This window comes from Amborella trichopoda, chromosome 7 (assembly GCF_054954075.1).
Source record: "Amborella trichopoda isolate Santa Cruz 75 chromosome 7, AtrichopodaSantaCruz75HAP2 v2.0, whole genome shotgun sequence".
NCBI lineage: Eukaryota > Viridiplantae > Streptophyta > Magnoliopsida > Amborellales > Amborellaceae > Amborella > Amborella trichopoda.
The window spans coordinates 483730-540066 of NC_142342.1; the positions used below are offsets into that span (position 1 = coordinate 483730).

The 56337-nt window shown below is 34.4% G+C and overlaps 3 protein-coding genes across 12 annotated transcripts; 1 reads left to right on the forward strand and 2 right to left on the reverse strand.

The window, feature by feature from the left end:
* The first annotated feature begins 3544 nt into the window (after nt 1–3544).
* Nucleotides 3545–10768, forward strand: EMB1144 (chorismate synthase, putative / 5-enolpyruvylshikimate-3-phosphate phospholyase). The gene is made up of 13 exons (XM_006854436.4): nt 3545–4067; nt 6579–6732; nt 6992–7068; nt 7233–7291; nt 7422–7505; nt 7602–7694; nt 8133–8213; nt 8347–8478; nt 9048–9150; nt 9471–9565; nt 9658–9723; nt 9979–10063; nt 10250–10768. Exons 1-13 carry the CDS (start codon nt 3920–3922, stop codon nt 10393–10395), a joined length of 1323 nt encoding a protein of 440 aa, XP_006854498.1. The 5' UTR covers nt 3545–3919; the 3' UTR covers nt 10396–10768.
* A 3461-nt stretch (nt 10769–14229) lies between these two features.
* LOC18444262 (uncharacterized) lies at nt 14230–17449 on the reverse strand. The gene has a single exon (XM_011628804.3). The coding sequence runs from the start codon at nt 15924–15926 to the stop codon at nt 14481–14483; it is 1446 nt and encodes a 481-aa protein (XP_011627106.2). The 5' UTR covers nt 15927–17449; the 3' UTR covers nt 14230–14480.
* Nucleotides 17450–28446: 10997 nt separating this feature from the next.
* On the reverse strand, nt 28447–42750 carry PPLAIIIBETA (patatin-like protein 6). Of its 10 annotated transcripts, none has more exons than XM_088871952.1 (5): nt 42483–42750; nt 41973–42305; nt 40590–41765; nt 38541–38855; nt 28447–28786 (listed from the first exon to the last, which is right to left on the reverse strand). In XM_088871952.1, the coding sequence occupies exons 3-4, from the start codon at nt 41652–41654 to the stop codon at nt 38562–38564; spliced, it is 1359 nt and encodes a 452-aa protein (XP_088728078.1). In that variant the 5' UTR covers nt 41655–41765; nt 41973–42305; nt 42483–42750; the 3' UTR covers nt 28447–28786; nt 38541–38561. The 10 variants fall into 10 exon arrangements, with proteins under 10 accessions (XP_088728078.1, XP_088728074.1, XP_088728080.1 ...); XM_088871948.1 differs by having other exon boundaries at nt 41973–42319; XM_088871951.1 differs by lacking the exon at nt 28447–28786 and adding an exon at nt 35334–36146 and having other exon boundaries at nt 41973–42319.
* Between the last annotated feature and the right edge of the window lie 13587 nt (nt 42751–56337).

The following is a 56337-nucleotide window of genomic DNA, read 5'->3' on the forward strand; positions in this document are numbered from 1 at the left end:
GATCAAAACACCCTGGAAACAATCAAATCAAGGTGCATCTTAAAATTTTATCATAACAAGTAATTTTGTTATAAAAAATTTTTAGTATTGTCTTAAAATATATATTTATACTTAATTAAAAAATTTTAAATTCAAAAAATGGTTAAAATCAAGTAGATTTATAAATATATGAAAATCTTGAAAATAAATGGTCTAGAAAATGTGTTACAAGATCCACTAATTTCAAGACTCAAAAACTATTTTTTTTTTCATATTCATACATCTCAATGTCGAGATGATTGATTAGAGAGTTTATTCAACATCAAAACAACATTTTCGATAGATTTTTTGAGTTGCATCTCTGATTCTACATTATATATATATATATATAGAGAGAGAGAGAGAGAGAGAGAGAGAGGGGAAAAAGATCTCGTCAACCCATGGGTTGACAGTTACAATGTCAACCAACGGTTCAAACTCAATTTGGGTTCAATTTAATGGTCACAATTTCATTTCATATTTCAATTTTCATTTTCTTTTATATAAATCCAATTCACTTGAAATTTTGAGCATCTATTCTTCAAAAATTGGAGAATCTAATAAAAATATAAAACATAATTCGTAAAATATAAATCGATCAAAATACTCCGAAAATATTTAGGAGGTATTTTGGTCGATTTATATTTTACGATTTTTTTTATTATATATTTTAATTAAGTGCGTCTGGATGAGAAGAATGACCGCATAAAATTTCAAGTGATTTAAATTTCTATAAAAAAAAAAATGAAAATTCAAATACGAAATAAGATCGTGACCGTCAAATCGGTATAGATTGAATCTGGGCTGTTGACTGATACTGCAGCTGCCAGCCAGTGGGCTGACATTCAATATCCAATGGACAAGATTAAGTGTGACCACCAAGGGTAAATGGTCTCATTGTATATATTTCCTTGTGTTGTAAAACAATGAAGGGTGTCATAATAATGTCATCGATATCATCCAAATCTTATCTCAATTATTTAGGGTTCTCTATATGAATCATGGTTTTCCATTCTTTTTTATTAAGGGTACCCTGATCAAAATTAACCATATCTATTCTCATTATTTCTAGGTGTTATAAAATGTAATAATCATGACATATTGTAATGCGTTATCTAGAGCGTTAATTCTTAATGGAATTTTTGTTTATTTAGAGCCAAGGTTCTAAACAATCAAATTGGAGCCCAACTCAAAAATTTTACTAGAAGAGGTTATTTTAATGCTCGAATATCCTCAAATAGATCATCTTGACATCAAGATGCATGGACATGAGAAAAAAATGGATTTTAAGTTTTGGAAATAGTGCATCTTGTAACGCAGTTTTGGATCGTCGATGTTCAAGATTGTTATAGATCTGTTTGATCTACATTGTTTTTTAAACTTTAAATTTTGTAATTAAAGGCTATCACAAAGATTTTCAATATTGAAATTACCTTTCTCGTCACTATTTGAAGGTGCGCTTTACTTTGATTGTTTAGAGCCTTGGCTCTATACAAACCACTCTTAAAAAGTTTAAATGTTTTATAGATCTGCATCTCTTTTAGAGCTTTAAATTTCATAATTAGAAATACCAATAGATTTTCATATCCTCACAAAGTTTTTTTTATTTTTTTAGCCTTGGAACCGCATCTTTTGGCATAGTTTTGAACTGCATCTATCACTGATTGCTTGGAAGATCTAGGGTTAGGGGTTGAGTAAAATGATATCACTCTGTTGCATGTTAACTGCGATGGGGAAATGTTATTCATCCGTGAAAACTGTGAGAATTCATGATGAGCGTAAAATCCTAAGTATGTGTGAAGTATGCTAGTTTGCATTTTCATGTATTGCAAGTGGTAGTTTATAAAAAAACGACTCAGATATTCTTTCAAAAAAAAAAAAAACTCATATATTAATTATTTAACATTTTACCAACTTAATTTTAAAATGCACTTCTAAATAAACATGATTTTGACTTGCAATAGTGGTAGAAGGGTAAAATGTTTAAGGGTGGGTGCGGTTTGCATAAGGTTGCAGCCTTAATCAATCCAATTAAGACGCACCTCTAAGTTTGATCATAAATGTAGTTTTGATATAAAAAAATTTTAGAATGGTTTGAAAATATATTTTCATCTCTAATTATAAAATTTTAAACTTTAAAAATGGTTCAAATAAAATAGATTTATAAACACATAAAATTCTTGAAAATAGATGGTCCAAATAATGTGTTGCAAGATGCACTATTTCGCAGACACAAATTTTTTTTCCATTTCATATTCATACATTTCGATGTTGAGATAATCAATTAGATGGCTTTAAAACATCCAAACAACCTTTTATGATGGATTTTTGAGGTGCATCTTTAACTCAACCTTTTAAGGTTGCAATCTTATAGAAACTTTTTCCAATGTTAAATAGTTGAAAAGCGAGATGCATTTTAATAAATTTCCCATATATGTATATATATGGTTTGGCCATTACAATTAGGTGATCACGATTACTTCGTCTATTAGATTTAAAATTGATGGTTGTAATGATGTTATTGACTAGATCCAAAGTTTTTTGTAAAAAATTGATATCTAACGGCTAAGAGTAATTGTGACTTCCTTGTAATAAAGATAATTGTGACCTCCTCGTAACAAAGATAAATGGTCTCATAATATACCATCTCATTTGCGCTCTTTCTTGTGTTTTCAAAATTGTTGGCTCAAGCTTGGCCTTGCCCCTAAGTCACTCTGACCCAACTTGGTGCTAATTCGAAATGAATAACTTTTATGAATTGGGTGAGTTCGACCTGAGTCCAAATTAATAAATATTATGGATTTTTGATAATGATCTAAGCAGAAGATAACAAAAAAACCAATAAATTCCCTCTTCTAGATGAGGGACCTCAATTTCTAGCAAGAATTAAGAGAGTATATTTCATTGAAATCTTCCTAAAAATCACCTAGCAACTATTAAGGAAACTATATTTTCACCCAAAAAAAAAAACTGTTTTATTAAATAGCTATACCACAATAACAACTAATTAATTGAATTAATTCAAAATAAGAAACTAACTTAACTCCTACCATATAGGCCTCGATGATTATTCAAAATAAAAAACTGACACACTCCTACTCAAAACCCTAACAATATTTTCATTGAATCTTGGCAGAGTTTGTAGTCCTAATCGACTACTCCCTAAGGATCCACAATTAGTGATCTAAAAACCTTGGATAAAACGAGTGATCCAAAAAACATATATCCGAATCGGGCACCCCAAGACATTTTTTATTCGTATAAAGCCATGCAATGAATGAATGTTCGGCACGTGCCAAAAATAAATTAAAAAAAAAAAACAAAAATCCTTAAGTTTTCATACCTGACAAGTTTGACCAGCTGAGGGGCGTTCACGCAAATTCACTTAACTCAAATGGACATTTTAGACTACGAAAGACCCAAATTCCATTAAAAGGAAGGGTGAAAATGCGGAAATGAGACATGTTTTTGGGTCTCACCCCCTTTAATTTGCTTTTTATAAAAATAGGTTTCCCACCAAATAAAAAAGACGCCATGGATTGGGAGTAGGTGGGAGAGAAGACCACAAGAATAATCTCTCTTTCTCTCTCTTAAAATTGCCTCTCTGTAACTCTCTTTTTCTCTCCTCTGTATCTCTCTCTCTCTCTCTTAAAATTGGCTCTCTGTAACTCTCTCTCTCTCTACTTGAAAGTCTCTTTCTCTCTCTACTAAAACTTGGCCGTCTCTCTCTAGTGGCGGGTAGGTAGAAGGATAGAAGCAAGGAAAGAGAGGGTGCCCCCAACCCCCCTGTTTAAAAAGACCACCTTACCTTCCATTCTTCTCTGCTACTCTCTCTCTCTCTCCTGGTTTTCCCGCTTGTATAGGCTCCTCCGTCTTGCTTTTCTTTCTCCTGTAATCTTCAATGGCGTTTTCTTTGAGTTCTAAGCCCTTTGATAGGGCTTCCTTGGCCGATGGAGACTCTGGTTTTAGGATGAACAAATCAGATCTCAGGAGATTATCGGTGTCCACTCTCCACATCTCCACTCGCTATAAGGCTCCCAAAACCCTTGGTTCGTGCTCCTTTCCTTCTCCTCTCTAATTACACTGTTATGAACCAGAAGTATTGGTTGAGTTTCGATATCGCAGCTCTTATTGTTGGAATTTGTAGGATTCTTAAGATTAATTTGTATGTCTATGCTGTTGATTATGGAACTGAAATCTCGTTAGATTGCTTCCATGATTGTAAATCATAGTACAAATTTACAATTTAGCATTTTGAGTAACTTCACATTTATGCATTTGTGGGAAACTGTGGCTTTCCTGTTAAAAATTCTGCTCCAAATTTCGGAGTTGCAATTTATACAGTTGTAATTTGATCGATAATTTACGATGTTTATTTCAGTGGTTTTTTAATCTGGTTTACGCTGTTTATTAAGCCAAAGCTTGCTTAACCAAAATATTGGTTTCACGCATGCTTGGTTTGCTGTTGCTTGTTTCACCATGTGAAGTTTTGTAATGTTCGAATTTATAATACAGTCAACTAAGAAAGGTTTCTTGCTCTGGTAAATACCGTATAATTCTTAGATGATAATTGACTTTACATTGCCCAAATGGTGAATGAAACAATGCTGTTAACTGCCTTTGCTTTTATACGCATGGGAACTCTCTTACATGTATTTGTCTTTTCTTTTTTCTATTTTTTGTGTTGATTAATTTCTTCATTTTCAGCCACAACGTTCAAAGTCATAGCCTTTTTGTTCATCTGTAATTCATTTTTCGATTCAATCAGCCATCCATTTTCTTAATAATTCTCAGAGAGTGACCGATCCGTTTTCTCACTTTTGAAGTAGTGCGTTCCGCTCTATCATGACAAAACAAAGACCGTTTATGACTGTTTAGTTTGGAATCACATTTGGAAATGGGTTTTATCAAGTAAAGAACTAGGTTACTCAGAAAATGCAGTTCTTGATAAGCTCATGATGCTGTGTTATTAGAAAAGCTCTTATGCATCACTGGAGATAGAATTTTAATCAAGAAATGGCATCCATTAAACTTCTTGATCATAGCTTCTGACTAGAAAATTGAGTCCACCACACAATTAAAGAACAGAATATTGAGCTGTATGTTAGACAAACCAAAATCCAGTTTATGAAAAGAAAAACAGATGCTGATTCCCTCGATTCCGACTGCAGCATTTGGCATGTGGTCGCTGCTTGACCTGTTAATTAGGCTCCAAATGAGGTTTTAGAAAGGATTTTTTTTTCAAGTATCAAGAAATTAACTGGAAGTTGTGTAAAGATCGACAATGTGCTATTAGAATAAAAGAAAAGAAAAAGGCTAAGAAAAAAATCAACTAAAAGAAAAGAACAGGCAAAATGTAAGTCTTGCCATGTATGGAACATATATTATCACTTCAATAATTGTATTTAAACATTGCCCCACTGAGAAACACCAACCCTGACACCTTATCTAATGAAATAATCTGTAACAGCTCCTCTACTTGTTTCTGAAGTTCTAACTTGCCTCTGGTTCTCTTCTTAATTTTAAGCATATTTTCTTTATTCACTGTCACTCTTTTGATCTACAGGATGAGGAAAATATATTTGGATAGGCATATGAATTTAGTGTGCCCTGGAAATATTTCTGTTCAGGCTGCTGAACCTCCTCAACTATCTGCCAATATTTTTCCAGTAATTATTTGATCACAGCAAAACTGAACCTCCTAGAATATTTTTGGGATTGTCTATGAATGGACCTTTTATCTTTTGTACATGGAGGTCACAATCATTCTTGTCTCTTAAATTGAGAAATGGGTGGTTGTAGGAGTGTCATTGAATAGACACAAAGTTCCAAAAACAAAATTCTTGGACTTTGTGACTCACCCCAAGTCCTCCTATTTGATATCTAGTGAGTGGGAATGATTGTGACTTCCATGTATAAAAGATAAATGGTCTCTTCAATCCCATATTCGTTCCCCCTAGAAATCTGTGTAGTGTTCGTCTTTCTAGAATATGGTTGTTGAGGCAACTGAACCTCTTTAAAAGATCGGGAGGATTTGTTTGTACTTTAGTTGTTTCTATGAGAATGTTTTGAGAGACACCTGACTTCCTGAAGTATGACAACAAGATGCAAGAATGGGCATCATGGAATGTGATTGCTTAGTTGCCCTAAGCTTTACTTTTTGGTAAGATGTTTTGAGTTTTTGGAAAAAAGTGGTGTAATAATTCTAAGCAGTAATTCAACACATCCATGTATTGCGTTTTAATAGTGTCACTGAAGCGAGATATTGGCAATTTTAGGTCATCTTAATCCATTTGGTATTAGTTGGAATTTCCAATTGCATCTATAGGAAATATATTTCCTGATTTAGATATATTTGAAGTTCTTGTGCCATTACAATGAGTTTTCACTTTTTCCCCTCTTCTATTCTGCATTATCATTCCTTATTTGGTATTCAGGAAAGACAAAAGGACAATATATTGTTTTATGGACTTGTAACTTTGATAAATATTGCTGTTGTGGATTTTATAGAAATAAAGTAAATTGATACCATCTTACTGATCTTTGCTTGGAAATATTAGAGGTTCGTGCTGGGAGTGGAAATACATTTGGGACTGTCTTTCGTGTCACAACATTTGGAGAGTCTCATGGAGGAGGGGTTGGATGCGTAATTGACGGCTGCCCTCCAAGGATTCCCCTTTCAGAAGCGGACATGCAAGTAGAGCTTGATAGAAGGTACTGCTTTGAGCAATTTGAATCTCTCCTTGTTTACCACTATCCTATCTTCAGTTTGCATTTTATGTTGCAAACTTGGTCTGTGAGTCTGCTTTGATTGGTTTTAAAGTGGTTTTGGTTTTCTGTCTACTTTCCTTTTCTGTCCTTTTTGTCAAATCCTACCACTGAACTAGTTTTTCAAAAGACAACATAGTGAATCCTTTATTCCTTGTGCCTGTGGGTATACTCTCTAAATACCATATTTTATTTTGATACCCAGGAGGCCAGGGCAGAGCCGCATAACTACCCCAAGGAAAGAAACTGACACATGCAGCATTATTTCTGGCATTTCTGAAGGTTAGCTTCTTACTTCAGAAACTCTTGTCTCTATCATGCTCTATATTTTCAGTGATTAATTTCTACTTCCTTAGTAGTCAAAAAGAGTCAAAGCATGAACTCAAGAAGCATAGTGACATCGATGCATGTGCTCAACTTGGACTTTACCTAATTTTGTATTGCAGGAATGACTACTGGGACTCCTATTGCAGTTGTCGTACCAAATACAGATCAAAGAGGACACGTGAGTCTCTCCAAACTTGATGGTCAAATATTTCTTGTAGATTGTGCTCTTTTGTCAAGCTGCCATCTACTCTATGGTAAATCCTTTGGGCTATATTATGCGTTAGCCAACAATTTTCTGTGCTTTGCAGGATTACACTGAGATGTCAATGGCATATCGGCCCTCTCATGCAGATGCCACATACGATTTTAAGTATGGTGTCAGATCAGTACAGGTGATTACACATTCCCACTGCGTTAAAGAATTCCTAGCCATTGCAGATTTTGATTGCAAAGATCGCAGTTGTAATGAGTTTTATTGGAATGTGTAGGGGGGCGGAAGGTCGTCTGCTAGGGAAACCATTGGCAGAGTGGCAGCTGGTGCTGTTGCTAAGAAACTTCTCAAGATAAAGACAGGAACAGAGGTGAGTTTATAATTATGCTCAAGACGTTGTAAACTCTGATCTCTGTTGTAGGCTTGATGCCCATCGATGCACCTATCCTGTTATTTAGTTCGGGAAAAATATACTCTAATCTAATAGACTGTGTATAACCCATAATCCATTGGGTTATCCACCATAAATTGATGTGATAAAAAGTGATGAATAGAGTGTGACCCTTTATTCATGGTCATGTCCTGTTCCGGTGGGTCCTATCATCTCGCCATCACCATCCATCAGATATTCATATAAATAAAGATGTTAACCCAATGGACTTTATATTTCTCATAGTCCACCGAACTATAGTAGACTTTCCCTTTTAGCTTTGAGCTAAAGAGATGTGCCTGGGATCCCTAGTTGTTTCATGGGCCCTGTTAATCATTGATATGTAGAGCTGTGCCTCATTTACTGCCTTGTTTCCAGGTTCTGGCCTATGTTTCTCAGGTTCATAAAGTTGTGCTTCCTGAAGGAGTTGTGGACAATGAGATGGTGACATTAGATCAGGTGTGGTGGTTGCTGACTTTTAACTCTATATTGAAGAAACAAAACAACTGATATTTCACTTAACATTTGGATAGTTAGGTTGTTTATTTGATACAGGGAATATTCATATTCTTCTGTGATTGCATTATTGCAGATAGAAAGCAATATTGTGAGGTGTCCCGATCCAGTTTATGCTGACAAAATGATAGATGCCATTGATGCTGTTCGAGTTAGGGGGGACTCTGTTGGTGGTGTTGTCACTTGCATTGTGAGGAATGTCCCACGTGTAAGGAGCTAACTGATCCCCTTCCTATTATCTCTCTCTCTCTCTCTCTGGCACGAGTATGCGCCTGCACGTACACCAGTCTTTCTTCTTTGGTTGAATATTAGGTGTGGCTTGTCTTCCTCTGGTATAGTTGTATAACTATATACTCAAGAAAAGAAATCTATTCACTGTAGATTTGTACCTGAGTTACAAAGCATATGTGACTTTTGATCTGGTCCATGTATAGAATGCATGGTTGCTCTGGGAATTATGAATGAAAACTACATTATACTGATATTGTCACTAGGAAAGTATCCCATGCTCTTCCTGTGTATGGTGTATAATATACACCTGGGTCATCTGCTGTCCATTCTCAAGATGGATGGGGGAGATGAATCATAGTTCTCATGAGGAACATTCAAGTTCATTTCTGCCATCTATCTTAAGAATGGATGGCAGACACCCAACTGTGTGTTATATACCTCCAACTATACACAGAAATAGATGAGGAAATTTCCCTCCAACTGGGGACAAAAGGAGAAGACTAGATGTTCCGTTTTACTGGATACTGACAGTGATTATCATATCAGGGGCTTGGCACACCAGTATTTGACAAGCTCGAAGCTGAGCTAGCTAAAGCAGTCATGTCACTACCTGCAACTAAGGGGTTCGAAATCGGCAGTGGATTTTCAGGTACATGAGAGTGTGATCTTTTATTAGTGAAGCTGCTCCTAGGAATAACTGGAAAATAGAAGGCCTTAGTGCTTTAGTGACATCGGTAAATGTAAACACTATTATGTGTGAGATGAAGAGGTTACTAGACAACTAACATAAAAATTTGAGGATGCAAAATCCTGAGAACATACAAATGCAGCCAGATACATTTTGCATTGGCAATTGGGATTTATGCTGAAACAAACATTGGATTCTTATGACCATCCATTCAAATGGATCTTTGTGTGAAAGGATCTGGAGCTCTTCTTTTCCCCTAAATTGTTTGACAACTTTTGTAGGTACTTTTCTCACTGGGAGTGAGCATAATGATGAGTTCTACACTGATGAGCATGGAAGAATTCGGACTAGGTCTAATAGATCCGGTGGGATACAGGTATGGAAGTTCTTGATGATTTTTAGACTTTGGTCGTACATTTTTTGTTTTCCTTTAACACAAGGGCTTACTGATGCTTGGTTCACTTTTAGGGTGGAATTTCTAATGGTGAAACAATAACCATGAAGATTGCCTTCAAGCCGACTTCAACAATAGCGGTTTGCCACTCTCCCTTTAACTCTTTTCCATATCATTCCTTGATAGCATAGTTATAACTTCGATAAGAAAAAACTTGGGAGGATTCTTTCCACTTTCTGCTGCTCTTTTCCATATCATGCCATCATAGAGCATACCATTAGTCTTTCACTTTGGATGTTCTTTCCTTTACGTCTCAGCTATATATTTTAGTGAATGTATTTTGTAGGAGTTAAATAAGCTCTTCTCATGGATGGGCTTTTACTAAATTTTTGCAGAAGAAGCAGCACACTGTTACACGAGACAAAAAAGAGACTGAACTTATAGCACGTGGTCGCCACGATCCTTGCGTGGTTCCTCGAGGTCTTTTTTTAACCTTACCTCTCTCTCCTCTGCATTTGTCAATTTTTGGGCACACTCACACAGACTTGCATATATGTTGATAATTTTGAACACACACTCTCTCTCTGCCTCTCTCAACATGCTGACATGTTCATTCATATGGGTTCTGTTAAATTGAACTTGAATTAGCAATGTGTGTGTATGCAGCTGTCCCAATGGTAGAAGCAATGGTGGCATTGGTAGTACTAGATCAACTGATGTTACAGTATGCACAGTGTGAGATGTTTCCCATCAACCCTGCCTTGCAAGAACCTCTTGAGCCAGTAGAGTCGATTGCAGGTCAGCCAGTGTAAAAGAAAAGAGTGAGTTCTTATCTTATTACTACTTCCTTTTACATAACGTGAAAAGGGAAGACCTTAAGAATATTTCATCAAAAGAATCCTCTGTAAAGTGGCTTCTTGTGAAATGAAAAGAATCCACTGGCCCTATCTCAAGCCAAATGATAGTGAGTTGGGTTTTTCTTTTTTTGGCTGTGAACTTGTGTCATGAAGCATTTAGAGAGGAATTTTCCCATGGTGACTGAAGCCCTGTGTTATTATGTATTGTAGTTTGAAGCTTTGGGATTCTTTCTTGTATTAATAAACAATGAAAAGCAACGTTATTTTTTGAGTTCTCAATTTTATGAGAAGCTTGGCTTTGGATTGAAATATAGAACTTAGTTCAAAACATCTCTCTCTCTCTCTCTCTCTCTCTCTCATTTTTAGGGTTTTGATCCTCGTAGCATACAAAATCCTCGGCATGCCCGTAGAGTTGGAATAAATTAAATCAAGTTTTCTCAATGTATATCCTTTTTTAGGTTGTGGATCGACACTAGAACTGTTTTGGAGTCAGAGCTGGTTTGGAGTCTCTCTCTCTCTCTCAATGCAATAACCAGATTTATTGGTGCTTGGTACTGTGGCAATAATTGATCTAGGCAAAAGCCAGGCAAAATGACATGAAAAGTAAAAAAGAAAATTGCAGGATTTGTGCCATTTTTTGAGTCATAGTTGGTATTAAAAATTGATTTTAGAGCCATGATAGAAACTTTGGATGCTCAAAGTGTTTTTCGGATGAGGATATTTCGGATGCTCAAAGTGCTTTCCGGATGAGGATTTTATATGGAGCTTATGTTCTAAAACGCCTCAAAAAATTCACTAGAAGAAGTTGTTTTGATGCCCAAATACCCTCAAATTGCCCCATCTCAACATCAAGATGTATGAGAAAAAAATGAATTTCAAATTTTGGAAAATCGTGCATCTTGTAATGTATTTTTGGACCGTCAATTTTGAAGATTTTCAACTTTTCAGTTGCTCTACACTATTTTTGAAGCTTTGCATTTTATAATTAAAGATGAAAATGTCTTTTAAGGCTATCATAGAGATTGTCAGTATTGAAACCACATTTTTGGACATTATTTGAAGATATGCTTTACTTTGATTTGATTTTTTAGAGCCTCGCCTCTATACAAACCGCATAAAGCTTGGGCCTTAAAGAAACTACATCCATTAATAAATATCAAAAGCAAGGATAAAAATGTATTAAGAAGTTTATTGATTGTATTTGGTGGAGAGTACATCAAGGGACGTACCACTGTTGCCTAAGGCATGTTTAATTGCCCTTTTCTACCAGTTAGCAATAAAACTGCCCTGCCCTAGAGTTGCAACCATTTGCTCCAGGAATGGGGACCCTGCTTATCAGTAAAAGCCACCAAAAGTAAGGTTCCGCAATTTGAAAAAAAAGAATAAAAACGGTTGTTCCCATTACCAACAAAAGTATAGGGCCGGTAAAGATAAGGGTTAGGCATTGCTAGCAGGTTATCCAATATCATCAGCACTAACATCATCACATTGTTAGCAGGTTTTCCAATATCATCAGCACTAACATCATCACATCACATCTCATCACATGGTGGTGTGGGTTTTCCAATATCATCATCACATCACATCAATGGTGGTGTGGAAGGGACTCTCGCTGCAATTCTCAACAAAAATCATTGCCAGGCGCCATGCCACACGACCTCCCTACCAGTTTTTTTTGAGGGTTTGTTTATTGTTAGGTGCCTTATGAACCACATCAGTGATGGATGGGTTGGTGGTGTATTCAATCCTGGCATGCTCTTACATACCAAATTGTTTGTTTTCAGTACCAAGTCTCTATTTTTTCGATTCAAATTTGATTAGAGAAAAGGATTTCTCATTTCTTCTCCAAAACATATTTTCTTGGGATTTTGTTTTTCCTACATTTCTTACTACTTTTTTATACCAGTTCACTAGATGGTTTTGCACAAAAAATCCTACAAGATATTTGTTTCATCATCATCATTTTAGCTTTTTTCTAATTAATTGGGATCAATTATATACATGAATCTTAGTTTTCCATTCTGCTCTATTGAAAACCATATCCTCAATCCTAGTTTCCATTCTGCTCTATTGAAAACCATATCCTCAGTGAGGCCATAAGTTCTCATATATTTTCGGACTACTTCTAATGACATCCTTTTGGCCCTACCCCTTGTCCTTTTCAATCCTTCCATTTGAATTAACTCGCACCCCATACAAGAGATTTGTTTTATATTAGTGAAAAGTTTTTGGTGAGTTTGCCGAATTTTGCATTTGCCTTGGTTCTCAAAGGTTTTAGGACCCAAAGAAACATCTCAAATTACTGCAACTCCATTTCCGCCTCAATCCATGAATTTGGAGCTCCGAAAACAGCGCAGATCTGATGATCTATGAAGAGTTGCGATGAATGGTATAAAGGACGAGTAGAAGATGGAATATTTTTAAGGCTCAAAAACTCTTTTTTTCTTTTTTCCAAAATCATGATCTTGGTGATTGAGATGATGGAACCCGTAAAGTTTTGATCCAAAATCCATCGACGGATTTTGGAAGGGCAGAAAAACTGTAATAGGTGTGTCCATGAATGTGGCTAAACCCTACCCTCATATTAGTGTCGCCGAACCAGAAATCATGCACAATGTCCACAGCAATAGACGGTACTGCTCTATGGAACCTCATGTTATGGTCGTTATGACAATAATTTCTTTATATTTGAGGCTCACCGAGCAAAAATCTTCAATTTACAAAGTTCCTTTGCAACTCATAGCAAAATCAACATCACATTTCAGAATTCCCTCCATATATTAAAGTTCCATGATAAGGTATTGTCTACGACTCTTCTCCTGCTGTCTTGAAAGAGCAAAGGATCATTTTGCATCACCACATCCAAGTTATAGCAAAGTAATGAGCTATATTCCCACCAGGTATAGCAAGATGACCTCAAACTATACTGAGTGACCTAGGTACTAGATTTTCTTCCATTTCATTAGAATGTCATAATCACATTATAGAAGAAATTGCGTCCGACCAGTGTTCTATGAACACATACCGTACTACCCAGTAGAGTGAACCGGGACTTGACCTGCCAGGTCAAGGTCAGGGGTTTGGACCGCGACCCGGATCAGGTCGACCAGGCAGGTAAACCATGATCCTCTTGCAGCCCTAATAAATATTGGTCAGAGAAAGTAATTGACGGCCAACAAGTAAAAGACATATTTTGAAAGAAGCAATGGCACAGTCTATCGGTTCCAATCAAGAGACCTAAATCCCACAATTAGATGACTACTGTAATAATATCTTATGATGCAGTGTTATTTTCTCTGCATGGAGACACTTAAAAGACATCTTTTGCAGTAGCAAGTTATTAAGAGAACAGGCCCAACTGTAAATAATTAAGTCATCCATACTCAGTAGCTAATCAGGTCAAATTCCAGTTTTTGCATGGGAACTGATGCAACAAAACATAAGAACTGATCAATCAATTAGCATCAAGGATGTTGACAAGACCCAAAGCCATGACTTCAAAATATGGAAACTAAGGCTACGTCATGTTCAAAAACCTAACACAAACCACAACAACCTTTTGGGAAATATAAATTTACAGATTGATTATTCACATGAAAAAAGCATTCACCACTAGATGAATTTGGAGTGCCTTTCTTTCCTTTTTTACAAATCGAATTTAGAAAGTTTTAGGAATATCTTAGACATCACAAAGCTCAAATATTTTAACAATCTATACATAAAAAGAAAAGAAAGCAATAAACATTACAAGAACCAAACACGCAACAAATGAAGCCCATCCCAAGAACATATATAAGAGCGCACACACATTTTATTATTCAGCGCCATAATCCCACAAAAGAGAGTCACAGAACCATGGCAAATTTCACAGACCTACATGACCATAAAACAGTTTTTGTCATTGTTTTGAGTCGTCTGAGGCCCAATTACAGACAATACACACAACATATTACTAAAGCAGAAGACATAGTTCCATCTAGCAACACGCACAAACTTCGATGGATCTTTTCAAGGTAGATAAGTCTTTCTACGATCCCAATTTACCACTGATGAACAAATACACCATTGTTCCTTAGGTCCTTGTAGAGTTGTATACAATCTCCAGCACCTGCAATTTGTTCATTTGCACCATTGGAGCAGCAATCTCCAGCAGCTGCAATTTGTTCATTTGTGCCATTTGAGCAGTGAAGAAAGATCTCGTCAACCAGGCATATCAGTCCACACTCGAACAATTTGTGCAGAAATTCCATCCCCATCACCCTGACATTAATTTTCAGAACTACAAAATCTCTGGGTACAATATTTTTTTCGAACCAATGGACAAAAGCATTTCCTTGAGCTACATTCTTCGCAGACGAAGCAAACGCATCTGGTGGAACAAGTTTAGAAGAAGACTCTTTTTCAGATAAATCATGGTGTATAGTGGGGCTCTCTGCTAAAGAAGAAACCACGGACCCACAATGATCCACTGTATAAGTTTCAAACTTCCCAGCAACAAGAGGATAAAGGGATTGATTCCATTGTGCAAGGCTAGAATTGAAATCCCCAGAATCGAGATTAATGAATAGGAACCGAGCTCGATCAGTGACATCCATCAAATTTGCCAAATATGAAATGTTTTCCCGGGTTTTCACTACCATTTTGTTCTCTACAAGAGGTTCCAAAAGTTTCATGAATGGCTTGTTGTTTTCAACAGAGTGGCACTCATTGGGAAGCCTAAACCCAAATGATGACAACCCATTAAAAACTTTCTTCGTGAATATCACCAATAGGAATGAATCGATTGGACGAATGTTGATGATATCAGAATTCCTCAAAAACGAGCTTACTGGTGTAGCAGTCTTAATTAGACTGGTCGGTGTAGCAGTTGTGACACTGACCAGTATTGCTCCATTGGAGCCCGGCCTCAAAACCCGTTCCATCTCAAGAACCAAAAGGGCAGGGACAAGGGTCTTATCCAGAGCCCCGGAAAACACGAAATCGAAGGAATTCTTCTTAAATGGGAGCTTGTAAATGCCTCCTCTCCTCACTATAGAGAAAAGGGGGTACTTATCAATACCAATTGCATTGGAAAACCCCAGTTTATGAAGAGCAGAAATAGCAGGGGTGGACTTCTCGCCAACACAGAGAGACCTAGCGCCATGGCTTAGTAATTTATCATTGATGAGCTCATGGAAAACTTGGTACAGGACATAAGTGTTTTCCTCGCATGGGTTCTCTTTGACAGAGGACGAGAGCCTGTTTAATTGAAGAACAGGGACAACTGGCAATCGGGGGAAAACCCATTTGGGTTTTTCATGAAAATAGCGTGTCTCGCGGCCACAATCTTTAAAATAGACAAATAGATCGATGGGTTCGACCTCATGCAAATAACGCAAGATCGGGACCATGGCGGTCACCATAAGAAGAGGAAGAGCTCGAAGCAGAGCTCTACGAGCCATGGCAAAAGCCACATTTTCCATCAATGCAAGCCATTTCCTGGCCATGGAGTCTGGGAAACCTTAGCTGTATAACTAATAAGTAGTAACCCAAGTTGGGCTTTTGTAAAGGAAGAGAAAACCAGAGAAGGAAATTGAGAGAGGAGATTAGCGAGTACAAAACCTTGAGGAAGTGTGATTCCCACCCACCAGAAGACCCTGTGATTTTGGGAATCCAAGCCAGAACCTGTTTCGGAGCATGGTTCTGTGCCTTGATTCGAACCAGAAAGGAAGACCCATCTTGGGTTTACAGGTTCTGCATCAATAATCTACAACTACATGCTTAGAGAGAGAAACAGAGAACTAGAGAGAGAAAATGGAGCAACGAGAAGAGGGAGAAGAAGAGGAGTTGCATAGTGGTGAGTACGGCGTAGAGCAGCAGACGACAGACTTGGCCACGTGGGAGAATTCTTCGGTAATCTCGTTTTGTTTAGAGTTTAGAGTCAATAGAGAGAGAGAGAGAGACAAAACCAACTTGTTTAGAGAGAGAAACTCAGACACTGAGCTTCTTAATCATGATTAGCCTCGTGATGTGCAGGACTGTAACAGCCAAAAATTAACATAAATGACATGATTTTCGTGAGTCGGTGGACTAATATATTTATATGAGTCTTCGCCCATTGGATTTTGGATAAAACAAAGGAAGACGGTTTGATAGGGGTTCGTACAGGCCTATCAAAATAATTAAAGCTTCACCTCATAACTGTTGAGAACTGCGATCCAAGCATTCAAAAACCATCCGGTTGGGTTGAATGTAATGGTTGTAATAAAAAAAAAACGTAAATTTTGGTACAAACTAAAAAAAGGAAATTTAGACCGTCTTTTTATTTTTCTTTCAAAACTGTATAAAATTTTTTTTTTTAATTATCTCATCACTGTTTTTTCTATGTTTATTTACTTTTTGCCATAAAAATTAACCTCAACAAATTATTTTATTTCATCTCAAAGGATTGAGATGAAATAAAATATTTTGTTGGGACTAGTTTTTGTGGCCATAAGTGAAAAAGAAATGAAGGGATAGGGTGAAATACTTAAGGGTTTTTTTATGCCGCTCGAAAAAAAATAAAATAAAAATATACCGTGAAATAAGATGGGAAATTAAAGATCTATACAAAATTTTTCTGAAAAAAAAAAAGCAAGAATTCAGGTTTGATGTGTATTGTAGCATATTATCTAAAACATCCATTTTGTCTCAAAGTGTTCACAAATCCATAAGATATGTGTCATTTTTTTAATTTTAAAATTTATTATCGGTGTTGAAAATTGATTTTAGAGCCATTATGAAGATTTTTGTTGCTGCAAAAACATAGATTTAAAGTGAGGCTTTATTTTGCTTTCATAGAATCTAGGCCTTATAGATACCTCATATTAAAATAAATAAATAAGGAAAGCTTTGTGTAATTCTCCCACCGTATAGAAATTATATACTTCCCCCCCACCATCCAGCCGTCCAATTTAGATCAAGTAAGCCACTCCATTTGATTTAGTTTCGACATCTCAAAGTCTTTTATTTGAAAAAAAAAATTAAAAAATTATATGAATATGAAATTTGGGTATATATTACCATCTCAATAGAGCACACCTAAAAAAATATTTAAAAATATTATTGTTCAATTAAAATGACCAAAATTCCCTAGAATATTTTTAACATTTTTTGCAAGTGTGAGTTTAAGAGAGACATCGACAGGCAAATTTGGTGTCGAAATGTTTTGTAAGAAAAAAATTAAAAATAAAACAGTGTAGAGGCATGACATTATGATTTAATTCATCTTAACCATCCATTCAAACTGGATGACTAACTTCTATATAATATTAAAAAACTTTATAAGTTGAGAGACATGAATATAAAAAATTTCAATAGAATATAATTTTTTTGATGTATCTTTAAATTTTTGTGGGGTCGCCATTTATTCCTCATCAATCTTTAGGGTGGATGTTGGATGGGTGGGAGTGCTTCTCTCGACGCATGAAATAATTTCTGACATAAAAATGTGAAGTTTTCTCAAACAAGAAATGTGGGTAAAATCACAAACGAATAGATCGACAGTTCACTACAAAACATTAAAAGTCTTTAAATTGATCATCTCGACTTCGAGATGTATAACTATTAAGGAACAAAGAATCTCACATCTTAAAAATATTACGTCTTAGAATGCATTTATCTGGATTATTTATTTTCATATATTTGATTTCGATTGTTAAAAGATTTTCTGGATCGACATCATTTTTTGAAGTTCAAATTTCATTATTAGGGACCAAAATAGTTTTTTAGATAATAAGAAGGTTTCTCGTACTAGAATTGCATCTTCTAGTGGAATTTGAAAGTGCACTTTGATTATTTCTCTCATTGAAATTGCACCGCATAAAGAGATAGAGAGAGGATTGAAAATAAAAATATTAAATATTGTATATCATAAGACATGGTATTTTTTTATATAAGAAAGTGACAATTACTTTTGATCCTTAAATGTGAAACTCAGTAGTTAGGGCATGTTGCAAACCCCGAGAGCTAACTTTTTGGGCTTTGAGCATAGAGGGGCACAACCCCAAACCTTAGATTTCACAACTAAGGGCTGGGATGATTGTAACCTTTTTATAAAGATAAAAAGAGTCTTACTATATACTTATTTCAAATATTGATCTGTAATTTTAATAACAATGATGAAAAATGTATCACAACGAGAAATGACAAGAGCTGGGGAGAAAAGGAAAAATAAAGGATAAAATAAACAAGAATCAACAAGGAAAAAAATATCCCAAAATTGAAAAATGTAGAGTACGACTGTTTATCTTTAGTATAAGGAAGTTACAACCACTAGTGGTCCGAAATGGGATAGACAAGGATGTGTCATTGGCTAAGCTCACAATTCAAAATAAAATTTATGGATCTCTAAAATCCATCTTAAGCTTTAAGACTTGACATCTTGTTGTTTAAAGTAATTTATAAAAAAAAATACTAAAATAAAACCACTGCTTTGTGGAAGATATAAAGTTTCACCTCAGAACTCATAGAAAATTATAGTTCAAGCATAAAAAAACCTACAAATCTATCACCTCAACCTAGATCATTATAGTTGCGAAAAGAAAAAAAAAAGAATTCCAAACCGTAAAAATAGCATATATTGTAACCTATTATCTAGATCGTTTATTTTCAAATAAGTAATGATCCTATGAGACCCTCCCAGACCCATGTGTGTAGGACCTCAAAGGATCACCATTAAATTTGACACATATATTTTAAAAAATTAAGTCCTACACATATGTGATTATTTTTCTAGAGATCTGTGTCGAATTTAATGGTGATCTTTTGAAGTCCTTCACACAAGTGTGAGAACGTCTCATACGATTATTACACTTATCAAAACTATAATATCTATATTATTTTTTGGGCTACAAGACGCTTATCAAAACTATAATATCTATATTATTTTTTTAGCTACAAGTTTCATAATAAACGGTAAAAATGGATTTTAGAGCCATCTTAAGGATTTTTTATACCCGGAGTATTTTTCAGACATAAATTGGAGGTGAGGCTTTATTTCCTTGCACCAAAGGAAAATAGTTTTATAATATATCATCGCATTGAATAAATAAATAAATAAAATAAAATAAAGAAAAGAAGTAACACACAAGTAACCATGTAAAAAGAGTCGATATACAAAAGAGCAGCACGTTTGCCCCACAAAGGCGATGGAAAGCTCGTAAAAGGACATTTGGTGGAGCTTCATTATCAATCTAGGTGGAGCTTCCACGTGGCTCACTCACGACAAAAGATGGCTAAAACTTTATGCTATGCTCCCTCGGGAGCATAGTTTGCTTCTCCTTCAATCAAATGACGTACTTGAAAGATTTTTTTCGATCCGCCTAAGAATCACTCGATTATTATTTTCAAAAAATAAAAATGAAATTTAAGCTTTTCAACACTTAGATTTTACCCTTTAAAAATTAAACGGTTTTTATTCAATCTTAAAACATTTTTTTTTTTTTTCAAGTGTTTAGAAGGTGCAATTAGGAAATTTTTTTTGTTGAGATCAATTTATATCTTCAAGAGATTATATCCCCAAAATTTGGGGACCAAAAACTAGTCTTAGGTAGAGTTTATCCGAGGGCTCGGAGTAAATGAACAATATACTCTTGATGGAGTAGAATATCTTTCGGCTAATGATAGGATCTTATGTGGTCTTGAGCATGACAACCTTATACGATTAGATTTTCAAAAGATAAAAAAGAGACATAAAAATAGTAGACTAACAATAAAAAAAAATATTATAATAAAATGCCGGTCAAAATTAGTAGATTTGATAAGTCAAAAATGCTAAAAATTGCTTTTAACAGGTTTTCCACTAAACATAATTTTTGCTTTAAATTAAATTGGTTTAGGCACTGATTGACAGTCCGACTAGCTAAATCCTAAACCTTTGGACTAGTCTTTATAATTATGGTAAAAGCCGCCTAATAATTCTCACCTTCTTTCTAAGATTTGTAGAGAACCTCACACCTGTTGTATCAATTTCAATAAATGTTCACATTAAGTTCAACATTGTAATTTTAGGATTTATGGTCTTGTTGGGAGTATGAGCATAAGAGTTTCTAAGTTGTGCCCAAATCTCGACGCTGATTTTAATAAATTCTTTGATACGTTATTTGTATATTTTGTTGCCAATTGTTGTCACTACTATTTATATAAGGAAAAGTATATGCAGAGATTATTTACTTTTGGTACAAGATGGTCAGGTGGTTCCAAGTGTGCCATTGACTAAACTCAAAGTTCAATGCTCCGTGACACACTCTAAACCATCCAATTTGACATTTGATAGCCAAAAATAACTATGACCTCCTTACAACAAAGATAAATAGTTTTATAGTATAAAATCCTTTGTATAATCCATACCTTGCCAAGTATAAAAAAGCATATATATCATGCCCCTTTCTTCTCATATTTTTTTACCCCATTGTTTTTATAGCATTTGAACCATACTTTATCTAATGCATCTTGACAGCTACTCTTACTCTTACTCTACTTCTATCGGCATGCATTTCAATAGGGGAAATTTATCAGAATATTTATATGAGAGATGAACTTTTTAATATTATACTTATTATACTTAAGTAGGTCATCTCTTATAGGTATTTGGATAAATTTTCATTTTGGTAAATATGAACTTAAATTGTTACTCTTTGTTCAGCTTAGTGCTCATTTCCTAAGCAGCACAACATTCTTCATTCTCATACGTGCTACTTGTATCATCTTGTATTGACCGAGCCGTATCATACTGCCATAAGCACTATTTAGTGCATCATGCTCCTCCTTAAGTCCTTCATTGCTTTACCTTACCGGGGTGCGGTTTGTATAGAGCCAAGGCTCTAAACAATCAAATAGTATCAAGATAGTCTTAAAATATATTTTCATCTTTGATTATAAAATTTAAAGCTTAAAAAATAGTGTAGATAGAGCAGATCTATGAAAACTTGAAAATCTTCAAATTTGACGGTCCAAAAATGCATTACAAGACGCATTAATTTTTTTGTCATGTCCACAACCCTTGATGTCGAGATGATCAATTTGAAGACATTTGGGCATAAAAAAAACCTCTTGTCAAATTTTGGAGATGCGCTTTAATTTGAGTGTTTAGAACATCGGCTCTATATAAACTTTTTCCTTATCTGTAAGTTTGTAACTTCTTCATTTACTACACCTTGTGCACTACATTCTGTGCCTGTAAATTAAGTTCATCACAATGAATGTGAGAATCAAGTTCTTCACATTGCAGTTAACTTCTCAGTGTTGAGAAAATAAATATGTAAAAAGAGGATATATTAGTGATTTTGTACTTCAGTGTTGAGAAAATAAATATGTAAAAAGAGGATATATTAGTGATTTTGTACTCAATTGTTAGGGGAGAGAGAGAGAGGGGCCTGGTAAGAAATACATAACCAAAATAAAGGAGAAACCATTCAAGGAACCATGAAAAAAGCCTTGAGAGATTTGAAAGAAAACCACTTTTGGCCCACAAAGTTGATGGAAAGCCCATAAAAGGACATATTAAGTGGAGCTTCATTATCAATGTAATGAGAAGCTATCCACGTGCCTCACTCGGAATAAAGGATGGCTAAAACTTAAAAGAGCACGTATAGTATGCTCCCTCGAGTGCATTGTTTATTTCCGCTCCTTCGGTCAAATGACCTTGGGAGATTTTTTTAATAAGAAACTTTAGCAACCACCTAAGACTCACTCAATAATTATTCTCAAAAAAATAAAAAATAAAATTTGAGTTTTCTAAGGCTTAGATCTCACCCTCTAAAAATTTTATACAGTTTCTATTCAATCTTAAGACATTATTTTTTTCGAGTGTTTAGAAGGTGAAATTACATAAAAAAAAAAGATTATTGAAGTGTTAAAAAGATTATATCCCCAAAATTTGGAGTCTAAAACCTAATCCTTGGTTGAATTTACCCGAGGGAGTAAATGAACAGTAAAATCCTAAGGGAGTAGAATATATTTTGGCAAACTTAAAAGGGAAACCATCACATCACACCCATTACATTGAGATTGGTAGTGGTGGGATCTCTTCCCATATTATATGTGATCTCAAAGAATCCCATTAAGATTGAAACAGCTAAAGAACATGTGAGGAGTGTGGTTTATTCAAAATTGATTCACTAATCAAATCGATCGGAATAGATTTTCAAAAGATAAATAATAATAATAATAATATATAATTATTACAATAAAATCAAAGACAGTGCTGATTCGAAATTTTGCTATTATGTTTTATGTTTAAAAAATGCTGAACTTAAAACTGCATGCATTGAATGTGAGTATGTATGGTATCAATTTCTCTCTCTCTCTTTATATATATATATATGGGAAACACTACAAAACGTCTCTAGGTGAAGTTCTACATTACTTCACTTACCGCTTTATCATCGTTTAAAGTTTATCATACGGTCACATATGTCTAATATTATTTGAATTTTAATATTTTTTTATAAATCATAATGATCTAAAATTTTGTAGGTGTGTGCGTCTTAGTGAGATGCACATGAATAAACATATAAAACAAATAATTTGAATGATAAAATGATGTAAAATACCCCTATAAAGTTTCTGGGATAATTTTATCATTTTATTTTATGGCTATTATATTTTAATATTTTATTTTGGGGTGACTTGGTCATGCCCCAAATTTTAGATAAATCTGATTAGTACAATAATTATAAAAATTCAAATACTACTAGACAACTATGACTGTGTGATGAACTTTGGACGGTGATGAAGTGTAGGTGAAATACAGTAGAATTTCATCTATAAACGTTTTGTAGTATCTTCCATTTCTAAACTATTATATCTATTTTTGTTTCAAAATTTCGAAATTTCAATTTAATGTCTTCCATTTCTAAACTATTAACCTCTTCCTTACATATGATCGGCCGATGGCCAATTTGTGTAAAACCAGAAAAGAAAGCTTACGAAATCAGCAAAAAACAGGAGGAGAGTTTTTTAAGTAAGAAGGATAAGATAAAGAGAAAAAATAGAGGGAAAAAAATCAAATATTTAGGAAGCAGAGCCCTCAAGCTCGGCACTTGGAGTTAGACCTGACCTGATGGCGCAAGTCCCTACTCCTTTTGTGGGACGACATATCAAATATTATTTGTTTCTATGCTACAGTGTATCGTCATAACGGAATTTGTTTCGATTCCCATGATTTTTATGCCTTTCGTGGGACTTTATCAAATATTATTTCAACCAATTTCAATTCAACATAAATATTTTCTTCCTAGATAGGTGGTTTCATGACTGTGATCATGGGGTGTGGACTACAGTTTGGTGTGGCCTATAGTTCACTGTCCTAATGTAGACCCTACAAGCTTGTAGGTTTCTTGGAATTCTTTTAGGGGAAATTTATATACGGATTAAAGGTCCGTTATAACAAAATGGCAAAAAAAAAATAGACCGTTATTATTAAGAAAGATAGAATTCTCAATTATTATTATTTTTGACAATTTCGACCTCGATGTTTGACGGGAGGGGGGTTAATGGAAGGCGTTAACAGGAGTTGGGTTAAGATGCGGTCTGATAATTAAGTTAAAAACGTCCAAATTTTCCCAAATCTTTTGGTAAGAATGCTCATTTTAGGATGAGGAGTTTTGAGCCTTTGCTCACCATTCTAGTTCAAAGTCGAGACACACTAACTCTATTATATAACTGAGGAGATAAAAGTCTTTAATTTGCTTCTGAAGAAGCAATCCATTTCTGCGATAAATCCATGAACTGGAGGTTCTTCAACTGAGTTATCTTTTTGGGGATGCTTCCATTAAAATAATTGGATTTGAGAACAAGAACACGAAACTTTGAAAGATTCCCAATAAACTCTGGGATCTTTCCTTCCATTTTTGTTGCCACCCAGATTCAGAAACTCTAATTCTTTGATGTCTTCTATGAAAAGAAACCTTCAAATTGATTGTCGTTTAATTGCAGAGAGCCCAGGTTGATTGCTTCCCGTAGGGTGTCTGGTAAAACACCCATGAAACTATTTGTTATGAACAATGTCGGTCCAATGTTAGGAACATCGGATCTCGTCTGGTAAAACACACATGAAACGATTTGTAGTGAACAATGTTGGTCCCATGTCATGAACATCGGACCGCATTTTGTTCAATTTTTTTTAACATAATGCGGGACCGTTTGAACTTTTAATTTATTTGTTATAAACAATATCGTTCTGCTTTAACATCGGTCAGAGGCTACAATAATAAAAAGATAAAAAAAAAAAAGGCAAAAAGTACTTAATGGACTTGACGGGAGTGGGGTTACGATACCATCGGACCGTGGTCAAAATTGTCAAAAAAATTAAAAGAAGGATTCTATCCTTCTTGATAATAACGGCAATTTTTTTGGCTATTTCGTTATATAATGGACCTTTAATCCGGTCCGTATATAAATTTCCCTTCTTTTAGCTAAAAATCAGTAAGGTGTTTTACAAAAAAAATTCTTTTGAATGGGGATTGAATTTTAAAAGTAATTTAAAATTATAAATATGCCTTTCATAAAATTTTCAAATACTCTAATATTAATATAATTTTCATATTTATAAGGACATTTATTGTCAAAAATTTTAGAGTAGGAAATTCTAAGGTTACCATTGATAATGGTGGGTGCATTCAAACACCGACCCACACACAAGGGCTAACATTTTTTTTCTTATGCAAAGTGCCATATACTATCATTTAATCTAGAGAGTATGTATCAATATTCTAATTTTATTTTTCTCAATCAATTGAATTAGACTAAAGTTTTGGGTGTAGACTCTTCCAACATGGGAACACATATTAAAGGTATATAAAAGTAATTTAACCAAAATACTCATAGAATTTGGAGAGGTATTTTGGCCATTTAATTTAATTAAATTTTTTATATATTATTAACAAATGTGCCTTTGTCAGAAGTGTGGATGCCCAAAATTTCCATGCAATCTTATTGATACAAAAAACAAAATTAAAACACTATATGTACTCTCAATTGTCATGTATTCATGTTATTGATATAATTTTGGATATAGTTTCACATAGTTCTTTATTTTGCAAACTTTCTTTCAACAAAAGGCAACTCTAGTGCTGTAGATCTGGCTTAATGTTCGGAGACTCAGCCGAGTTGACTCAGATCCCTTGTCAAGCTGATTACCCATATAAAATTTAGATTAATTAAAAATAAAAAACCATAAGAATTATACGTCAGTTGGATTTTTTTTTTACTGTTATTATCGAGTTTTTCTTGTGATATGCATTATTTTTATATTATCCTATTCTCTAGATTTTTCTAAAATCTCTGATTATTAATCATTTTTTTTAAGGAAAAATTTTATATAGAGTCGAGGCTCTAAACAATCAAATTGAGCCTGCATAAAAAATTTCAGTAGAAGAGCAAGCCCTGGCCGATTGCAGCTAAATATGAGGCTAACCTATAAAATCCTGACTAGGAGATAACCCTCACACCTCCTTGAGAAATTATTTTCTCAACACGTGAACGCTCGATGCCTCATGTGTGCTTGGGGTAAAAGAATCTGGGCTCCATTTCGCAAGACGTTAAGATTTCAATCTCTCAATCGCTCCCACTGAATGAGAGACTACTGAAATTTAGGCCTTGATAGGCCATCCACCATCTATCCTTATTAACAGTTGGTGGAGATGATCTATTGTTCTGCTTTAAAGTTGATCGATATCTATTATTATAATTATAGGTCATCTCCACAATCAAATGATGAGAATGGATGGTTTAGGAGTTGCAGGAACCATTCTTAGTAGCACCATTGGCTGTGCAGGAAGCTAATGAGGTGGCTGCAGAAGAGGAGCATTCAGACTTGTTGTGCGCGTGGAAGTGCGCACGGAAGCTTTAAACCCGCTAGATTAATATTTGACTAATAAAGTATAAGAAATAAATCATGAAATACGTACAAGAACACAAAGATTTACGTGTTTCACTCAAGAGGGCTACATTCACGGGCACGGCAAACTGAAATCTATTATACTAATGAGAGTTACAGCAACAATTTTGAAACAAACCTGGACAAAAAAACCAAGTCAAACGAACCCTTTTAAACCACCATTCCTTCCTTTTGGTTACTTCTGATAACCATTACCAACAACACCAGATAGAGACGAGAGCAACGAGAAACTTTCTCTCTAACTAAAAGTGAACGACCCAAAATCTATATGGGAACTGCTTCTCTACAAAAAACAAACCTCTTAATCTTCGAGAATCTACAAGAGGCACCATCACAATGTTTCTCTTCAAAGGAAGTTCTCTTCTCATGTTTGGCACCATCATAATGTTTCTCTTCATAAAAAGCTCTCTTTTCTTGTTTGATAACTGGAAGCAAGTTCATGAACCACAAATTGGAAGTTCCTCACTGTAAATTAGAAGTTACTTAAGAAGTTCCTAGTTTTTGTGTTTGATAACCTCCCTAGAAAGTTAAGACGTTCCTGGTTTCTATGTTTGATATCCTCTTGAGAAGTTAAGAAGTTCCTGGTTTCTATGTTTGATAACCTCCTGAGAAGTTAAAGAAGTTATGGGTATCTATATTGGATTAGTTTTAAGTAATAGGCAAAATGTAAAATGTTAAAATGGAGACCTACATATTTTTATTTTTATTAATTTGTAGAATATTATTTTTTGGGATACAATATCAATTGAAAGTAATAACTCCGACACAATCCTATTAAGACAAACAATCACCATTATATATTAGTTCTCAGTGGATGTGAGAACGACAATGTGGAATACTTACGCTCGTATACCTTGAAATATGAGTGAAAGCGTAGTGTATCACCAGCAATGTGGGCAGGTGTTTCATTGCTTGGTGCTTGCAGGAACAAGGGTTCTAATTCTAAGATCGCTTTTAAAACTCTATGGCAAAAGTAACTTATGGTTTGCCCTGAATGTTGGAACCGTTCCTGGACCACCCTATTCCGCTGATCGTGTGTGACGGTGCTTAAAACTATGGCTACTTATTCATCACTTGCCAAATGTTTTGTATTTATAATGTTTGTCATCTCCTTTAATAAATTACATAGACTGATAAAAGCATTTTCCTCAATTCGTAATTTGTTGAAGCACTTATGAGTGTGCCCTGACTGCAGGTATTGGACATAATTAGCCTCAATAAAAATTGAAGTATGAACACGACCCCTCCTCATTTAGGTAGTGATATGCCAATATGCAATGAAACACGTTGTATATGCAACACATAATATGACCACCAACCAACACCGTAGGGGATCCATAACTACAAATGAAAGAAGTCATCCATAACAATAAAGCAAACCATAAAGAACTCTTTGACATTAAAATGTAAAAAGCCATACACATACCAATGAAAGAAGCCATCCACATACATATTTATAACATGCAAACCATAAAGCAATCTTCAATCAAACCATCATCCATAAAGCAAATTATGAAGTAATCTTTGACATTAAAATGAAAAAATCCATCCCACATATAAATGAAAGAAGCCATCTCTTTCATCATCCATAAAGCAAACCATCATACAAATGAAAGAAGCCATCATCCATAATTTTGAGACCTAAAAATTATTTATTTTTTATTAATTTTGAGAATTTTATTTTTTGGGATAAAATATCAATTGAAAGTAAAGTACATTGGATTGATATATATATATATATAAATGTCAAGCACAACCTCAATTCAATATTGTGTATCAAATCACTAGTTTTTTAATCCACTGACTTAAAGTAAAAATCAATATATTTTCTTTACTATTGTGGGTATACAATTTGTTGAGTCTTTTTTCAATTATATATTATCCTAATCTCAAGCACCAAAGGCCACAAGCATGCATGTATCTCTTGAATTCAAGCTTCCCTTGTACATTATTTGTCCTTCTCTCCTTAATTATCTATTGTACATATATTGAATCATAGTTCAAAATAGGACATACTTTATGAAATAATATAGGACCCTCCCTATTTCGAGAGGGGCGCTTAAGAAATTGACCTTAGAGAGAAAAACTTCAAGAAGGAAAATCAGATTCATTGCTTAAACAAATAACAGCCCAAGTCAATCCAATGAAATAGTAAAACAACAACAGAAACATAATAATACCCTAAAATGGATTAAATTCATAGCCCCAACCTTATTAAGCTCGTGATGCCAAGACATTTACTTGATTGGCAAGATTTCCAGTTCATGTTAGTATTTACAAGGCAATCCTATGTGAACAAATATGGGTTCAAAGCAACTTGGTTCTTACCCCCAAGTTCTGAATTCCACTGCTAACCCGCTGGAAGAGAAAGCAGTGCCTTCTAACAATAGCAATTTTGATACCACAATAATGCTCCAAGTTGCATTCCTAAGAAGGAATAGCTACTTTAGTAAGGAATAATGTGCATTCCTAAGAAGGAATAATAACTAGTCATAAACAATCAATCCATTGATCTAAATTCTAAAGTTTCATTGATTACTATAGTTTCATTAAACCCCGACCCTATTAAGCTCGTGATATCAACATTCAGATACTATTCTAGGTTTGTAGTGCATTTGATCAGAGATCTTGTATGAATAAGCGGGAAATGAAAAAAAAAAAGACTTATAATGGCACACCAAGAATATAAAGTATCCATCTTAAAGATGGATGCAAATAAGTGGTACATCTAAAAACAATTGAAATTAATGGTCCAAAAGTTTTCTAATAGAATGATTTTTCTAGTTTAAACATACATAACTGAAAATGCAAGCAGTAAGAAATCAGCCAATTAAAACACACATGCACAATACAAGTTGTAAGAAATCAGCCCATTCAACAATAACTTGTAATAACTTGAGCATTACTTACATTCACCACTGATGCATCCATATCCCTACCTAAAAAATATATGTCACCCACAATTCAAAAAATATACGTCATTCACAAGCCATGCACACAACATTTGTGTTCTCCCTCTCTATTTATTATAATAGCACACAACCTTTGTATGTTATCTATTAAGACATTTGTGATGCATGTCAAGCAACATTCACAATTCATGAATCCATATATAATGATGTACAAAACCAGCCCATTCAACAATAACCTGTAATAGTTTAAACATACATAATTGAAAATGCCCATATCATAGCTATAATAAGAAAATGCAAATGTTGGTAATTCATGTATTTTCTTGTTTGCATAAAATGATATAAACAAACCCACATCATAGCTGTATATCTTAGAAAAAATATATCAGATTTCATGAACCCATAAGCATTATTCTTAAAAAAGAAATGTAACAAAATGAGCATGGTAACTACAACACTCATAATTGGAGCTAAGTAAAACTCAAGAAACCCAAAAACAAAAATCACAAAAAAATAAGCAAGATTATTCTCAATTCCAGTAAAATTCAGTATTTTATTCACAAAAAGGAAGCAAGATTAGCACCATATCACAGAGAAAATAGTCAAAAACCCAAATCCAAAAATAACAAAAAATAATAAAAAAAATAAAAATGATGGTAATTCATGCACATCTTGTTTGCATAAGAAAAAATATATTAGATTTCATGAACCAAATAGCACTATTCATTAAACACAGAAAAGTACCAAAAAGAGCATGGTAGCTGCAGCATTCTTAATTAGAGCTAAGTAAAATTCAACAAACCCAAACATACAAAATAACAAAAAAAGTAATATTCCTATAGTTATCTACTCATGAAAAAAACTCCCACACCATATGCATTGAGAAACTCTTGTAGTTTTTCAAAAAACATAAAAAATAGCCACAAGTTGCATTCATTTGCTGCTTTTTCAGTATTTTTATCTCTTTGTTTTGTTCACACTTTGCTGAAGTCATTGATGGAACGACTCAAAAAAGCAAATGCCAGAAGTTGAAAAGCAAATTCCAGAAGTTGAAAAGCTAAAGAACGAATATGATAAATTCACACTTTGCTGAAGTCATTGATGGAACGACTCAAAAAAGCAAATTCCAGAAGTTGAAAAGCAAATTCCAGAAGTTGAAAAGCTAAAGAACGAATATGATAAATTCCAGCCAGAAAGGATCAAATCAAATAACCATAGATCAGTAACAAAAATATTAAAGAAGAAGGAATTGAAATAACCAAAATGGCTCAAATAACCAAGAACCAAGAAGCACAAACCTCGTAGAAACCAATTAAAAATATATCAGGCTGCATCTTCCTGAAACGAATCGTATATTCAATCTATTTATTCAAAATATGCAAACTAAAGTTACCGTAAGTAGAATCCTTATTTGGCCACTTTATAGAAAAAAGAAAAAAAGAAGACGAAAGTGAACACCAAGAACCTCTAATCACCCAGTAAGATGCAATCAGACCAAGAAGGAACTCAAAATAACTCACTAAGATGCAATCATGCCAAGAACCTTTAATTTTAATACACATGCTGCAAATTAACTCAAAATATAAGAAGAAAAACATGAAATGCCTAACTTGAGTAAGATGTAATCTATTAACAAATTTCACAAGACCGAATCACTTTGCTTTACCCAATGTTTGAAAATGGGGTTTGTAACTGAGCTCTGATCTATTGCGCTGCTGCGAAAAATCTGTAAAATCGCCAAATACAGACGAAAAAAAGGACTAAGATTTTATTACAAATTGTTTGAATAATCAGTTTGTAATTGAGCTCTATTTTTTTTGTAACTGAGCTCCGATCTATTGGGCTATTGTGAAAAATCTGTAAAATCGCCAAATAAACACAAAAAAAAAAGGAATCAGATTTTATTACAAACTATTTGAATAATCAGTTTGTAATTGAGCTCTATTTTTTTTTGTACCTGGGCTCTGATCTATTGGGTTGTTAAGAAAAATCTGTAAAATCGCCAAATAAACAAAAATAAATAAAATGACTCATATTTTATTACAAACTGTTTGAATAATCAATTTGTAATTGAGCTTTATTTTTTTTGTAACTGAGCTCTGATCTATTGGGTTGTTGCTAAAAATCTGTAAAATCGCCAAATAAGCACAAAAAAAAAGACTCAAATTTTATAACACACTGTTTGAATAATCAGTTTGTAACTGAGCTCTGATCTATTGGGCTGTTGTGAAAAAATCTGTAAAATCGCCAAATAAACACACAAAAAAAAGGGACTCATATTTTATTACTAACTTTTTGAATAATCAGTTTGTAACTGAGCTCTGATCTATTGGGTTGTTGTGAAAAATCTGTAAAATCGCCAAAAAAAAAGGACTCAGATTTTATTACAAACTGTTTAAATAATCAGTTTGTAACTTGTAACTGAGCTCTATTTTTTTTTTGTAACTGAGCTCTAATATATTGGACTGTTGCAAAAAATCTGTAAAATGGCCAAATAAACACAAAAACAAAGGACTCAGATTTTATTACACTGTTTGAATAATCAGTTTGTAACTGAGCTCTATTTTCTTTGTAACTGAACTCTTATCTATTGGGCTGTTGCGAAATATTTGTAAAATCATAAATAAAAGGTGTGCTATCCACTCTGATTTTATTAAATAAAACACATCAATACTATTCGTTGTGGTTAGGGCAGTCGGGGGCAAATACCTCGAGAAAGATAAAGAACACAGATCAGAGCTCAATAGGAAGGATCAAAGCTCAAAGAAGAGATATAGAGAGAAAGATGACGAAAATCAAAATCAATAGCATACCTCAAGATCAATAACACAAAGAGAATAAGAGCTCTTTGCTTCAAGAGCTCAAGAACAAAACACATAGAGCAATAACACAGAGAGAATAAGACTCAATAGAATACCTCAAGATCAATAGCAAGGATCAGAGCTCAAGAACAATTGAGTACACCCTAGTGTTCGACAAATATATACGGCCCCAATCATAGTGATGAAAGAAGTTTATTTTTTAAAGAATTTTCTAGTGTGGCTCATTTTACATGGTGAAATTCTTAATCCAATTTTAACATTGTTAAGACGGATTTTTTTTATTACGAACTATTTCATCAACCAAACCAATTTCCAAAGGGCGATTATTAAGGTGGGGTCAGATCATGCTCCTCTTCTACTCAATACTGATGGTTTCAATTATGGTCCATACCCTTTTAGAATTGAACGTAATTAGCTTTCGGATAGAGAATTCTTAAACAAGGTGGAGGACTTTTGGCAGTCCACTAGGCTAGGGGTGGGTTGGCCATCAAATGGCTAGGAAATTAAAATTGCTAAATGAAAATGCAGTGAAATGGAAGAACAAATCTTGGGGAAGTATCCAAACAAAACTCTATTTCACATAGAAGAGTTGAATGAACAATAGTTCTCAGGAGTTGTTCTATCTGAAGAACAGATGCAACCTTATTACATATTTACCTGATTTGTTAAATATGAAAGAGGTACACTGGAGGCCATAGTCGAGAACTAAATGGTTAAAAGAAGGGGATTTGAAACAATGAGTTCTTTCGTACTATTGCAAATTCCATGACGAGGAATAATTCCATATAAAAACTTAAGAGTTAATTGAGTAGATCGTAATGATCCATGTGTGATTGAAGAGGTGTTGGTTGACCATTTTCAAAAAGCTTTTCTCGATGGGACGAGAATGTTTTCTATAGACCATGTTCCTTGGCTCCCTTCGGAAATGACTCTTGGGTGGAATGTAAATTTGAAATAAACGAGATCAAAGAGGAGGTTTTTGGCCTAGGTAGAGTCAAATCGAGGGGCCCGATGGATTTCTATTGGCCTTTTTCCAAAGGCTTTGGGACCTACTGAAGGACGGTCTTATGCTTACAGGAATTTTTCGCAAAGGGAAAAATCAGGAAGGTTATGAATTCCAATTTTGTTGCTCTTATACCTAAAAAGATTGTGATAGAGGATGTCAAAGATATTAAGCCTATAAGTTTATTATTGGATAGTTTATACAAGATTATTACAAAAGTTCTGGCCAACAGATTACCTGAAGTTTTGCGTTTTGTGATTAGTGCGCCTCAATTTGCTTTCTTGAAGGACATGCAGATCATGGACCATATTCTCATTGTACAGGAATGTATTCATTGTAATTAAAAGACCAAAATCCTGGGTTGATATGCAAAATTGACTTTTAGATAGCTTATGATAGTAGATCGACAAGTTCTCTATAAGATAATGGAAAAAATGGGCTTCAGATCTAGATAGAGACTTTGGATACAATGACGTATTTCATCTACTCACTTTTCTATACTTTTTAATGAGAAATCCAATGGTTATTTTAAGGCCTCTAGTGGAATTTTTAAGGGGATCTCTTATCACGATATCTCTACACCTTAGTGGCTGAAAGTCTTTATGTTATGTTGAATTCAATGGTTGAAAAAGACATGCTTACCGGTATCAATATAGGCAGCAATGGATTAATGATATCCCACCTCCAATATACCATCACCTTTTGCAACCCAGAAGAAAAGAGGAATAAAGCACCTTTGGGTTTTTCTTAAATGTATAGAGTTAGCTACGGGTATCGATAAATTAGAGATAGTAGGAAATCGAAATTAGAGATTGGAGGTAATCGAAATTAGTGAAATGGGATTAAAGTTTGTGCCTCGATAAAAAAAACAGAGGGTTGGGGACTATGAAGCTAAAACTGATGAATGAAAGCATGCTGACTAAATGGTTTCTGGTGTTTTCATGAAGTTCTTAGACATAAATATGGGATGGATGTGTTCTATGGACTTATCAAAAGCATAAGATCAAAATCTTCTCTGTGGAGTACTCGGAAGGGGATAGAAAGTTGTAGACCTATTTACCTTCGCTATTGCCATAAATTGGTGGGAAAGGGTGACCAAACCTTATTGTGGCTTAATAAATGGTTAGGGAATTATGCCCTTCAATATTCTTTTCCTAATTCTAAGGTTTTGAACCCTTTGAACCCCAGTGAGAGAATTAAGAGGGGAGGAGACTAGTAACAATTCTTGGTCTGTTATTTGTAGGGACACAAGGGTGGGTGCTTGATAACTTCATTGAAGAGTTCCAAAGACATATGGAGCTACTAGAAAAAAAAATTTGTGCTCCTAACAAAGACAGACACTTATTTGGGACCCTAACCTAGCAATAGATTTCACAGTGAGAACAGTATATCGACTCGTTTATGATGATCGATTTAGAGCGGTAAATCCAAATCTATCTAAAGTTTGGAGGTTGCATATTCCACTGAAAATATAGTTGTTTCTTTGAGCAGCATATCAAAATAAACTACACACTATGGAGAAGACGATTCATTTTAACAAATGTGTCTACTTTGTTTACAAGGTTATGAATCAGTAGACCACATAATGCTACACTGCCCATTTTATTGGGAACTATGAAATTATAAAAAAAGTTTGATTTTGCTGCACATTCCAATCCCTCCATTTGTACTGATGACCCCAGGAACTACAAAAATTGGGACGGTATTATGGAGATCCTTGTAGACTGGTATTATGTGGAACATTTGAAGAGAACGCAGTAGAAGGGCCTTTACCTTTGAAGGTGAGTTTAATATTTTTAAATATTATATTAACTGTTATGTCCGCTGAATGGTTCTTAAAGACTGCAGTTTCATCCCAAAATAACCTAATGGAACTCATTGCGTGGGCTAAAGGTGAGACTGAAGTCCCATGAAAATTGATCCTTTTTTTTTTTTTTAAATGAAATTATTTCCATTTTATGTTCTAGCTTTTTCCGAGTTTTGCCACTGTTTTAAAGAGGCTAACTTTGAGGTTGATTCCCTAACGAAAGGTGGTGAACACCAATCATTTCATTGTTGGCGATCAAACTCAAACCAATCGTACCTCTCCGGTAATTTCTACTATCTTCAGTTAATGAAGCTTGTGGTTAATGGTACAAAAAAGAAAAGAAAAAAGGAACTTTAGTTTAAGATCCTTAGTATTTAAAAACAGAAAAGGGGTAAAATTTTTCTAAAAAATTACGAGGACGTTCACCATATTCCGTGAATGTTAATAAATAAAAAAATGATCCATGCCATGAATTACAAAGCACAAAACATCTTTCTCCATGAGAGTGTTTAGAGCATGAAGATGAAGATGAAGATGAAGAGGTGCAGCTCTCTCTCTCTCTCTCTCTCTCTCTCTCTCAACACACACAAGGAATGTAGCTTTCTCTCCAACGCATCACAGTCATGGGGGTTGGGGGTTGGGTTTTGGGTTTGGGTGGGTGGGGCCTTTTCACTCACCACTAGAAACCAACCGACCAAACCACAGAAGTCCTTGGTAATTTTTGTGGGGTAGGGGCCCCTGCCCTACACATGAAGACACAGAGAGGGTGGGTGTCCCACAAAACTTTTGGGTTTCCTTCCTTTGGTCTTTATTGGAAGTATGTTTGACATGATGGGATGACTGAGCATACGATGCAACAACCCCTCTCTCTCTCTCTAAAATCTCTCTCTCTCTCTCTAGTAAGAAGACAAGCATCTCTCTCTCTCTGGAGTGAGACAAACATCTCTGGCTGATGAGTAAGAAAACATTTCTCTCTCTCTCAAACACAAAGCACGCGTTAAATGCCGTACCAGGGGAAATCCGAAAAGCAAATGCTTTCTCTAGGGTCAATACACTAAGCTTTTGCTGGTGGCGAAGGAGGCAGGGAATCCTGGGAGATTTTGATCTTTTTGAGTCACTTTGCTGGTCTGGTGGCCCTTCATTTCAAACTAAAGCCACAGAATGATCCTCTCTATTTCTCTCTCTCTCTCTCTCTCTCTCTCTCTCCAAAAAAAGGTACAGGTCTCCTCTCCCTTTCTTTCTCCTGCATTCCTAACAAAAAAAGGAAAGAAAGCAACATGACCAAACTATTCTTAATTCTCATTTTTCCGGGAATTCCAAATGCCACATACTCTCTCTCTCTCTCTCTCTCTACAAAAGTAAACAACGTGCCTCTTCCCTCCATCTTTTTTCTAAACTCTCAAACAGTAAAGGAGGAGAGAGAAATAATGGCCAAGGTATCTTTTAATCCTGACTGCCCATGGAATTCTAACACACTCAAAACCACCACTGGTCCAGGTCAAACCAGCTGGTTTTATGATCTTTTCAGTTCTAGTACTACTTCTCTTGCCTTGGACTCACTTTAGTTCAAATCTCTGATGGTTCACCTAATTGGACCAAAATACTTTTCAAAAAAATTCAAACAAAAGGAAGAGAGGGCACTACCCAAAAGATTGGAGTACCATAATCCAGTGGAGATTATGGTACCATGTTATAACATAATCCAAAGGGGACCCGCCAGGATGTTTGCGAATCTTCGCCGACCCGATGGTGGATCGCGCTTTGAAGCAGAGCTCCACTCGATTATCGTGACATTTCCCCTTGGTCAATGGGCAAAACCATATAATTCACACATGCAACAACCAGACCGACCAACCCAAATCTTTTTTGTTCCCTCTTTACAAAAAGCAAAAGAACTTGTGGCCTGGGTATAGACCACTTGGGTATAGACCATTTGACAGAGTGACAGTTTTCTCTATATCCCAACCAGACTTCCTTACTGTGTTTCCCTTCGGCAATTAGTAGTGATTTTATTGAAGCAGAAGGCTTCAACAAATAAGCTCAAAACCATTGGGCTCAACTGACCAGACCAACGAAAATAATGCAACCAGGCCAGAAATAATAGAATGAGAAATAACATGGTTACACATAGGTTTGGGTTAATGGGTTTCGTTCGGTCTGCTAATTTATTCGCTCGGGTACAATTTGAGTACGATTGAGAGCATAGAAAATCCAATGCGACTAGGAAATAGTAAGATCTAAACTTCTTTTTTTTTTTTTAATTTAAAGTTGGTTAATTTGAACTTCTTATAAAAGATTTGTAGGACAGAAATGATGCTGGCCTCATGCTCACTCTAAGAACAAAGGGGTGTCGCATTATTTTTAGAGAACTTTTTAAGGTTCTTGTCGCCTGTCGAGTAAAAAGGGCATGGGTCATCACGGGTCCTCTATATTTTGATTCAAGAATAATCAATGCTCTAAAATTAAAAGGCAGAACTAAATAGAAATTAAAGACAAAAAACTATTAAGGAGGCCCATGTAGTGGACCACCGATGAAAAGCTCATAATGTGATGGGATGCACATTTTAGGAATAGCAATCAAACAAAGTGCCCAGCACATTTGGAGTTTGATTGAGCTGGGCCACTTGATCCCTAAAAAAATTAACAACAATTCAGGACCCAAGTTAAACCAAACTAAGCCAAAAAAACGATGCACCAGGGCCTGAAATCAAATTCAGGTAAAAATTACCAGAATTTAGAACTGTTCACTGAAGATGGGAAAGATTAACCCTCCTGCCCCTGTTGGGGAGGTGGTGGACACTCTCTCGGGCCACAACACTCATGACTCAACAATCCACTTACAGATGGAAAGGTTTTAAGAGATCAAATATATTTTTTTGCAGGTAAGAGGGACTAGATTTGGACCCTTCTCTGCCAAATCCCAAAACAAGAGGAGAGTGTCTCCTTTTATTAACCCAAGAATGGGTAAGTTCTACACGTGAAGGAAGACAGAAAGTTGGATGGATGACCGAAAGGTGTTCACAAACCGTGTCCACCTAATTGAGCCATGGAAACATAAGATACTCCTTGGTTTGGTCCACTGATATTCTTGGTCCAATGATGATCTTTCTAACTCAGCCAAAAGCCTAATTTCACCAATTTACCTAGGAGAAATACCCAGGAAAGACAAAGAACAACAGCTACTTGCAACTCCTTTTGCATGAAAAGTTCAACCATTTACCAAAGGTCCACAGCACCAATAGTAATTACATAACATCAAAAGCAATTCCATTACATTTTGAAAGACATCATTTCCATTTTCTTTTCGGAAAAATGAGCAGAGTTTAGGTCTGAATACAGCTATTGTCAACACCGTTGGGACAATAGCTTTTGGTGATTGTAGTTGTACACATCTTTTGACTATCTATTCTTCATAAGTTCTCATATTCATAATGCATGTTTACATTCTGTAAAGTAAAACTTAACGCCATAGAAAAGAAAAGAAAAAAAGAATCAATTGGACTATTTGTCACAAACTAGAAAATCAGAAACCCAGGTTGGAACTGAGATTGAAAAACATGGGTAAAGGAATCTGTGTAAGAACGAGCTGCACAGAGAGAGAGAGAGAGAGAGAGAGAGAGAGGAGAGAGAGAGTTACCCGATCTGTAGGGAACATCTCTTAGGAGCTTGCAGGGGTAGCAAAGGATGAGGTCCTAGGTGTTGCTTGCTTGAAAGCAACAGTGGGAGCTATTCTGCAGCTCCTCCTCTGATGCTCCACGACCAGTTCGCCAGCAAACCAGTCTAGCTTCTCGTAATTTAATTGCTCCCCAATTCTCTTGCCCCCAAAGAGAACAGACTCCACATTCTTCTGCTTCAACATATCATCTGCAACTTTAATCAATTTCTTCGCATTGCTGGGTCCTGGATCATCATCCATGTTGGCTGCACAGTTGCCCGTATTCAGACCATTTGCCTGAAAAATGTGCCATATTCTACTTGAGTTTACCAGGCAGATGTAATATAGCTCAAAAAAAAATTTATACATATCATCACTAATTAACATTTGAAGTAAATGAATTTGATTAACATAATCAGATAGAATCACAAAAGGGTCATAAAGAACTGTGAATTTATTTGCAAAGGTCTCTGGTTATTTCCTTTAGCATGGAGAGACGCTGTTAGTCTATTTCACCATCTGAAAAGACCCCCCAAATAATAAAAGAAGATGACTAGGAAGAATTGGGTTTTCAAAAGCGAAGCTGAATCATTTCTTAATGTTGGAATATGCCTTGCATAAGGATTACAGTTCTCCAATCATATCAGAACAGGACTTGCAATAAGAAGAATGAAGGTAGAACGTTCTCCCTAATATGAGGATGACCTTATAGTACCATACAAAATAAAGGAAGTACTGCCAAACGGATAGCTATTAATGCTTATTGCTCCTTGTGACCTACTATGTCAGGGGTAGGACCCTGCTTTTAAAGCATCCAGCCATGTTTTTGAAGCATCATATATTCAAGTTTCCGTCAATTATAACTTTTAGGAGGGCGGCTCTCCCAAATGAGGAAAAATTTCAAATGAGTGAATGCCTCTTAGACAAGTTAAACGAAACATATTTATGTTTCTCCAACTAAAGCAAAATACTTGAAGTAAAATGAAACAAGTGTGCTGGAACTATGGATAATGAATACGTGTGCTGGATCTAAGGATAATGAATGCATCTCACATAACATACTTTGGCTGCTCTCTCTCTCTCTCTCTCTCTCTCTCTCTCTCGGTAGATACTTTGGCTGTTTTCTCTCTCTCTCGGTAGATACATTGGCTGTTTTCTCAAAACCAGATAAATGGTAAAGTGTGTCATCAGAAGCAATTTTAAAAATTCTCCCAAAAGGTTTCTTTCATATCAAAGAAAAATACTCATATCAGGAAAATAGTGAAGTTGAACAATTCTCAAGAACATAATATATAAAAGATATAGCAGAATGCTAATAACAAACAGAGGATGATGTTGCATGAAAATCAGGATATAGAAAGAAACTATTTACTCCAATTCAAATTCCAAAAGGAAATCTCAGTTGCAAAAACTATGAATTACAAACTTCCCAAGCCATAAGAGAAAAATATAAAGAATAGCAATAAATTCAATAAGTATGAGTTCAACTTTGCAAGAACAACACAAGGAACTGAGAGAATCTCTATAGATATATGAAATACATATGATGTTTCTTTATTTTCTCGTGTAACTTTGTTATTATTCCAAATAAACGACCACAATAAAACTAAAAAGACAATGTTCTAGCTATTTAAAGGTTTCTCCAATAGTAGATTTTCAGAATCTATTGGGTAGCTCAAAGACCAGGGATTTTTTAAAATTCTATGGAAAATTTAAGAAAACCCAGAAATTAAAAAATATATTAAAAACATCTACAAGTGTTATTCTGAAAGTAATTTCTGCAGGGGTGGAAGCTCACAAGCACTCAACAAGAAAAGCCGAAGAAGCCCCCAATATCTTGGACAAAGGATGCACAAAATTAAAACTCACTGAACTTTTTGTGGCAAACACAGTTTTCCTTCAATTGAAAAAAGAAATTAACAAGCCCTATGATTCTATTTCCATAAATCTTGAAATTTTAAAAATTAACCAACCCAAAAAAATAGTATCAGAAGAAAATTTGAATAAAATGAAAAAAGAACTTGTTCATACCTGGACCCGAACATAGTTACTGCTCCTGCTCTGTCCAAACGCCATGGAAACCGCGTGATCCACCATATCCGAGACCCCCTCCCCAACAATCCTCAACAATGGCTTCGCCCACTCTTTTAACCTCCACTTTCTCACCCTCTCATACTCATAGCTCCCCTCCTCTTGCCCGCTACCCAATGACAATACAAGCAAATCCTCAACGCCCCTCACAAAAGGAAACTCCTGCTTATTATGCAAAACATGGGTTATTGCTGCAGCAGTCGGATTGTTCATTGCAAGGCCACCATCTACTGCCAAGCATCTCGTTTGCCCATCAACTGATCTCATCATGATCGGCTCAAAGCGAGCAGGGTGAGCCATGGTGGCCCTGCAAACCTCCCACAAATTGAAATCGAAGCTACTTGTCTCCAAAGCATCAGCTCTCGAGAAAAGAAAAGGAGCTGAGCTTGATAGATCATAACAGGGCACAAGAACAGGTTTGAGAGTATCCTTTAGTGTTAGATTTCGACCCTCCTCTGAGAACATCTCCTTCGCAATCCGTTCAATTCCTGCAGTTGCAGAGGCTGTGCCCCCTTTGAAAAGCTTCTTGAGAAACCCACCTCCAAACCCAAACATTCTCTCCCCTTTCTCCACTAAGAATCGCCATGTCTCGTCAGCTCGAAAGAGAGGGCGATTGTTCTTCCCTCGAGTGAAGAGCATTGCAGTGAAGAGGCCGCCGATGCTCGACCCAGCTGCTACATCAAAGTAATCGGCGATTCTAGCATCTGGGTCACCGCTCTTGTTCTTGATCGCTTGCTCAAGATAAGCCAGGGCTTTACCAGGAATGATCCCTCTCATTCCACAACCATCTATACTGAGCACGCACACCTTTCCTCTCTGGCTTTTAATGGCTGTTGCTGGTTCTTGCTCGGTTTTTGCAGGGCTGGTCTCGACGATGTCCTTTGGGATCCATAGCTTTTGATCGTCGTAGCCAAAGAGGAACTTGCTCTCGAGGATGGAGAAGATTTCATAGCTGAGCTTATCAGTGTCTATACTAGGCTCCTCCATTTCAAGGTTTGATGCCATTATACAAGAGGCCCTTATAGCATTTAGACTTGAATGTCTCTAGATTCAGAGCCCTGTGAACTCCTCCTTCTCAATGTTTATGCAACTACAGCTTGTCTCTTGCTCACAATTCTGCTCGAGAATTCAGCTTCAGTATTTGCAAGACTCCAAATATATTTCCAAATTTTAAAAATAGTTACAAACGAAGTGTTTCTGCAAATTTTGATTCAATCTCCGGAAAAAAGTTTGCAAATATAGCTTCACACTCGCTTCTTATGCACTTTATATAGAGTTTTTGCACATAAAAAACTTATCTCAGTTGTTTTCAATGGCACTCACCTCAGAGAACTGGTCCTTTAGCACCACCATGAATGTTTCTCCTTCTGCAAGTTCCTTTGCTCACTCTTGGAATTGGAATCCCTCCTTTTCTACTGTGTTTCTATAATGGGTTTTGCTCCAAAAATCCATTAAAGTGCTCTCCAAATAAATCAAAGCTCTCTTACCTGTTCATTGCCAACGAAACCAGATCCATTGATGGAACTGTAACTGCTTGCTTCTTCTTCTTCCTCTTCAAACTTCTTTTACAAATTCAAGACTGTAGTTTCACTAACTGCTGCTTCTTCATACACAAGCTCTATCAGAGAACTTAGAAGCCCTCAAAACGCCTGAAACCTGGTTTTACAGAGCTTCACAGAGAGATTCAGAACCTTAGTCACTCAAAATCCTTAAAGCACATTTTGCACGAGGAAATGGTCATGGAGTCATAAACAGCTCAATCCTAACCATTCATAGCATGAATTTGCAAGTTTCAAAGAGCTCCAATCAAAATCTCGCAGACTGAATCCTTACCATTTTAAAAAGCATGAATTTGCAGCTTTCAAGAGCTTTGATCGAAACCTCGCGGATCATTTATAGCATGAATTGAACAGGTCCTTGTTTATCCATTAGCGAGTCTAGCAAGCATGGATGGCTCTCTGCTCTGTAAATGAAACCTGATCGACCATGAAGGGGATAAAAGCTGAAAAAAAGAAAAGAAAGCTTGGGAGTGTCTTTAATGGCTGGGGGCAATGAATTAAACGCAGGGTTGCAGAGCATGTCTCGTGCTCTTTATAGCAAAGATTTGCAGTCCTGAGACATGTCTGCGCACCAAACGAAAATCAATTATACGCCCCTCTCTCTCTCTCTCTCTCTCTCTAAACTCTACACTCTAACTCTTTCTCTTTCTCTCTCTAAACTCCGAAGTCTTACTATTTCTCTCTCTAAAGGCTACACTCTTACTATTTCTCTCTCTAAAGCCTACACTCTTACTATTTCTCTCTCTAAAGCCTAGACTCTTACTATTTCTCTCTCTAAAGCCTACACTTTTACTCTTCTATCTCTCTAAAATCTAAACTCCCTCCTACTCTTTCTCTCTCTAAAAGTCTAAATTCTTACTCTCTCTCTCTAAACTCTAAACTCTCTCCTCTCGTCTCCCATCTCTTATTATTCCTCTCCTCGCTCCGCTCTTACCGTCCGTTTCTTTGTCCTCTCCCCCCTCTCTCTCTCTTCCCTTCTCTCTCCTCTCTCTTCCCTTCTCTCTCCTCTCTCTTCCCTCCTTTTCTTTGTAGCTTTCTCTCTCCTCCCTCTTTCTCTCTCTAGCTTGTTCGTTAACTAACCATAGTTAAGGTTGGCGTGGTCACCGACGGTGGTGCGGACAAAGCGTCGCCCAATCGGATGGCTGATATTCGGTCTCCGTGGACCTAGCCGTAATTGGCGGTCGAACTTGGCGCGTGCGGGTTTATCCGTTTGTGTCGGCTGCGTATCACAAAATTGGGAGCCGCGGACTCATGCTATTTAACGTGCGGTCTCCTTCGAAAATTCATGGATTTTGTACTTGTAGAATGTAACATGAGAATAATCCCCGCTGCAAGTTTCTTTAATAAAGGAAAATGGTTTGATAGGGCGAAGCATTATCGAAAAATAAGTAAAACCTCCTCTTTTAACTCATATAAAAATCAATTCAAGCATTGAAAAACCTTTACTGATTGAATTTTATTTGTGAAAAAAAAAAAAAGATTCAAAGCTATAAAATATGCAATATTGCAACAAATTATCTAGATGGTCCATTTCACCCTAAAATAAGTGTTCCTAGATCCACAATAGTTGTACCATTTTTTGAGTTTCAAATTTTATTGTTGGTATTGAAAATTGATTTTAGAGCCATCATGAAGATTTATGTTGCCAAAAGTGCTTTCTAGACAAGAATTTGAAGTGAGGCTTTATTTATTTTCATAGAGCCTAAGCTTAGTAGAAAATTCATCCTCAAAATAGATGAATTTTAAATTTTAAATAGATTGTAAATTTTAGGGAGGTTTATCAAGTTATCACAATAAATGAATAATTTTAAGAGCTTATCCACATCTTTTGTCTTGATTTCAAAATATATATTAAAAAAAGAAAAAGAAAAACATGATCTTGAGTAGGAATATGGACAATTGGGTAGAATGTTAAATAAATCATCTCTCATTGGTATCTTAAAATGCCATCTTGATAAGGCTAGATCAAGCTTAAAAAAGTTGTATTTGTCAAATCATAATTAATGTATAATATTAGGGTTTATTCACTCTTAGTTAATGAGTACTGCATATTACAAGAGTAAATCGACGACAATGTCAATATCATAATTAATATATGATATTATTGTGAACTCACTCCCAATCATCAAATGTAATCGAATTACTAGATTTTCCAAACATATTAATCATGTAAAGTTTATATACAAATGAGATTGTAGCGTTTGTACAAGACAGTCGTATAGTCATAGTAGGTATAATCAAAGAGATGGGGTGTATAATTTTTATACAATAAGTCTAAAAAAAATGTTTTCATAGCACGTTTGTTAATGTACTTTAGAGAAATGTTTCAAAAAATAGACCGGTTGAAAAAACCATTCTTACAAAACTATGATTCTATTCGGTGTATCTCTTATCGAAATTGGCAAACCAATTCTTCAGTGTGAGAGTCAATTCCAAAAACTAAATTTGTGCGGAAAAACAAAATAAAATATAACCGATGGGAATCGGGCGACTTGACTAATCCGATTGACCAATCCCATAGTGGAATAAGGTAAATCCAATCAAATCCAGTCGATTCTCAAATTTAACAAGAAATCAAGTAAGTAAAGACCAAATTTCCAATTCAGATAAACGATTCCCAGTGTGAACCACCATTTGTTAACCACCTTACTTTCAAGGAATTAGGGTTTGGGCTTGGTCCCCGTATTTATCCATCCATGTGACACCGTTAACCCCGACAAACGGTATATTCTCATCTTCGTCACTTGTACGTGGATAAACCAATTTAAGATTAAAAATTGTTTACATTAAATAATTATTATTTATGTAAATAAATCACCCGTGGCTTCAACAACTTTATTCATTCTTAAATGAGAGTGCGTATTATGCTCCCATGGGAGTACACTACATATCTATTCCCTCACTCAAAAAACCTACTTAGAAGAATTTTCCAGTCTGGAATTTTGGGAATAGCCTAAAAATCACTAGATGATTGTTTTAAATGAATAGCCTAAAAATCACGAGATGATTTTTTTTTTTTTAACACTTTGATCCCACCATTTAAAAGTTGGACGGTCTTCGTTCAATTTTGAGACATTATTTTTTCTACTACTTGGAGATTTGAATTTGGAACTTTTTTTGGTGAGGTTAGTCTATGGGTTGAAGAGGCTACATCTCTAAAATGTAGAGTCTTAAAACTACTCCTACATTGATATTTACCAAAGGGATAAATGGGCAATATACTCCTCCAAGAATATAAAATCTTTTGGCTTCTTAAATTATGCATTATATAAATCCATACCTTAAGGGTTTGTTTGCACCCTTCAATCATTATACACGTGTACGGCATGGCATTTTCTCATCAACATATCTATACTTAATTCCAGCTTTTTGGTTGCCATCTCATCTGATGACACACATGGCCTTTGTTTCTTCCTTCGGTTCTTGTAAATCCTTATTTGATATAACACATTGTTTTGTTAATGTGGTTTATATTCTTTTAAATCTCAAATTCTGTCAAAAGATGTAGTTTGTAGTGCCGAAAAGTCTTATAATCACGATAATATATCCCATCCATGATTATAAACTTTACAACTCCAAAAATGATGTAGATTTAGCGCATATAGACATTTGAAAGTATGCAGTCCAGATATTATGTCACAAGATACACTATTTCTTGATCTTACGCTATTATAGATTCATAACTGCAGAGGTCAAGATAATCGATTTTAGTTTTTTCGACACCACAGCCATTATTTTTTTTGTTAGAGCTTTTTTAAAAGCTACAGCCCTACAATGATATTATGCTTAAACAAATAGATGGTCTGTATTTCTAGCAATTATCATGCCTTAAAAAGAAGGGGCTGGGGACTTTAGTTGTTGGCCACAAAGCTTGACATTGAATCCTCATCCTCTTGCCTGATTCCCACCTCCAACCTTCTACTATTATCATCATCCATCTCTTTTGATTATTCAAATATTATTGTCTAATTCTCTTTTATTGTATCTGATTATTATATGGATACTTTTTTATGTAGATGACTATTATATGGAGTTGCCTTTAAATTATATATTAAGATAGGCCACTCAGATACCCCAATAGCCAATAGGGCGTCGGTAGGTCTAAGCTTGTATTCACAAGCCAAAAGACATTATAATCCGGGAGTATACTGTGCATTTTAACTAATTTTCTATGAGAATATGGATCTAGCCATTTAGTAATCTGGTTAGTTGTGCACATATAATTATGTGTGTGTCTTGTCATTAGTCTAATTAATTACTCGCCATTCCTAATGCCCCGTTTGGGGCATTGGATACGCAAATCCTGGAAACGTCTCAAAACATGGTTTTGTAGATTCTAGTATATGTAAAACCTGATTTTGAAAACAATGTTGTTTGGCTGGCTGTTGGAAGAACCCAGTACATAAAAAATTTCCTGTTTGAATCAATGAAAATGAAAACACATCGAGAAAAAGGGAGTTATGGCACCAAAAAACTATGTGTTGGGTATGCAGATCTATTTTGCACTTTACTGTGGAGATTGAAGCTCAAAATATAGTGCAGGTTTAGAGGACTTGTGAATACTTGAAATGAACTATCCAAAAAAATATTGCAGGATGGATCATTTTTTAAATCCTTTTTTATTTTTTTCTCTTTTATGTCCATGATGGTCGAGATGAAGATGAACAATTCACAATTTTTTTATATGGGAATTGCGGAAACCATGCCACTTTCAATGTCTATCACCGCGTAACTATGATCGATTGATTTTTCATCCTTCATGGAAAATGATGGAGGATGTCCTAATCGAGTCCCATGGTTTTCTTTTACCACTTAGTCTAAATTAATTCAGTTAATGATCATCTTTGTGTTTCTCTCTATCCATCTTGTTGTAGATTTATTATCTTGACCTCAAGGTGTATGTATATTAAAAATATATATTTCAATATATAAAAATAGTGCATCTTGTAACACATTATCTAGACCGTCAATTTTCAAAAAACTTAATAGTTATGGATCAGCTCAATAAGCACATTTTTCAGTTTTAAATTTCATAATTAAAGAATAACAATTGATTTTTTTGACCATGACAAGGCTTTACAGCACCGCAACTGCATCTTTTAGCATACTTTTGAGTGCACCTTTGATATTTTAAGTCAATGCCTTGTACAAACCTCACCTATATATATGATCCTAAAATTTGGCATATATTAAATGTTATAAATAATAAATTATTCATTATAAACATGGTTGAAATTTTAAAACATCTAATTATTTTATTACAACATAAATTAGTAAAATATAAAACAAAACTTTGCATGTCAAAGCTCAATAAAACGCGTGTGCCATACTTCCATTAGCTAATTTGTCAAGTTTGTTAGTAAGAGTATATAGAAGGTAGGAAGCAGTGTTCGTAAAACCGGCCGGTTAGATCGCTATCGATGGGGTGGGGATTCCAGTTAGGATCGATTTTAAGGTACATCAAGTAACACGACACTTTTCAAAAAAAATCGGGACCAAAACCGGCTAGTTGAATGCGGAACCGGCTGTTTTTCTTCAAAACCGGCCGATTTTCCTAACTGGTCCGGTTTACCGTTGTTTTCGTCCGTTATAACCTCATTTTAACGCATCAAATAACACCCATTATTTGACACATGCCTGTTATTTTTCATAGAACAATATTTTGCAGCTTTTTTTTTCTTCCATTTTGTAGTTTTTTTTTTTTTTTTTTTTGTTTTTTGGGTCAAATATTGATGTTATACACCGTAAAGTTTCTATAGATCATCGATTATTGAATCAAAAGTAAAAAAACAAAGAGTTCTTGGCAGATTGAAATGGGGATTTTTGAAAATTAGAAATTTCCTCCATTCTATCAAATGCAGCTTTAATACCTCATAATTTTCATAAAAATGGAGGGCTTTGATTGATGTTTGAAGGATTCAACGTTTTCATATTTCAATTTTTTCAAAACGATGAAGATTTGAGGTTTTTTTTAGCCCGAAGTACTGCTGCTCGAAGAACTGTTTTTATCCAAACAAATTGATTTCTGATCGATCAGTTGATTGATTTTTATCGAATTGATCACTGAAGTTTGATCATAAAGAAGTTATCTATCAAATAAACTAGTTATTTTGATTTACTATTGATTAAATGTTTTTATATCGATTTTTTTGTTGCATTTTTTCCTGAAATTTTCGTGAAGTGGAAAATTCGCAATTTTTTGAATAAAGATCTCAATAGTGAATAAACTTTCATAAAATTTGGGGCATTTGAATCTTAGTTGAAGTATCTATCATATCCCCATGTCAATTTATTCAAACAATGAAAGATTTGGGGTTGATTTCGACGCTAAAGTTTTTGTGTTATTTTGCTCGATTTTAGGGTTGTTAAAAAAAAAAATTGTTTTTAATAAATTTACATTTTGTTTTTATAAAAATATGTAATTTGTGATGAATATGAGAAAAAAGAATATATTCTTTTTTAAAAAATTATATATTTTTTGGTGAGCTTGTTGGATTGTTTTTAATGTTATATATTTTTTTACAAAAATATGTTTTTTTGTGATGAATATGAGAAAAAAATATTTGTTTCTTTTTAATGTTATATATTTTTGGTGAGCTTGTTGGATTGTTTTTAATGTTATATATATTATAAAAATATTTTTTTGTGATGAATACGAGAAAAAATTATTTCTTTTTAAGGTTATTTTTTGTGTATGTTACTGATGTTTGTGTTCTCAACTTCTTGTTTAGTTCTGACATTTACTTTTAATTTGTTTTTTTATTTATTACAAACTATCTATCATTTGTTGCAATTTCATACTTCTTAAATTTGTTTATTAGCCTCAATGAAGAAAAGAGGTAGAAATTAAAAAGTGTTTTACTCATCTCTCATATTTCCACATGCTGAAATGGATAAAAACTTAATCTGTTTTTTTTTTAAATATGCATCTTAATTTTACATTTTAAAGTTGCTATCATATATAATTTTTTTTTTTTCATGTTAAAATCCAACTCAAAAGGTTACTAAGTAAATGAGGTTTAGCCATTTCAAAATCAATTTAGCCATTTGAAAATCTGACTTGGCTATATTTTTTCAAAATATGTCATTTGGCCATTTGAAGCAGCACTTAACACCTAGACCCACACTCTGCATTGATAAACAAGTTACTGAGTAAATGAGGTGCTCTCCCTTACTACCTTGACTCACAACCCTTCGAAAAATTGGGAACATCATGCTACAAAAGCATACGCTCTCAAACCCAATTCTAAATCGTATTAAAGGGTTTGTCAACATTAAAACAACATTTTTCAACATAAACATTAAAACAATATAGCAGCATATGTAGTTGCATCATCCATTGTTAGTTGGACTTTGTAACTTCACCCATTGAATTTATGTAAAATTATAAGTTTGTCTTACATATTTTTATAATATTTAAATATTAAATTAAATAAATAGTTGTTTCAAATTTTTTATAAGATAAATGTATGTAATATGATGGTGTATACTTAATCTAAGTTTTTTTATTTTTTTAAATTTTTTTGGGGATTTTGAACCTTTTTTTAAAAAAAAAAAAAAAGCTATTTGACTAGTTAATCCGGTTAACCGTTCCGATTAGTCTGGTTCCAATTCGAACCGCTCCCAACCCTATAACCGGTTAACCGTTTCGGTTCGATTTTGCCAACATTAATAGGAAGAGAAAAAGGAGAGCAAGCTTGCTTCAACATAAAATAGTGTTTGTTTTTACGATAATGATGTAATTTGTGGTCCACTTAAACCCTCGGGTCTACGTAATCCCACCCTGTAGACCCGTCCCCGCTCTAATATGTTTGATTGATATCCTCCTCAGATAACTACGGGTCCACATCTAATAACTTTGGGTCCGGTACGGTCCAGCTGGACCCTAACCCAACCCCGAATGGTTGCCACCCATACCTCCTTCCTACATGTTTTGCATCTCTAGTTTATAAATATCTATATTACTTTTTAAAAAGCCAAAATCATCTAAATTCATTAGAAATAGAAACTCATAATCATTTATAGTAGATTAGAGAGAGTTCGTTTTTGATGAATGGTTAAGGAGTGAGACTCAAAATCTTGAGCTTGATGGCATATTTATATGATTAGAAAGAGAGCTGCTATTACAGGTAACTTCGCTTATTTTTTTGGGGGTATGTTTCAAAAAAATAAACCATCATCATTTAAGCATTATCCCAACTATTTGAGGGATCCGCTACAAAAATCATATTCCATCATTCTGCTAAATCAAGGGTCATACTCTCAATCAAACCATAGATAGTCATGTCTCTTGTCACTACTTCTACTTATATCCCTTTAAACTTTTTTTTTGTCTTTTTAGAGCCTTCTATTTGAACCAAATCACCCCTCATAAATGAAGATATTTAGCTTTTTAAAAAATAAATATTTTTATAAGTTGGAGAAAAGAAGAGGCGAAGAAATGCGGTACTGATCCCGTGGTTTACATGGAACCAAGGGTCTAAATCAGTGTTTAAAAAAACACCGAGCCTCCGGTTCGATTCAGGAATCATCATGGACGGATCGAATCGGTGAAAAAAATAGGAATCGTCCTGTTTTTGAGAGAACCGAACGATTCTGTACAGTGACTCGCCGATTCACTGTACGAAATCGGCGAGTCCCGTATGGAAGAACATTTTTTTTTTTGTAATCCATGATAGATTTTTTTGTAATACTTGATCGATTTTTGGTAATCCATGATCGAATTTTTTTTTTTTTTTTTTTGTAATCCATGATCGAATTTTTTTTTTTTTTTTTTTTTGGTAACCCATGACAGAATTTTTTGTAATCCATGATCGAATTTTTTTAATCCATGATCAAAATGTTTGTTTTTTTTTCTTGTAATCCATGATCGAATTTTTGTTTTTTTTTTTTTTTTTTTTAACCCATGATAGAATTTTTTGTAATCCATGATCGAATGTTTTGTAATCCATGATTGAAATGTTTGTTTTTTTTTTTTGTAATCCATGATCAAAATGTTTGTTTTTTTTTTGTAGTCCATGATCGAATTTTTTGTTTTTTGTTTTTTTTGTAACCCATGATAGAGTTTTTTGTAATCTATGATTGAATTTTTTGTAATCCATGATCGAATTGTTTTTTTCTTTTTTTGTAATCCACGATCGAATTTTTTGTTTTTTTTTTGTTTGTTTTTTTTTGTAATCCATGATCGAATTTTATGTAATCCATGATCGAATTTTATGTAATCCATGATCGAATTTTTTGTAATCCAGGATAGAATTTTTTGTAATCCATGATCGAATTTTTTGTAATCCATGATCGAAATGTTTGTTTTTTTTTCTTGTAATCCATGATCAAATTTTTTGTTTTTGTAACCCATGATAGAATTTTTTGTAATCCATGATTGAATTTTTTGTAATCCATGATCGAATTGTTTTTTTCTTTTTTTGTAAGCCACGATGGAATTTTTTGTTTTTTTATGTTTTTTTTTTTTTGTAATCCATGATCGAATTTTATGTAATCCATGATCGAATTTTTTGTAATCCATGATCGAATTTTTTGTAATCCATGATCGAATTTTTTGTAATTCATGATTGAATTTTTTGAAAATTTGTGATTTTTTTTTTTTAATCCATGATCGAATTTTTTTTTGTAATCCATGTTAGAATTTTTTGAAAATTTGGGATTTTTTTTTTGTAATCTATGATAGAATTTTTTGAAAATTTGTGATTTTTTTTTTTAATCCATGATCGATTTTTTTGAAAATTTGTTAATTTTTTTTTTAATCCATATTATTCAAAGAGAAAATGAGAGAGATGATGATTATGAGGCCACCCTATCCCAACCATATTATTCACATATCGAGTCCCAACAGCAACAGTGTAGGGATGAGCATGACAGTGCAGGTGAGCATGAAAGATGGACAAGCTTCGGGGATTTTGGATTGGGAACGCATCAAAACACTAACAATCAGGAATTTGGGAATAGTCAGACGCCTGCTAATATCGATGATTCGTTTTAGATCGAATCAATGAATTGTTAAACGAATTCAATCAATGGCACCAGCGTGACCAAGAAGAACAAGAATGTCGTCTATCATTTTATTTTTAGATCATATGTTACTAATTTTATGCTTTATTGTAGTCCATGTATATTGATATACTTATTCCATGATAATTCTATGTTTATCCTTTTGTGTGATGTAAATTAAATGCTGAATGGCGGTTCATGCAGGGAAAGAACATATCAATATTCGCATATTCATTCAAAAACATGAAAATTCTTAATGGAGTACCCTCATTTCTTATTAAATTCCTAAAAAATAATATTTATAATGAATTTTAATAATTTTTTCGGATTTTTTTTAAGCTTTATTCTGACCGATTCACCCGATTCTCGATTCGAATCGCCGATTCGCTGATCCGGATCGATTTTTTAGGTGCCCGATCCGGATCACCGATCCGTTTTTTAAACCATTGGTCTAAATAAACTAACTTTAAAAGAGTAGGACTACAGCATTTTCCCCTTTTTATAGCAAGTAATGGTCCCAAAAGTTGTAAAGTGACATGCACGATATGAGTGAGTCATTACTTAGGGGTGTGCACCTAACATTGTTAGGATTCTCATTTCACATAGAAGTGGACTTCACATGTAAAAAAGGTGGGTTGAAGGGCTGCTATCCCCACCCTTTTGCACCCCTCTTACTTAAATATTTGTGGTCCTTGGGGAGCATCAAAAGACCCTGGTCTTTTCGGTTTTCCTCGATCTCGGATATGAAATGCATCTTAAATCATTGAAAATACATTTTTTTTGCCTTAGATCCGTTAGTTCGTATCTCTTAATAATAAGTCAGACATGACGATTTGCGAAAGATTTAGAATGAGTGGTCCAAAAAAATTTCAGCATGGATTACTTCAAATTGTTTGAATCCATTTTATATATATTATCATCGTCAAAACTTTTTTCCAACTAATTGGAGTCGGCTACACGAATCCTGGTTTACCTTTATGCTATATTAAGATCCATGTCCTCAATGAGGCCATAAGTCCTAATGTTTTTTCTCACTATCATTTCGTATTCATGACCAAGAGTCTCAAATTTTTCTGAAGAGGCTCAATGTCCATTAAAAATATGAATATAGACTTATCTTTTATAGACAAAATACATCTGAGAAAATACAAACTAAATCACAAACATCTAAACTATACCCAAACTTACCATAAAGTATTGATACTCTAACAACCCTTCCCATATATATTGATTGCAATATATATTTTTCATATTAACCTTATACACAAGAATACTTGTCTGAATCTAAAATCCATCTTTGAGACACATTCCGGAAGGGAAACGATATTTGAATATCTGCTGAAACACTAAAACCTCCCCCTTTATTTATTTATTTATTTATCATAGAGGCAATTTACTTGGGTTTTTTCGGAATCGAGACCCGTGGATTTTATATGGTGTTGAATTGGCTTGCCTGAATTTTCAGGGCACTTTTCTCTTGGAAAGTCTAAGAGGAAAGCTACTATTGGGGTTGTCATGGTCTATTCTCACTAATGGAAGTTGGAGATTCAACGACTTTTAGGTGTACGTCCTTCATCAGGGACTATAGTCAATTCCCTTGCCATCCATAATCCATGGTCTGTAGCAAATATGACTAAATCACTCACAGTAAATGGGAAAATATTTCAATCATTTCAAGTGTTTGTTGTTCCCTGTTTTGGGGGTTTTAGGGACCTTTTGTTTCTGTCCAAATTTAGCACACGTACTCTTTTGGACTATGCCAAAAAGAATGTGAAAATAAATTTCGAAAAGAATAGAGAATCTTTTTCTTTTTTGTTTTTGTTTTTTTTTAAGAGAGAAAGATGCAGTGAATACTAGTAATCTGTTTTAGAGAAATAAAAATAATGTTATAATCTCAACTCTAGGGGATTTTTTTGACCCAACTTCATAGATTACCTGGTTAATCTTTTTTAGATAAAAGAAAATATGTTTTTTTAGTTCATAGAGTGCTAAATTAGCCTCTAACCTTTTGAAAAACACAATTTTTCTAGCCTTTTTCAAATATTTTCCCATAAAGGTACAAAAGAATGTGTATTACCAAATTTGACCGAAACAAATGCTCCTAAGGCCCCAAAACAGGGAAAGGTGGACCACTTAGCACTTCAACTAAATATTTTTCCAAGAAGTTTGACTCGTGTACAATGATCTTCCAACCATCTTATATTTGCTATTGTATATGGGACTGTATACAATAAGATCATTTATCTTTCCTAAAAGGTGGTCACAATTACTTACAATCATCTGATGTGAAATTTGATAGCTTGGATGTGTCACAAAGTTCGAAAAAATTTATTTTGAAGTTTGAGCTTAACCAATGGAATAATTGCAGCCACCCAATTTTCACATCCAATGGTCAAGATTAATGTGACCACCTTGCACCAAAGATAAATGGTCTCATCCTATACTTTCCTATTGTATATTTGTTTAACAACATATTGAACATGGTTGTTAGGGAGTCCAAAACTTGTGCATGAAATTCACCATTATTGTTAATAGCATGTTTGGCCACCTGGGGTGGCAATCCAGGACTGACCGACCTAGCATGATTAGGTTCCTCATGGACCCAAACCAAGGTCTAGAAAATAAACAAACTATATATATTTTATACATGATAAGTTCTAAGACGGACCCAGACCTGAGCCAGGTCGATCCAAGACATTGGGACCTGACTTGTCGGGTCCAAAACATGGACCTAGACCCGGTTCCGTTCGAGCTACCGAGTTGGCATGTCGACTGACCCAATTGCCACACCTATTGGCTACTGCACTTTTTTGTACCGATTTTCTTTTTGAGTTCCATTTTAGGTGTTACCTCAACACTATAATTTGTATTGGAGGTACAATATCCAGAACAAACCATGAGGACTTTTCTCTTACATCCAAACAATCTTGTATTAATCACATTATAAATCTTTACATGTTTATCTCAAGCTATGCTGCGAATGGGATGGAGCACAAGTGGTTAGGGGTGTGGATGGCTCAACATAAGAACATCCACCCTCATTCTCATTATTAACATATCAAAAGAGGAAGAGAAAATACAAGTTATGTTAGATATTGTTTAGGTACATCTGGGGGATGTACCTATTGGGAAGAGTCCATCCTTCACAAGTTATGCTAGATAGGACGTACCTATTGGAGAGAGTACATCCTTCTAAAATCAATTTTGGAGATGTACAAAATTCCTCAAGTCTACTATTTTGACCATTGCAATCATGAATTTGAGGAAAAGAAAAGAAAAAAAGTTATTAAATACAATTTGTATTTTACCCATTCTTTTGAATTGTTCATTTAAATTATTTAAATATCATCAAATCCGCACTAATTCAGAGTTTCAGATGTTGATTTAGAAATGTTGTTTCAAAATGACATTGGTATATCATATGATATCTTATGTATTGGGCGTGTTTGTTTTTCTGAAAAATATATTTTGGAAAGTTGAATGTTTTAATCTGGAAGGTTTAAATAAGTTTTGGGTATTGGGTTTAATAACACATATAGATTAACAATATAAATATAAATATAAATATATAATATAAATACATAATATGTATAACACATTATAATATATTTTATTAATGTATATTTGTATTATATATAACATATAATATTATGTATTTTATATATTTTATTAATATATATTTGTATTATATATAACATATAATATTATGTATTTTATATATTTTATTAATGTATATTCTTATTATATATCACATATAATATAATATTTATTATAACATGATATAAGATATTTATATACTATATAATGTAATAAATATAATAAATACTAATATAAATATATAATATAATATTATGTTATAGTAATAATATATTATATTATACTATATCATATCATATCAATAATATTTATATAATGTATTTATATTATGCATAGTGAATAGTGATCAACAAAAACATTATGCAAGATTAAGTTCCTACCTCTCCTAATAACTTAATCTTTCATGTTTTAACAAATAAATGAGAACTTTTGTTGGAATATTACTTTCTAAACTTTTAGATGAAACCATGTGTCAAACACAAAACTTTTAGAAAATTAGAAATCTTTCAGGAAAACAAACATGCCCT

Coding starts and splice junctions, on each gene's coding strand:
- EMB1144 (XM_006854436.4), top strand. CDS start 3,920: ATGGCGTTTTCTTTGAGTTCTAAGCCCTTTGATAGGGCTTCCTTGGCC. Junction 7,506..7,601: donor ATGGTGTCAGATCAGTACAG/GTGATTACACAT, acceptor TGGAATGTGTAG/GGGGGCGGAAGGTCGTCTGC. Junction 8,479..9,047: donor TTGTGAGGAATGTCCCACGT/GTAAGGAGCTAA, acceptor TTATCATATCAG/GGGCTTGGCACACCAGTATT.
- LOC18444262 (XM_011628804.3), bottom strand. CDS start 15,926: ATGGCCAGGAAATGGCTTGCATTGATGGAAAATGTGGCTTTTGCCATG.
- PPLAIIIBETA (XM_088871952.1), bottom strand. CDS start 41,654: ATGGCATCAAACCTTGAAATGGAGGAGCCTAGTATAGACACTGATAAG. Junction 38,856..40,589: donor GTAACTATGTTCGGGTCCAG/GTATGAACAAGT, acceptor CACATTTTTCAG/GCAAATGGTCTGAATACGGG.